Raw genomic sequence first — 70192 nt, 5'->3', positions numbered from 1 at the left:
TGGTCTATTTGCATCCCCTCCTGCTTCTTTCCTGTCTTTTCCCATGCGATAGCTAAAGAGGTCCTATCATTCCTTTTTTAGAAGATATCAGTGACTTCCTACAGCTCCAAAGATCACTACCTCTGACATGATCTGCAACACCTTTAACAGGCCACCCAATCTTGTATTACAATTACAATACATTCTGTAATCCAGTCATCCTGGCCTTCTGATTCATGGGACCACAATACTCGGTCTTCTGTTAGGGCCTTTGCACACGTTTTACCCTCTGCCCATTTCTTCCTCTTCTCTGTTGGCATAGTTAAATTTCTAATCTTCAGATCTCAGTTCTCATTCTCTCTTGAAAATTTTCCTCACTCCCTCTAAAAAAACCCTAAATTACATTCAAGGGAAAGAACACAAATTCAAGTTTATTTTGGAGAAAGGACAGTAAGCTGACAGAGGTCCCATGTGACAGTCTTACCTGATAATAGTTCACTGTCTGATGAACTAGTATCAACTTGGAGGTCCTCGATTGCTGACTCCTATGTGGAAGAAGAGTCAAACAGATGGCACAGATGATGAGATTAAACATTGTTATATCACTTTGATGTGGCTATTTTGAAAATAAACTAATGTCTACCTTGAGTACTGATTTTATACATATAACAGATTTTTCAGTTTATTATTTAAACATAAAATAATATTTAATATTAAATATAAAATAAATATTAAGATACTATGACTAAAAAAAAGCTAGTATAGTGAATAGGCATTTCATAAAAGGAAACACAAATGGCCAATAATTTGAGGGAAAAGCAGCAATGACTTCCCTAGCCTCAAGGAATGGAAAGCAAAACAACACGCTCCTTCGCAGTAGACGCATCCATATGTCTCTGCCTCAGGTAAGATGGTGTTACTTTGCCATCATGCACTAAAAAAAATGTGTAGAGTCAACCTTTGGCCCACTGTATTTACCTTAGGATAACAAGCTGTGGCACACACACACCCCAAAAAATCCCTTTGTAACACCATCTTTATCAATATCAACAACAGCAAAAACTAAGAAACAATATGAAGTTCCCAATTACTAAAAAATAGTTTTTGAAATTATACTACACCTATCTATAATACAAAATATTATGAGAACACTCAAAATTGTATTTTTAAGACTAATATTAAGAAATATACAGTAAGATAATTTGCTAACTACTTTAAAGGAAAACATTTTTAAAGAAAAAGGAAAAAGTACAAAAATCGGAATAAGCATTTTAAATATTTTTTTGTAGAATATAAGCCATCTACAAGGAATACGTCACACTGTAAAACATGGGAAAACGCTTTGTGTTGAAACTGCTCTACTCAGAAAAACATATTATTGGGGAACATGCAAGTTAAAAATATGGGCCTTGACCATCAAGTTTAATGCTCATCTCAGATGAGTCACAATTTTCAACATCTGAGCTTCTCCAAGTTACTGTTGCACGGCTTCAAAATATCTTACAAAATTCATACTATTAGACACAGGACATCAAGAAGTAACATAGTAAACTGGAATGTCCTGTAGTGTGCTGAGCTCTTCCTCCGTGCTTCGAGTGAATGGAAAAATCAAATGGGAAAACGTGAAAATGGCTTTAAAACGCTAAAGTACTAAAAACAAAGCAAAAAAAAAAAAAAACAAAAACGCATAAGTACTACCAAACATAACTCCTGATTAAGTAGTACTTTCGCAGGAAAGTTAGGTAGTAACCTACATTTCTAATACTTGTTCAAGGTATACCCATCCCGATGAATGTACCAGCGCTTATTTATTTAAAAAGCCACTAGAGCCACGCAGGATCTACTGAACGGCGAGCCTGTAATTCCTTCAGGTTCTGCCAGTGGCCACGCCAAGAGGAACCCAGGAGCAGGGGAGTGACGTACGTACCGCAGGCACGGTGGTCTTGGCAGCCAGTGCCTCCTCTCTGGTGGTGCTTTCTCGCAGGCTTTTCTCTCCTGTCACTCTTAAATGACTGCTAAGGAACAACACGGTTAGTCCGCACCCTGTGGACCCAGCGCCCCCGCCTCCGCTCACGCTCCTCCGCCCCGACGACCCGAGTGAACGAGTGAGCCCAGCGCCCTGATCCCAGCGCAAATGCTTCTGGGAGCTTTTCCTCCTACTTGGTCCTCGACTGTCAGGAGGAGGAAAGCCTGACAGAAAATCAGGCTGATGGGGTTCTGAGGAAGCCAGGCTTTGGGGCTTGAGTCCGGCTACCCACCTGGCCAGCCCTGAGCCGCTGCCTCCCGGGGGGCTCCTCTCGGCTCTCTCTGGGATCTTTTGCAAACCACGCGCTTTGCTCCTACCCTTCAGGCCTGAGGGAGGGCGACAGGTGTCAGGACCTCGGTCCTGGAGGCCGGGTCCCCAGCCTCGGGCGGCCAGGGGTGTCCCTGGGCCCAGACGCCCTTCCCACCTCCCTCAGTCCACTACCGGCTCCGCCATCACAGAGTGGCTTACGCCGGCCGGTCAGCCCTGGGTCAGGACCAGGCGCGGCCTCCATCTTGGCCTGGGCGCCCAAGTCCGATGGTGCTGGGGTTACATTGAGCCTCTGGCCTGCCCGCTTCTTGCGAGTATAGACCCTCAGCGGCCACATCGCCATCCCTCCACCCCACACCCAAGCCTCGAAAGCCTCTGGGCCTCGACGGCCTGGCTCGTCAACTTCTTCAGTAACGGAAAAGGTCAGCGTCCAGACTCGGCCGGCAGAGCAGCCTGGTAAGAACTGTGTGAAGAAGCCCCCAGCTGGTGGACTAGAGCTGTCAGCCTCGCTCCCGCCTTTTTGCCCCGCGTGGTGGGTTCTGGGAAGATGGAGGAACACGGCAGTGGCCCCGCCCCCTGGCGGCGCTGTGCGACCCACGTGGCCGCCGGCTGGCTGCTCAGGTGCAGTCTGTTGCTGAACGCGGGCTTGTCCTCCGCTGCTGATGCCTCTGCCACTCTCCTCATCAACAGTATGTTAGGACGCCTCTGTTAGGGTTTTGGGGCTCCGGGCCCAAAGAGAAGGGGAGTCACTGAAGCCAGCCTCACCCAGTGCCGGAGGATAAAGGAAGGGTCAAGGAATGACCATCTGAAGAACTGGTGTCAGCTCCAGGGCCCCGGTTTGCCGACCAAGCCTTCGCAGGTACTAGGCTCCCAGGGCTTTATTTACCTCCAGCACCTGGAAGGCAACTCATGGGTATCTGCTGTATTCTTGCAGTGGAAGGCAAGGATGCCCCAGCAGCTCCCCTCCTGGTACCTGGGGCTCAACTCTAAGCTCGGCCAGTTGGAGGCACAGAGAAAAGGCCCCCCTCTCTCTTTCCACACAACCCAAGTTGAACCATTCTGGCTACTTCTGACAGACACAGCACACACATAATTCATAACCAACCTCTTGTTCTAAAAAAAAAAAAGTCATATTTTACATTAAAAATGGAAGTAATTATGAAAAACTGATATCCCAATGTGTGTGACTATGTGTATGCTGTGGATAAAATCATTGAGGTTTTTTGGGTTTTATTTAAAATGTGCACACAAAGATAGCATAACTATGACTCAATCCATGGTCACTAAAATCTGAATTTGTGGACAACGAAAGGTAGGCTTGCATCCCAGGTTAGAAATAAAGTGTTTTGAGTCCTGGATTCAGTGTTGGTGGAGCTCCTTGCTACGTGTTAGGCCCTATTATAGCGGATGCTGGAGAGGCAAAGGTGAGCCAGAAACTGCTGCCTTTGCAGTCCTTAGTTTAAAAGCCAGGTCCCCTCTCCTAGGCTGCCGTGAAAAAACTTGAAATTCTTAAATGGCCTTTGAGAGGACTGGACCTTGGGTACCTTGGCCTTGGGAGTAGAACAGTGGGAAAAAAAATGAAAATTGTCTAAACCAAAAGCTCACTTACCTTTTGTGGTCCCATTTCTGAGAAGTCTATCTCGCTATGTACTGAACTACAGGCCCAGAATGTCATCAAAGGAAGATTTATGGGGATTCCTGTAAAGGATTTCAGAATAGGACATAAACTTGCACTTCTCTTTAGCCAAGTGTCCTTTTGCGGCTGAGTAAACCACGGTCTGGGGCAGCTCCTGAAGATGCCAGCCAAGACATTTTTTTTTCTATCATGTTCATACTGTTTGCACAGATTATGGATTCCCAGATGACAGGAGTAGTTGGCATAGCTCTCCAGCATGGGCTAGTGTGCTTGTCATGTTCTTGTCCCTCCTAGCTCAGAAATGAGAATGACGTAGACAGAGCCACGAGAGGAACCCGAAGCCCTTGGTGGCAAAGAGAGTAGGGATTAGAGGGAGACTTGGGCTGTTTGAAACTTCATGCTGAGTAAGCGTACTAAAGAGGAAGGAAGTTTACCCTCACGAAACAGTGAAGGGCAGCGATTTCTCAACACAGTCATCTTTCTGTCTTCCCTAATTGGATCGTCAAGGACACAAACAGCAGCACAAACATTCAATGATGTGTGTTACACTACATTTCTTCTGTTGTGCTTCCTGGCTCTTGTACTGCCCCCACTCCTGACCCAGAACTCTGCCACCAGTGTTACAGTTCAACAGATGATGGATTTGACTAGGTTTCAAACAGTCCCTTTCTATGGAAAAACAAATCACAAATTGCAAAGATTTCTGAAGGAAACATTTTGGAAAACAGCCAGTCTGTGGCTTTGGGGCCCGGTAAAGCCCAAAGGAAACCTTTCTGAATGACATTCTCTGCGGTAACCCCATGAGCAACTTCGTGTTGTAACACATAGGCTTCAGGCATCCAACTGAAAAACTGGTGGTGGCTGCTTTTTGTTTAGTCGACAATAGCGGAATCCATCTTGGGGATGGATGGCTGTTCTTTCGGGTGTTGTAGTTTTAGGGCTGTGCAGCATATGAAAAGGGGCTGAGGGACTTTTTCAACAGACATTTCTAGAACATCTATGGACTGCTCCAGCACTGAGGCCAAAACCTCAAGCAGCTCCGTCTGAATGAGGATGGGGACAGAAGAGCCATCAACCAATCGACCATGCAGGAAGCTTCTCAGAGGACAAGATGCTTGAAGCTGAATTTTCAGATGTGAATGGAGTCGTCTGATGGGGAGGGAGGGTGTTAAAGGAAGGGCCATTCTAGGAAGGGGAGCTGTGAAGGCATTACAACTCAGGAAAGCGTAACAGTTTTAGCCAATACAAAGGTGTTTGGTATGATTGGAGCCAAAACTCTGTCGGGAAACAGAAGAGATGCTAGTCCTATTGAACCATGGAGTTCCAATGTTATGCAGGAAACCATGGGGAACCTTGCTAAGAAGGAATATTAAACAGGAAAGCAGCATGACTTGATTTTTTAAAAAAGATTTATTTTTATTGGAAAGGCAGATATAAAGAGAGGAGGAGAGACAGAGAAAGATCTTCCGTCTGATGGTTCACTCCCCAAGCGGCCACAATGACTGGAGCTGAGCCAATCTGAAGCCAGGAGCCAGGAGCTCTTCCGTGTCTCCCACGTGGGTACAGGATCCCCAAAGCTTTGGGCCATCCTCAACTACTTTCCAAGGCCACAAGCAGGGCTGCCGGGATTAGAACTGGTGCACATATGGGATCCTGGCACATTCAAAGTGAGGACTTTAGCCATTAGGCTATCACGCGAGGCCCAGAAGGCATGATTTTTAAGAGATGGTACCTATTAAATCTGCAAAGGACTAAAAGACATTACGGAACTACTGTTTTAAAGGCCATTATGGGGGGGCCTGGCATGGTAGCCTAGTGGTTAAATTCTTTGCCTTGCATGTCCTGGAGTCCCATATGGGCACAGGTGTGTGTCCTGGCTGCTCCATTTCCTATCCACCTCCCTGCTTGTGGCCTGGGAAAGCAGTTGAGGATGACCCAAAGCCTTGGGACCCTGCACCTGTGTGGGAGACCCAGAAGAAGCTTCTGGCTTTTGATCAGCTCAGACCTGGACATTGTGTCCACTTGGGGAGTGAACCAGCAGACAGAAGAGCTTCCTCTCTGTCTCTCCTCTCTGTAAATCTTTCTAGTTAAAATAAATGAATCTTAGCCCGGCGCGGTGGCACAGTGGTTAAGGTCCTCGCCTTGCATGCCCGGGATCCCATATGGGCGCCGGTTCTATCCCAGCAGCCCTGCTTCCCTTCCAGCTCCCTGCCTGTGGCCTGGGAAAGTAGTTGAGGACGGCCCAAGGCCTTGGGACCCTGCACCTGCATGGGAGACCCGGAAGAGGCTCCTGGCTTCGGATTGGCATAGTATCGGCCGTTGCGCTCACTTGGGGAGTGAATCGATGGACGGAAGATCTTCCTCTCTGTCTCTCCTCTCTGTATATCTGCCTTTCCAATAAAAAAATAATAATAAAAATAAATCTTTTAAAAAAATGAATCTTTTTTTTAAGGACCATTGTGATTAAAAAAAAAAAAAACTTCACCAGCTTTTAAGGGTAAAAGTGATTTAAATCCAGGACACATCTCTTAATAGCAGGAGTTTCAGCACGGCCACTTTGGAGTCTGGGGGATCTTACTACAGATGGAGAGGCCAGGACGGAGAGCATGGGGACACAGACTAGAACAGCTTAATACAATGTTTTCTGAATGCACTGCAAATGGTGACTACCACATACACTGACATCAGGGGACGGTAAATAAACACATGAAATAGTAATTATAAGCAACTATGAGAAATGAAAAAAAAATCTTTTATTTTTTACAAAAGTTTTCATTGCATTTTGTAATTGATATGCATGCTATTGTAACAAAGCAAATGAAAATATAATTACAATTAAGATGCCTTATGCATATTTAAAAGGTAGTATTTTATTCCCCTCAACTTTTAAAAATTGAAAGAATAAGCAATTCTTTAAAAAATATTCATTTTCCCCCATGCAGATGTTGCAGTCATTTAGCAAGGAAAGTTAAGAGAGTCAGCCAAACTAATATTTAGAAGCTATCGCCACTTCATGTACGCCTTTTGTTGCGAGCAGGTTTAGGAATGCATACATTCCAAGCATTTGTCTGTTTCCTCAGTGCTACAGCCATTACTGTGTCCCAACTGGAGTTTGATTTCCTCACGTGAATGCTAATTCTGTTCTTACTGCAGTTAATTGTAGCTTCACCGAAAAGACTAAGTTGCATACTTGAGAGAAAAGCCAGGCTACTAGGATCCTTTTTTCTCCCCATGTAAGTACTTCCTGAAAATAAAAACTGGCAAGAAGTCTTTTCCTGAGATATTAAGAAAGGTTGCAAGTAGTCTGTTCTCATGCAAAAGTACACTTTCACATTCACCTATAGCATTTTGATCTTTAAATAAGTGTATCACATTTGTGCTTTATGCATCTGGGAAATAAAGAAAAATTCCTTTCCTTTTCTGCAAAATATTTATGATTATTCATTCTTTGATGGGCAGTATAATCAAACTAAGTGTTGTTCCCAACACTTGCCAAAATATTGCCTGATTATTAAAAAATCTTAAAGGCAACTTTATTTCTTCCTCAGGCTTGTGATTGTACCTAAATTTAGGATGCAATAATGACTTAGTTATGTGAGGAAGAAACAGTGAATTTAATCCTTAGACTTCTGAATTTGTGAATTACTGATAGGTAGTCTGCATCTGAATGGGAGGTCACAATATTATGCAAAGACTTATTTTTATGGTAAAAAGAAAAAGAATTGATGTGTATTCATATGTACTCATAATATACATAAAATGGTTTATTTATAAAACTGATGATTATTTATACATCTGAAGAAGAAATGAGTACAAAAGCCAATACTTAAGAACATATTTATAATCGAGGGACTAATTTTCTTATAACTCTAGATTGATTAAGATCCAATGCCTTCTCCTATACTTTTTAGAAATACAAACATTTTCCTCCCCACCCCACCCCCAAGTTGGGGAATATAAAGCAAGAATGAATTTTCTGCTTTGCGTAGTACTCCATTTCTCCTTTATTACAAGTCAGGTGGAGTTAATGAGGAACAGACACATGGACAGGCTCTATATGTAGGATGCACTGTTTACTTTCTCAGCACAGCTGTACTAACACATTCATTTGGCCCAAGCTTGATGATTTCCAAAATCAGGAAATCTGGTAGAAATACAGTATCTTTTAAAGGAAAAAAAGAAAAAAATTTAAGTTATTCATGATCAATCATGTCTAACTACTGTGAGGTACAAACAGACTCAAAATAAGTTTTAGAACATTTGCTTATGTTACTGTTCAAAATTCACTTGCAATCAAAGCCAACTGTGAAATTTTAGTCAAGTGGAAAGACAATGAGAAATAGCATTCTTTCCTCCCACTGGAATGGGAAGCTACTTGTCCTTAAAATAGTACAAATATCCAAGTCAGGATACATATTAAATATATCTAAAAAAAAAAACCCTAATGCTATACAGATGGGAACTGGGACCCTTGAAATATTTGTTTATTCAGAAATGCCTTTAAAAATTAAAACTTAGTGTGCACAGAATCTGGTCACTCATTAACTGTCAAATCTGCACGTGCGGCAATGGTTCCTTGGAGAGGATATACCCAGGGAATATGTAGAAGATGAGCTGTGTCCAATAAGCTGTGATCCCTTTTGACACATGGAAGTGCATACTCACTGATGCAGACATGTCAGAACTGTGTGCCTGTACATGCCTTAACTCAAAGTACCATGTAGCCTTAATGTCTTCCAGGGAAAGAGTGTGAGCAGTGAGAACACACACCTCAGAGAAACACATCGACTGCATATAAATGGCTATCACGCCCCCACAGTCCTGTCCCTCCACAAGAACAATTTCCTAGGAGCCATGCCTTCTGCCAGTGCAGTGTGCAGCCTGGAACTTAGTTGTTAACGGGGATTTAATTACACAAATTTGATAGCATCTATATACAGATTATATCTAATCACATGATGCAAGAAGTGGGTTTTTGCATTTGAATGTAGCAGCATTTAAAGATTTTAATAGGATTATACCCTCGCTAGTATGTCTCTGTAATGAATCTACCTGGTTTCTCTAGGGTCATCTTTAAGAGATTTTTTTCAGTTATGCTGTTGATAAAATTATTTTCTTGGAAAATAACATCCCTCTTTTCCTCACATCTTGCTTTGATGCTCTTACTGAAAGTGAAATTGTTCAGAACCATAGTTGCACTGGATTTCCTGCATGGATATCCTGGGAAGGGAAGATGGGAAGGCCCTGGTAAAAAAATACAGGCATGTTAACTCTGCCTACCCTGAGAAAGAACTCCGAGTTTCTTCTTTCACGTCTTCCCCGTCACAGAAGGGTTCAGGCCCTGCACAGTCAACTCCATCACGGCTGCAAGTCCACGAACATGTGTACACTGGCCTTGATTTGTTTACCATCACTTTTTCTTCTAGGTAGTTTCTGAATGCCTTGATGAACTTAATGACAAATTGTATTGAAAACTCTTTGCAAGTTGTCATATAACATTTATCTTAACGTGGACTCTTATAATCTCATGTCTCATTTTTCTGATTTCATCAAAATCAGAAAGAAACTTTTTTCATGATAGGAATTATAGTTGAAGACTGAAGTTATTTAGGGTCAATAATCATGTTTTAGCATGTTTCTGTATGCCTAGCTTTAAGTCTCACTTAATTATGATTTTGACAATCAGTAATTGAATAAGGGAGTCCACATTGCTTAGATATTTGCTGTTACCTAGTTACTATTCCAAAAATAATTAAATACAATGTCAGTTACTTTTTTTTAATGTTTAATATGAGTTTTGTGAACATTGAGAATATATTACTTTTAGTGGTACACAGTTCTTGAGAAAAATGTCTTGATTTTACATTGCCATTTGTGATATTTTTAGCAGCTTGCTACAATGTCATTTTAGGAAAAATAAAGTGTACTCAGTGATGATAGAGAAAATATTGTTAAAGATCTCTTGGGACAGGTAGAGGCTCAGTCATAAAATCAGGTCTTACGCATGTTCAGCTGCGTTGTTTTGACTCTTTCAAGAATAACTATAATATTGCTACACAGTCCATTGTACTGAGAAGACTTTTCCTTGACCTTCATATGGAGATTGTATAAAGCTCTTCTATTTGTTTTTTGAAGTACCCTCTCAGCTCAGGTCTCTTAGCCTTTAGTGTTGGTGTCAGCAGACCATTGTGAACTGAGAACATCTCAGAATGGATGTGGATGGCTTTAACCTAAAAACCAAATACAGAACATAGCTTCAATAGGAATAAAACACAGCATCAAGAGCATACCTGAAACAAAGCAAACATGCAGATGCAGGTAGACACACTGACCTCATACACAGAGTATGCTAAGTCAAAAATACATGAAAAAGTTCAGCTCATTTCACATGGTTAAAGGTCACCTGGTGTACTTTCTTCTCAATCATTTTATCCAGTCAACAGAAACAAATCGGCACTTTCTCTGGGCCAGATACTGACGACACAAAGAATGCTGAATGCCCGTGCCTCAGCAAGTACACAGTGGAATCTAGGAGACCTTGCAGGAAGACACAATCACAAGCAGGGCAGACGAGGGCAAAGGGCACCAACTCCATCAGGGGAGGGGAAATGAGCAGTCAGGGTAGATCCTGCCCTCTGCCCTCCGCCGCCACGTCAGGTGACAGTTACAAAAGTGAGTAGCAGCTAACCAGCAAAGGGGGGGGAAGGGCACTACAAGCAGCGACAACGACGCGTTGGGGAATGAGAAATGGGCAGAGCATGACAATGGAAACCCAAGTATTTTCTTCCTGCTGTCACAAAAAATGTAGGGCAAAGGGGCACACAGAAGGAAGCCGCCAGCTAATAGAGGAGCTCAAACTTGATCTTGAAGACCTCAGAAAGGGACTGAATGTTCCTATACAGGGCAGTGATGGGACTGGATACATTCCTTGGAAAGAGCACTCTGAGGAGAAAAGGGAAGATGATTTTTGAGAAAATTAGGACTGAAAGTAGGACAACTCCTTAGAAGGAACACGTGCATAGTGATAAAGATGAACAAGCTATTCTAAACAGCTGACAGAGAAACTGGCAAGAAGTAGTGTAGAGGGGCAGCCCCAAGGACCTGCAGGTTGCTGCTTTCCACAGCTACAAAGACAAAGGTGCCGTTGAACAGAGAGCTGTAACATCAGGGCAGGACATGATGAGTCCTAGTTTTTGAATGTTACACCATGAATCTTATCAAATCTATTGGAGAGGGACATGGTGGGGTGAGACTTAGCTCCCATACTGCCTCCCACAACGTTTCTTTAACAAGACTCAATGGGGACCAGAAAAGTCAAAGTGACCGGGAACGACCTGGACAGCTCCTCTCCAACCAGGCTCCAGCAGGAAGGGTCACTGTCAGTTCCCTGACATGCTTCCGGTCTGGGCCTGGGCTTAATCCTAAGTAACACCGTCTCCAATAAAGAGCATGTCCTGAGCTGACTGACAACGGGCAACAAGTTCAAAGATTTTGTTGAGATAATACATTTACATCAGGGTTGTGAATCACTATGATACAGACTTCTAAATGAATCCAAAGTATGTGTTAAATACAAATATGCATTTACTTCTTTTAATACATTGCTGACATTTATTGACCAACTGCTATGTGTCAAGCATTGCCATAGGCAGCAGACACAAAAAACCTGCCCAATTACATGAGATGCGCGGTATGACCACTAGGCGGCGAACACGGCCAGCGTCACCCGTGCCTGGAAGTCAGTTGCTTTCCCATCACTGAATCTCCACTTGCCTGCTCATAGGACCCACACTTGGTTTGGAGACAAATGGTCCACCTGAGTCATGAAAATCCTCTTCTCTGATTTCCCAGATCCCACCCCTAGCACCTCATCCTCCACTACCCTGCAGCTGTAAGTCATGTGATCCAGACCTGGCTAGTGAGAAAGAGAAGGCTTTACCTGTCTACGGCTATACCACCCCGAACGCATCTGATCTCAGAAGCTAAGCAGGATTGGGGCTGGTTATTACTTGGCCGGGAGAAGGTTTTGCTTTACTAATAAAACATCCAGGCACAATTATCTCCATTCATACTCCCTTTTCTTTCCTTGGCTCACCTATCTTTTAGCTTATTACATGGGAGGAGCAGGGATGTGCTTAAGAAATGAACTCAAGTTTCTATTAACTTCCTGGCTTGGGAGTCATTGAAAATGGATGCCCAGTTGAAGTCATTAGACATGCTTTAGTCAAATAAAGCTAGTAAGCCGGGGATGGGGATATGAACTGAGAGGAGGCAGGTACTCAGCAGGTGGTGAGATGTGTGAAGGCAGGATCGGGGTTATGGTACAGCACGTTAGGCCCCCTGCTTGCAACACTGGCATCCTTTAGGAGTGCTACTTTAAGTCCAAGCTGATCCACTTCTGACCCAGTTCCCTGCTCAATGTTCCTGGGAAAGCATCAGGAGATGGCCCAAGTCCTTGAGCCTTTGCACCCATGTGGGAGACCTGCAGGGAGTTGCAGGCCCTCAGCCGCACACGGGCCCAGCCCTAGGCAGTGTGGCCACTTGGGGAGTGAATCAGAGGATTCTCTCCCACCCCATTCCCACCCCCTGTCTCTTTCTCGCTCTGCCTTTCAGATAAATAAGTAAATATTAAAAAAAAGAAAAAGCTATTTGCCACAGCCTTTGTGGTCTAGTATTACTGCGGCTGAAGCACGTGGAACAAAAGAATAGCAGGGCCTGGTCGAGTTGCCTGGAGAGGGAGTTTAGATCTGATTATTTCAATGATTTTTAAGCACTGAGAAAGAGAACCAGATGGCTCTTTGGAAAAGATGACTTGTGAGGAAGGAAGTTAAGTGGGGCAAGAGTAGAAGCCGGAAGATCAGCAGACAGGCGAGATTGCGAATGATTCCAGCAATGAAGCTAGCTCTTGGCAACTGGTCGGGTAAGTGGTAAGGAAAGGCAGATATTTAAGGGTCTAGGTTTCTGCGTGAGCACATTTGAAGATGTCCCAAACTTGGGGAGGAACAGACATAGCCTGGAGAGGTGCGAGGATTAGGCATTCAGACACAGTCCGAGATCCTTCTAGACACGGAGGGCAGAGGTGTGTCCTGGCCTTGAGGCAGAGAAAGAGCCACGTGAGTAGCAGAATGAGCGGCTACTGTCAGATGCTGCTGTCACATGAGAGCTGCTTATAAAAATCGAGAACAGCATCCAGAAATAACTGACAGCAAAGAAACCAATGTATGTAAGTTGTTACAGAAATTCAGTATGCTGGTGACTGCTTCCAACAACTCCGACACTGACAGCCTGGCGTGTCTGCCGGGGAGCATGCTGACAGAGGAGTCTGCTAAGAACCTCTTCACAACACTCGAGAACTTGATACAAAAAGAAGATCCCTGGGCCCAGGACAGTAGCCTAGTGGCTAAAGTCCTTGCCTGGCATGCTTGGGGATCCCATAAGGGCACCGGTTTATATCCCAGCTGCTCCACTTCCCTTCCAATTCCCTGCTTTTGATCTGGGAAAGCAGCTGAGGACAGCCAAATGCTTTGGGACCCTGCACCAATGTGGGAGACCTGGAAGAAGCTCCTGGCTCCTGGCTTCAGATCAGCTCAGCTCTGGCCATTGCCACCACTTACAGAGTGAACCAGCAGTTGGAAGATCTCTCTGTCTCTCCCTCTCTTTGTAAATCTGACCTTCCAATAAAAAAAAAAAAAAAAAAAAGAAAGAAAGAAAGGGAAGACTCTCTGGAATGCACTTCCAATACTTAAAAGTGTTTCAGAAATAGCCTAGCAAGTTGTGGCATTTTTTTAACCCGTATTAGTGATTTAAAAACGTGAAAGGGGCTGGTGTCGTGATGCAGTGCCTTAAGCCGCTGCTTGGACACCTGCATCGGATAAGGGTGCTCACTGGGAACCCTGTCTACTCAGCTTCCAATCCAGCTTCATGCTAAGCCGCCTGCGAGACAGCACACGATGGCTAGGCACTTGGAACGCACTGATGACAAAAGTAAGTAGCTTGAAGAAAACAAAAGTTAAATCAAACAAAATTAATTCTCAACCCAGGATTTAACATAGTAGTAATTCATGTTTACTGTCAAAATGAAAAACTGTATTGCTTCTGCAAATTAATAAAGCATATAAATACAAAGAATAGTGTTAAATATGGCTATACACGTCCCAGTCTAGCTACATGTTTTAAATTATTAATACAATCATAAGCGCTTCCCATCTATTCATTACCTCTCCCAACGAGTTCCAGACATTTAGTAATGGTTGGCCTAGTTCTAGGAATTGCATATGTCTGAAAACTATATTATGGCATATCAATTTTATCTTCTAATTCAAAGTTTAATTCAGATTTACCCAGCTCAGTAAGTAGGCACCCGTAAAGCACTTGTTTTATTATTCAAATTTATGGTTTTGCTTATTTAGTTGTGTTTACTTGTGTGTGCGTTAATTAGGGTTCGTCTTAATTGACCACGTATTTCAAAAGGAGAGGGGAAAGGACAAGCTGACAACGGGACACGGGTGGACTGAACCCATTCATGTTGAGCTGTGGTCACAACTGGCAGCATGCCCTCCAAGCTGAGGCTGGCTGCTGCTCTCCTGAGGTCAGCTGAGGGCGCACACCGCCTGTGGGGGTGAGGCTGCCACAGGCCCACAAAGAGAAGAATCAGAAGGTGACAGTTCTGGCAGTAAAACTAAAGGCTTCTGGGATGCCACATGGCTTCCCTGTATGTGAGGTCACCATGGTGAGGGCAGATTATTAGAGCAGAAACTCTGCGTAAGGCACGTGGGTATTCAAGAATACATCTCTTGGGGAAAGCTCTAAACAGAGCACACTGGAAACTTAAGCAAAGTGTAAGTGTCATTTTATGAGTTACTATTAGGAAATCTGCACGTTAGAGGCCTGGGGCAGGTCACATATCCCATCACCAGCAGGGGGCGTACAGGCCCCAAGAATCACAAAGGATGTGCTAACCCCCTTGGTCTGCGGGACAGCCCAACCTTGAAATCAAACCCCAACCCAACAAGGCCTGGGAACACTTATTAGTGACCTTTGGACAACTGGATCACACAGGATCCAGCTACGCAACTCTGTTTAAAGGAGAGTAATGAGTCAGTTCTAGAAAATGGGAGATTTAAATAATTATGACTCCAAAACAGAGCTTTCATTCAGAAGGATTAACATAATCTGCACAAGTGCCTCAGGCTTTATAATTTAAAAATATATATATACAGATCTTATTCAGGACTTAAGTGTTCTAAGAGTACTGACAAATGGGAGGGAAGCAGTATTTCTCAAACTGGATTAATACAAAGATCTATTTCAAAGGAAATCAATAGTCTTAGAACCTAAAGTATTTAATTTCCTAAAATTATAATTGTAACCTGAGGAAATGTTTTTTATTTTCAAATACATGCACTTTCACAATTTTATATTTTAAATTGGTTTAAAAATGTTTTTAGGTGGATGATTCCCCTTGTATGTAAATGTCTATCAAGGGAAAATAATATTTACATAAAAATATTTTAGGTTATTAACAAATAAATAAATTTTAAATACTGATAAACTTTTCAGGCTCCTAACACTGCATTTGGAGGGAAACTGTAGAAAGACAATTATTTTGATGAAGTTTTTGTTCTACTAAAAAGTTATTTTGATAAAATTATTGTTTTGGGATCAAAACTAATTCTTTTAGAAACTGCAAATTAGTATATCAAGAATTTGCTGCTTTTTGAGGAGCTTTACGTTCTGGCTGACGAGTGTACGTGAGAAGGACCGTGTCTGCTTGTGCACTCGGTTACAAAGCCCCAAAGTGCTGCCGGCCAAAAGAGCCTCTGAGGGCTCCCGCATCTGCTGCCAGCACATTTCTCCCTACCCTTGGGGGCCCATGGATCCCTGCAGGAACCCAAGCTTTCTGACATCCTCCCGGCCAGAAAGTTAACCCCCTGCAGCCAAGAGGACAGCCACCGTGACTCCAGTCTTCAGTATCCCAGGCAGCTCACAGACACGTGATCCCCGGTGACAGCCAGGATAGTATTTCAGCCTGGGAGTATCTGTGACAGTGAGGACAGGGAGTGCTGCCTCACTTGGCCCGTGACGGATTTCAGCTCAGCAGCCCAGCAGTGCACGGGGGCTGTGAGCCAGGGTCATCAGGCGCGTGTTTCATTTTTCTCATGGTCTTCGGGGCCCTGGCAAGTGTGGGGGTGGTAACAGTTACCTGTTCGAAAGAATGGAGTCCACTTTCTTTTCCTAACCTCACCATATCGTCCAAAATGGCTTTCTTCAGTTCCTGAATCGACCCAAAGGAGGAAAACGACAAGAATATATTTCAAAATAGAGTTACAGCAAACAACACACTTTGAAGAAAGTACAATGGGCCATTTGCTAATAGGGCTCCCTGACCATCTCCACCACATGCTGCCTGCCTCGCACCCCAAGTAGCCCTGCTCTCCTTGGCAACACACCGGTCACCACCTCTAAGCAGGCAGGACAGTGCTGGAAATGGCCAAGGGGGAGGCTAAGGACCACTCCGAGGGTTTCAAGTGGATTTTTGCTCAATCAGGTGAGTCCAGGCACCCCCTGAGGAACCTGGGGCGGGTCGGAGATGTGGGAGGCATGGCTGCTACTGGGACTCAAGGGGCTGAGTCAGAGATAGCCACAGCGCTCCACCGGACCCCACCTGGGCCAGTAAGATGCGGAAGAGTGTAAAGGGACAATGCAGTCGGCAGGAAGAAGTGCATTACTTTCTCAACACCATGACCATCTCTCCAAACCCAGCAGACTCCAAGTTCATCTATTTGGTATGTGAGAACCTGGCCAGGGCCAGAGCACCTGGGGCCACCCCGACTCTCCTATTAACCAGCTGTGTGGTCTTGGGCAAGTCATCTCTCTCCTTGGAATAGACAAAGATTTTTTATGATGACTCCTGGCTCTAAAAATCATTTACTAAACTTTCTAAGAAACACGAGTTTCTTGGGGCTGGCATGTGGTGTAGAAGGTTAAGCCACCACCTATGATACCATTATCCAATATATGAAAATATTCATCCTGATCTACATGGAGTGAAACTGACTAAAACCCGGAATACAGCTGCCACCTGAGATGCCAGCATCCCGTGTGGGTGTTGGTTTGTGTGCAGGCTCCTCTACTTTTGATCCAGCTACCAGATAACATCCCTGGCAAAGTAGCGGATGATGGCCCAAATGCCACGTTGGAGACCTGAATCCCAGCTGTCTTCTGGGCTGAATTCCAGTCCAGCCTCGGCTGTTGTAGCTGTTTTGGGAATGAACCAGTACATAAGAGATCTCTCTCTCTCTTTCTCTCTTCTCCTTCTTTATCTTCCTTTTTCTTTGCATTCCTGCATCCCTCTCTCCTCTCTTTCTGCAACTGTCTTTCACTGATCTGTATCTCATTATGCATTACCTTTACATGTTCAACAACCTTTCAGGAAATGGCTCCGAGACACCAACCTTATTTGTGCAGAGCTGTGCATACGTCCCTTCGATTCCCCGCTTCTGGGCCCAACAGGGCATGACCTCAGGATCAGGCACAACAATGCCCACCAAAAAGGCCTGCAATGTCCACCAAAGGGAAAGCATGCTCATGACAAAGGCTTCCAGGGTGGCTGTTCGTGGTCTAGCATTAAAAATAACATTCCTTTTCTAAAAATAGTTGCTTATCAAACATTTGCTCATACATTATAAAACAGTTCCACCAATATATCACACATCCTCCTGACTCTTTAGGTTACGGTACACTCCCTCAATTCTGAGCACAAAAGAATACATTTAAGGATGAAAAAAGCTAGAGTAACATGCTTAATCAACACTTCTTTAAGGTGCTATATCAGGCAATTCTAGGATTCAAAGTTTATGAGCTCAGACATATCTCTTGGGCTTTCCAGATCATTTGATAGTATTTCACCAGTATGATTCTCATTCGTGAAGAAGTCTAGTTCAATTTTTAAGGTATTTTCTTCTGAGTAAGAGTTAATTTTATCTAAGCAAAATGATAGTATACAACATATCTGATATCTTTACAGCGTATCTGAGACCTTCTGTACACCAAACCAGAATGATGTGGGAAGCAAAGCAGTTGCAAAAGCCATCCAGGACCCGGCGCAATGGCCTAGTAGCTAAATCCTCATCTTGCATCCACCAGGATCCCATATGGATGCTGGTTCGTGTCCCAGCTCCTCCACTTCCATTCAGCTCCCTACTTGTGGCCTGAGAAAGCAGTTGAGAATAGCCTGAAGCCTTGGAACCCTGCACTCATGTGGGAGACCCAGAAGAAGTTCTTGGCTCCTGGCTTCAGATCGGCTCAGCTCTGGCCGTTGCAGCCACCTGGGGAATGAGCCAGCAGATAGAAGATCTTTCTATCTCTCCTTTTCTCTGTATATCTACCTTTCCAATGAAAAAAATAAATGTTTGAGGGGAAAAAAAAGCCCTCCAGATAATGTAGTCCGAGTAAGGTGAACTGTACCCAGCACCATCTTCTAGACACTGTACACATTTACCTGTAAAGTTAACTTTCCAATTTAAAAATTACACCAGAAGAAACTTTGTATCTTGCTTCAGCATGTTAGCTCAGAAACCTCTCCTAGAAGGAGGTCGAGCACATTACGGCAGTATGTATTATTAGATCAAACTCCAAGTAATCTAGATTTCTCCTTTAAAAAAGGAAATTTCTCTCAAGGTTTAAAACACATAGGAGACTCCAGGTACCTAACTGAGAGGGGAATTGACTCTGCATTCCCCAGCAGGTCCCATCAGCGTGTGGAGGGCAGACCTGCTGGGGGGCTCACCTTCAAGCTGTCCCCATGGACGTAGACCTGGTGGGGGGCTCACCTTCAAGCTGTCCCTGTGGACGTAGACCTGGTGGGGGGTGGGCTCACCTTCAAGCTGTCTCCATGGACGTAGACCTGTGCCACGGGCTCACTGCGGGTGTAGATGTTTTCAATCTTCTCGGGTGCGATATATTCTCCCTGAGCGAGTTTAAATATGTGCTTTTTCCGGTCGATAATTTTAAGAGTTCCTTCCTGTGGAGTTGGGCAAACAGCTTCATCAACAAGCAACCCCTCCAAGCCTGGCCCCTGCCCTCCCCACCCTGCAGACTCTGTCCCAAGCTGCGCCCCCACCTGCTGCTTCTGCGTCCCCGAGCTGCTGCACAGCTGGAAAGCCCCGGTGCTGCTGTGAAGACCTGACCTTTTTAAAAATTTCTCTGATACTGTTCAAAATCAGGAATACACTTATGCCTCTATAAAAAACTTCTACCTAAATTTTAATTATGAATTATTCAATTTTGTACATGCTAGTCCAGGAAAAAAGAAAAAAATAAAAGGCTTCAAGGGTCAGCCCACAGCTCAACAAGTTAGGACTCTACCTGCAAACACCTGCTTCTCCTATGGGTATTAGTTTGTGTCCCAGTTGCTCTGCTTCCCATCCAGCTCCCTACTTGTGGCCTGGGAAAGCAGCAGAAGACAGCCCAAAGCCTTGGGACCCTGCACCCGCGTGGGAGACCAAGAAGAAGCTCCTGGCTTCAGATTGGCTTAGCTCTGGCCATTGAGGCTACTTGGGGAATAAGCCAACATATGAAAGATCTTCCTCTCTGTCTCTCCTCTCTGTAAATGACTGTCCAATAAAAATAAATAAATCTTTAAAAAAAAAAAAGAGTAACGACGATGTGACGATGTGAAAAATTGTCTCCCACAGAGACCGCCTGCCTGCTGTCTGCTCCAGGCTCCACGCCAGCACAACATGGGCTGCCACATGGAAATTCATTCTCTCGTTTCTCACAAGCTCCTGGTTGCTGGATTCAAGGGACATGAATCAGCAGCATACTTGGGGTTTTGTAGGGTGTCCCACTGTAAGGGCCAGCTTTCAGAAATCTCTTATGAAATGACATGAATGGTGGGCAAGGGGTCCCCGGCTGATGGCATAACCCACTTTCTACAGGTGTCCAGGGCCCCCTGGCCTCTCTGACCACTCTCCCTTTAATCTCCAGGAACCTTCAATTATTACAGCTTGCTGTACAGTATTAGGGTAACTCTTCAGTATGTGCCAATCCCCTGGCCCAACAGTCCTGCTTGGATCGTGAGACTTGGGTCCAGTGGGTGTCTGTCCCATGGGAAGTGTGCCCTCCATGCCATGCTTACTACAACAGACTGATAACTAATGACATTAGTGTTCCCCGGGCAGAGTTCCTAGCCCAGGGCACATTCTGGGGTTACTGCTGTGTCTGCACCAAGTATGAAGGTTTCTCACTGAGAAACACAGAGATCCAAGTAAGGATAAATCAGTGTACCTGCCCCTGGGCTGTGGGTCCAACCTCATACAACCACTCAAAATGACCGTGTGAAACCTTTACAACTCCCTGTAGACTCAGGAGGGAAGCCCAGGGCAGGCTGCACCAAGCAAAGGCTCTTGGTGGCAGGACCAAAGGCTTTTCCTGGTCAAAGCATTTCCCCAGTGTCTCCCAGGTGCCAAGCAGTGAGCTAACTTTGTGTGTACCTCACCAAAGTAACTATATCAGGTAACAATGTGATTATAATCCCCCATTTTAAGAAGGAGAAAATGAGGCAGACTTGTTTGGGTTCGGATAAAAGCCAGGGACCACAGCCATCCTGCCCTGAAGGCTCACTGTCCCTGGCAAGGAGTTAAGGTAGGGGCCTAGAGAAGGATACGGTTTTGTTAAGGGTCACAGAAGCAATGTCAGTAGAATCAAAAGAATTCGGGCACCCTCCAGCCTGGCTTCAAGCTTCTTCCTTTGTCAGGTGCCACCTTAGTTAGGGGCCAGTATCCGTGCCACTCAGAAGAACTTAGTCCCTGCTCCATCAACTTCACCACCACACACCCACTACCAGAGCTTGCAGAAACTCCTAAACACAGGGAGTGCAACTCCAAGACCCAGTTGTCTCCTCCCGCACAGATTCTTCATCACCTTCACCACGAAGACAGCAAGGGGAAGCCAGGGGGCCATGAAAGAAAGAATTCCCTAATCCCAAAGGCATAGCAGTAAATGCCATGTGCAATGCTGGCATCCCTTATTGGCATCAGTTCGTTTTCCAGCTGCTCCACTTCTGATACAGCTCATTGCTAATGGCCTGGGAGAGCAGCAGCAGATGGCCCAAATACCTGGGACTCTGCTACTCACATGAGAGACCTGGATGCAGTCCCTGGTCACTGCCATTGACCTGGCCCAACCATGGTCACTGCAGCTATCTGGAAAATGAACAAATGGATGGAAGATCTCTGTCTTTCCCTCTCTGCAACATTTTATTTGAAAGGTAGATTTTACAGAGAGAAAGAGACACAGAGAGAAAAATTTTCCTTCTACTGGTTCACTCTACATATGGCCACAACAGCCAGATCTGAGCTGATTTGAAGCTGGGAGTCAGGAACTTCTTCCCCATCTCCTGCTTGGGTGCATGGCCCCAAGCATGTGGACCATCTTCTGCTGCTTTCTGAAGCGATAAGCAGAGAGATGGATTGGAAGTGGAGCAGCCAGGACACAAACTGGTGCCCATATGGGGATGACAGCACTAGCAGGCAGACCAGCCTGCTATGCCACCTAAATAAATAATGCTGAGTGATGGATTGTCAGGGAAGACACAGAGAAGATTCCTCCTTAGTGGGCTATATTATATACGTCCTCCCCACCTCTGACTGCTGAAATGAAACTCCATTATTCCCAGTGTATACGCACCGGCAGCCACCTGCCAATGTCTCCAGTGTGAAGCCAGCCATCACTGTCCAGGGCCTCGTGTGTATTCTTCGGATCTTTCAAGTAGCCTTTGAACACATTTGGTCCTCTCACACATATCTGCAGGGAAAACAGCCATGGCTTCCCTTAGCCGTGGCACAAGGAATGCAGCAAAGGGGGGACGCAACCAGACACACAGAGAAGAAGGCATTCTGTCCCCCAGGAAAGCCGTGGAGGAAACTGTGGAGCTAGAAAAGGAGGACAGGTGGCAGCCACCAGCCATTTGCACTTTTCTTGGGTTCTCTCTCTCCAGCAGTGCCTTCCCCATCTCCTCCCAACATGCCCTTTGAAAGGCCTCAGCCATCTCCTTCCTCTGAGGTCCTCTGGCCTCAGCATGTGCTGCTTTGCCACACTTGATTGGATCTCATTACAGATGCTGGGGGCTTGTTCATTCCAGCAGGAATGCCAAGCCTTCTAATGCCCGCTCCCGTGGAGTGAGCTAGCAAACCTGGCCTCGTGTCTCTGGGACAGATGACACTACAGCAGGCTATCCCATATTTTAAAAAGAACTTCAAATATTCAGAACTCTGAAATATTGATTTAGGTCAGCTGGGTCCCAGCCATGAAGGTTGGTTGCTGTGTAAACAGGAGAGGAAATGTTGAATTTAGTAGAGTCAAACTGGTGATTTAAACAACTTTATGTACCAGGAGGCAGTGGAAGAGGTCATACCCTCTGTTCCTGTTTGCGTGCACTCACTCACATGGCACCCACAGACATGAATGGCCAAGTCCTGAGGTTTACCTCTCCCTCTCCTTTGCTGGTCCAGTAGTTCAGTTCCTCGACGTCAACGAGCTTGATGTGGTTGCAGGGCAGAGGCGCCCCCACGTGCCCTAGGACAGCAGCAGGAAAGTATCTGTCAGTGTCATGGCAGTCTCAGAACTGAAGATGCTCCAGGCCCCAGTCAGAGTGGGAAATTATGGATGGGAAACAACATGCTTTAGATGCCACTTGTCCCAGGTGGGAGTGAATGATGAGAGCTCTAGAGAAATAAAAGGCTAATCATTTCCCCAGACTCTTGTTTTACACCCGATTCTTAAAGAGTAGGCAGGCACACCTGACCCAGGACCAAACTGTACAAAGTCCTTGAGTATAGAGAGAGATCTAAAATCCACTATGGACTACAGGGTCATAATTTCTGATAACTGTGCCCACCTTAAAACATCTTATCCATATCTTGGTTTGGGCATCATAAAATATAGCCACTATCGCTTTCTTTCAGGCATTAGACTGTTGATTAATGTGGATAGGAATGTTAGAAATCCTGTTAGACTATATATTCTGTCCTAGAAGGCTGGAATGAGCAATGATATTATTTATTACAGGCACCAAGGTGATGCTGTTATTATAGTTGGATAACACAGGAACAGAAAAGCAGGCTAAGGTAACTTGAGCCCCGAAATAAAACTCCAGTTTTTTTTTTTTTAATATTATGTACTTCAACCACAAAAGTACATCTAAGTCATTCTCTGTAGTCATTATGGTTATTGCATAATCCAAGGGCAACATGGATGCTTTTGTTTAAGTAGGTACTAGTCAAGGTTCTGAAAGAAAAGTGACCCAGGTACATGAAAAACAAAGTTGTGACATTTTGATCACTCTTGTAAAAAAAAAAAAACAAAAACAGGCTGCCAAATCCTTTACAGTAACATACAAATCTTACCAATACCTTTTGCAAGGATCCATGGTAAAGATGAATTTAAAAAAAATCTCAATGATTTACATAGGAAAACGCAGACAGTGACATAAGAGGGAAGCAAAATGGTATCCAAATGGAAGAGGGTACAAGAGAATGGCTGGTCAGTATGATGGCAGTGATAAGAAAAAAAAAAAAATTAGTGGGCCAGGTCTTCCAGACATATTACCTGGAGTTTACGAATGGCAAAATGATCCAAGAATTTATTAGGAATCTTTACATAGTTTGTGAGAAAATCATATTACATATGTGTGTGAGTGTATAAACTATGTATAGATTTCAAAGTTTTCTGCACCAATTTTTCACTCCATTTTCCACTAAATTTTTGAAATTCCTTCCTATACAGAAAATGCTGTTTCAGCTAGAGTATAAGGAAACAAAACTCAGAAAAAAAAAAAAAAAACTTTAATCCTTGACTTGGCCAAATATAATTTCAATTTAGAATGTCATTATCATGTTTATGCTACCTCAGATATTCTGAAAATAGTATTTTACTAATAAGCATATTTCTTCAGTATATACCTTATCCCAAATTTTTCAGTGTACAGTTGAGCCAACTTAAGCATAAAGAATGGCCCAAGGCTCACAGAGAAAGTTGGAAGCCTGAAGGATTCTTGCATGCAGTGGTTTTCAGATTCTCCCTGTCTCTGGTGTAAATCTACTGATGGACAACACACGGGCTCCCTGTCACAAAATCATTTCCCTCTCACCCTGAAAGAGTAGTCTTCTCAGAATGCGGGTGTAGAAGGGAGCTGCTGCCCTTGGAGGTTTCCACTGTTTTCTAGACATTAGCATCCCAAGAGATCCTGGTTCCCAAATGGCCTCTGAAATGACTCTTTAAGAAATAGTGCTGGACCTGGTGCCGTGGCCTAATGGCTAAAGTCCTCGCCTTGAACGCGCCAGGATCCCAAATGGGTGCTGGTTCTAACCCTGGCAGCCCCGCTTCCCATCCAGCTCCCTGCTTGTGGCCTGGGAAAGCAGTCAAGGACGGCCCAGAGCCTTGGGACCCTGCACCCATGCGGGAGACCCTTAAGAGCTCCTGGCTTCGGCTGCTATGGTCACTTGGGGAGTGAATCATTGGATGGAAGATCTTCCTCTCTGTCTCTCTCCTCCTCTCTCTCTATATATATCTGACTTTCCAATAAAAATAAATAAATCTTTAAAAAAAAAAAAGGCAGGGCCAGGGGCGGCGGTGGCGCAAGTGGTTAAGTCCTCGCCTTGCACGCCCGGGATCCCATATGGGCGCCGGTTCTAATCCCGGCAGCCCCGCTTCCCTTCCAGCTCCCTGCCTGTGGCCTGGGAAAGCAGTGGAGGACGGCCCAAAGCTTTGGGACCCTGCACCCGCGTGGGAGACCCGGAAGAGGCTCCTGGCTTCGGATCGGCATAGTATCGGCCCGTTGCGCTCACTTGGGGAGTGAATCATCGGACGGAAGATCTTCCTCTCTGTCTCTCCTCTCTGTATATCCGCCTTTCCAATAAAAATAATAAAAATAAATCTTTAAAAAAAAAAAAAAAGGCAAAAGAAAGAGTGTTCTGGCCATATGAATCTGTCTCTTCCTTAAATTCCACATTTGATTCCCAGTGTGTTTCTTTCATTCTAAAATGACTGAAAGCAAAACTGTGTGGCATCTAAAATGTATAAAATAAAAAATTCTAATAAAGGCAATTTTACACCTGGAGCTATATCATGTGACTTATTATTTCCTTTTCTTTCTTTTCTCTTTTACTTCTAACAAAACTTCTGTTCACCTCTAAAACCAGGAAAACACAAAAATGTGTAATAGGAAAACCCCAAGAGACACATAATGCTACAACCCAGACATAACCACCATTCACTTTACATGCAGATTCTCTTCCTCCACAGCAGCTTTAAAGTCTCCTGCCTCCACCTGACAGTGGCCTATGAAACACTCCCACACCTCCAGCCCATCCTACCTGAGGTCCAGTCCCCTGGTGTGGTGAAGGTACATCCAGCTGTGCACTCGGTTTGGCCGTAACCTTCATAAACCTTTAAGCAAAACATGGGAAATCACAATGTGGACTCCTCACCCCTCCCCTCCCTACCCGCCGAGCAGCTGCCCTCTCTAGCCCATTAACTTCCCTTGGACGGGAGGGCCACTCCATGGTGAAGTTAGTGGACGGAGGTTGGGGGGATGCTGGGCTTTGGTGACCCAAGATGAAGCTGAATGCAGACAAGCAGGCCACTTTTGCTTGAAAGAAGTGGTTTTGTTTTGTTTTGCTTTGTTTTCTCCCAGACATTTAGTAGATAAAGTCATGTAATCTAGATAAGGATGTCTGACCACTGACTTCACTTTTCTTTTGGATATTGCATGTTAGATAAACAACCCATTACATGTTTTGTCCCTGTAAGATGTTCCCCTCCAGAGTGTGGCTGATTTGCATGAAAACACCACGTGGGAGAGTCTGCCTTTAGAAGGGGTCAGGCAGCGTTGGTGTGAGATAAGACAAACATGTAAGAACCTCAATGGCTCATAAGGCATGTAGGCATGCTCAGTCATGAACTAGATACGTTTACTTTACTTAACACAAACTCAACGGCCACAACCATGTCCCAACATGCTGCATATGTGAGAAATTAATAAACATCAACTGAATGGATAAATGAAGGAAGAAGTCTTTCAAAGCTTACTGAAGCAAGTAACAACAACCACATGAGCGTTACCTCCCCCTGTGCTCTTTCCCTGGGCCGGGAGAAGAGAGGAATGCACTCTGTGGGCTGGGGATGCAGAACAGGAGCAGGGGCCTCTCCAGAACACTGATGGCCCATGTTTAGGCTAACTGATCCCTCTGTCCTTTGCTGAAAACTTGCAAGCACCGAGGGAAAGGAATTTCCCAGAGTTAACACACCTGGGCTTCCTAGAAAGCATCAAGGTCATCCTGGCCTTCACTGGTTCTGACAAATCGTGTCCCTTATATCTTTTTCTGTACACTGGATGTGATACTACTTTCCTGTCCAAACACACATGCCTCTGTCTCCAAGAAAGGCCACCCAGTGTCAATACCTGGCATCCCAGAGCTGCCCGGAGGAATCCCAAGACTGCTGGCGATACAGGAGCTGCTCCAGTAACAATCATCCGCACACACCCACCAAGACTGGCCTGTAGGGACAGAGACGCACCTGCCTAGGACAAAGGCCTGTGATGGCATCCAGCCCACTCAGGCCCTGTTCAAGGTCCACACTCAACCACCGAACCCTAATTGCAGGAAGTCCCTCCTTGCTCCAAATGATAAATCCAACCTTCCCAGCCACTCAACCCATAATGTGACCAACTTTTCCAAGGAACGTGCCATTCCTCTGTTTGGCATTCTATAATATGGATTCTTGCTTCCTTGAAATACACAGCTGCTTTTTCACCCTCCCATCATTCACAAAGCATTCAAGCAATTACTTAGAACAATTTCTTCCAACCTCCATTTTAATGGCATTTTCTTTTTTCATGTATAAATCAATACCATCCTTTATTTACTATGCGGCGCAGAGGACAAAAGAATACTTGAAACACTTTGTTTCTGTAAGCTGAGCCAAGAGAGCTCAAATATTAATTTTCATAGCTAAAAATAGAGCAGCAAGAATAAAAATGAGTAATGCTGGTAATTACAGATTCCTTGGGTCATGTAGAGCTTGAAGACTAGCAGACACACAGAAATGAGTAACTCATAACCAATCTGGTTTGGGAGAGATTGAAGGGATAAGAAATTGGCATGGAAAAGAAGACTCATGGCCACCTGGCTAAAGCCCTGGTGCTACTGGGAAATCACTGCCAACGTCACAGGAGGGGCAAGCAGAACTTCAGGTCTCAGAAACATCTTGGTGGAGCACTGATCTGATTGCCATGGTCAAAGCCGCGTGCTGCTTGGGGTGGTCAGGACCCTCCTTCCCAGGGGACCCTTCTTGCTAGCTGCTCTCAGCACATATAACACGTGTTAAGAGACTACAGGTTGTTTCTGTAAAGGCTCAAACCTCTCCAGTTCTCCTGTAAGGTCACTCACTGGACACAGGTGTACTCCAGAATCACTTGCTCATTTTCCTACCTGGATCTTATTAAAAAAGAGCTCATCCCAGATGCTGTCATTCCTGATGATCCCGCTCCGGACTTCTGCCTGCTTACGCTTGGCCGCAAACTCCAGGAGCCAGCGCTTTACAGGTGTATTCGCCTGGCTGAAGATCTGCACGAGACAAGTTGGACACATTGTCTGGGCCCCAAGGACCTCACCTCATTACACCCCCATGGCCGGAAATAAGGCCCAGACTGGCCAGCAAAGAAGCCATGCTCCACTGTGCCCCTGCATGGGGCCCCTGAATGTGTGACATGGAACCCAAAAGTAACAGTGCCAAAACCCAGGCATGCTCAGTGCAGATGCAAGTTTTTGAGACAAAATCTCCCTAAACAGGAAGAAACAAAAGAACGGAGTGTGAGAGGCAGAGAATATAAGAGTAAGCTGGGTGGAGGCAGACAGAATCTGCAAGCAGCTGTGCAGCCTCTCAGCCTGGCCAGAGGACTCACACACAACTCACCTTGTCATACATCCGGTTCAGCAGCCGTGGGACTACAGGGAAGATGGTGGGACAAAGAGCCTTCATGTCATCTGAGAGGAGGCGGATGTCCCCTTGAAAGAAGCCAACACGCCCTCCGTGGCAGTAGACAACAGACTGGAAGGAGAGAACAGGGCAGGAGTCCATTAGGGCCATCATTCCCAGACATAGTCCAGAGCTACCTAAAATTCCAGCCGATGTGAAAGGCATGCTGACACCCTGACTCAGTTCTGGCTGTTGCCACGAGACAAGGTGGCTATCCGAGTTGACCACAGTCCCCACCTTCCCAGGAAGTCCCATCTAGAAAGACGACAGAGGATCCAGAGTGGAGTCCTGAGCCCTGGGGAGATGCCACGGGGCCATTTTCACTGGCACTCACTCCCAGTTACTGCTCAGTAACTCCCAGTAACTGTCCAGTTACTGGACACAGGCCACCATGGAGACATAGTTTCAGAGATGTAATACACCCTCCCACTATGTCACTCCAGGTCTTAGAGAGTCCTGAGGCTTCCCCAGTTTTGTACCCATGGGTACTAGACATGATGTTATTCTTGCCTTGTGGTAGTGGTTAGTACTAAAGGTTCCTAACAGGACTAGGAGTACACAAATGGACGTATATACACTCTGTCCTCTAGCACTCCCAGCAATCTAATACGGGAGGCAACATTCTTCATCCCATTTTACAGGTGGGGAATGTGTGGCTGAGGGAACTAAAAACTTTCTCAGGGCCACAAAATCAGTTCATGGTCATTGCTGGCACTCCACACCAGGTCTGCAAGGAAGAAGCACGCTCCATTATAACACATTTCCTCTCAAGGTAAAAGAGAAAAGCTTAAAGTCCCGATTGTTTACAGGCCGGCTCCCTGAGTGACACACGCATGGAGATGTCCTCACAGATATATAGGGAGTCTTGCCCCACTGTGCCTGTACCCCAACACAAGGCTTGCTTCAGGCTCTTTCTAATGTGAGCCCCTGTGGACAGCCAAGGAGCTGTGACAGCTTAACCCTTAACCTGATGCCTTGTTTTCTTTTCTGGGAGTGGTGAGTTATAAAAGGTATGGAACACAGGTGTTTTGGACATGAACACACAACACTTTTGCAAAACTGCAGTGCCATCAGCTAGGATCTCTCTTAGCTCTTGTATGTCTGTGGCTCAGACAAGCTCCAGGAGGAAACAAGCAGACCCCTCTGTGTTACCTTTTGAGAACAGGGCAGTTTAGTCCTACTTCATGCCACCAGTGAGAAGTGACACCGAACTAGGGTTATGGGTTCTAGGCACACACCGTGCCTCCCTGATGCCAGGGCCTTACCTGTACCATTCGCTCAAACATGTGTGCTAAAGGCAAATAGGAAAAGTGCACATCCGCACAAGTGGGAGCCCACTGACTCTGTAAGAAAACACAGGGAGCCCAGGCAAGTCCCGGTCAGCCAGGCGGGCAGCTTACCTGGATTACTCTCTCAAACATGTGAGCCAGAGGCAGGAAGGAGATGAGCACATCGTCCTGTCTCGGAAAGATCACTTTCTGCAGGTGACGGGCATGGGAGACAGAAAGGAAAGAAACACTGACAGGAAGACAACAAGAGAGTCATAAAACAATAAAGAGAAAATGGTCCTGGATGGGCAAACAGGAAGAGGGGAGAGGGGAACAGGGACAAAGTCAGAGACAGAGAGGTGAGAAAGGGTTGGGGAGAGATGACAAAGAGGAAAGGAGAGGAGAAAAGAGGAAAGGCAAGGAGAGGGAGAGAGATGGAAAGGGAGAGGGAACAGGAGGCAGCAAAGGTACGGAAAGAAGAGACAGGGCAGCATAGGAAGCAGAGTGTTAGGTCGCAGCGCCAGTGGATCTAGGTTATCTGCAGAAGCAAAGAGTCACATGAAGCACCCATAAACCAGCAGAGCGGGCTCCGCAGGGCATTTCTCGGGAGGGCCTGCACCTCCCTCGCAGTCATCATCGGCGCCAGCCTGGCTCTCTCCTCTTCCTCCCCACCACCACAGGCTCCACTCCACACCCCACTTCTCTAGTCTCCCTAGGCCGCTGGGGCTTCTGAGGGCCTTGGCGTCTCAGCACTTCCTCATCCTTCCTCCCGAGACAGAGGCTCAGAGAATCTTGTCTATGCCAACTGTGGCTGGAGTCCAAGCCCCAGACAGAGGACACAAGGCCAAGTACTAGCAAGACAGCTGAAGGTGGCCTCTCACGTCACCAGGACCTTAGTGTGGAAAGCTGAGAAGGAGCCCCTAGACCCATGCTCCACCAGCATGGGGACGTTGGGGGCAGCCAACTCCTCAGGAACTCCTCTTGCTGCCTGGCAGGAGCCTGCGCCTTTAGGTTTCCCTGTGGCCCACCCTTTCATAGAAGCCTCTTCTCCACTGGACTGGTTCTGGACCAGTATGGGTGAATCCTGGGAGTCTGGCCCATGGCTCTTAACCCTGGCTCAGTCACCAACAATCTCCAACAGTTGGACATCAAGAGCTGTACTGAGGGGGCACACACTCCACAGGCCACAAGGCAGGGATGCGTGGGAGCCTCTCCCCAGCAGACTTGAGACTCACTCTCCTGAGAAGGTTCGTTCATCCCCCTGAGGGGAAGCACAGGACATACTCACCATGTGTGGGAAAGGGCCTCCTTTCTTACCGGTTATAAAACACTAACATGCTTTTGTCAGCCCAAGAGATCAAGCTTTTTCTGATTTTAGATTACCTCTAAGGACAGCCTTATAAATTAGCAGTTGCCGCTGTTTCTCAGACCCTAGTAGTCCCTTAAACACAAAATGCATGAATTAAACCCTGGTCTCTCGGAAAACATCAAGGAATGCTTTCTAAATAAAGAGTACACAACAAAACCACAGGATAATAATGAAAAACAAAAAAGGTTACGTGCTTTTTTTTCCTATGGGGTCGCAGCACTCTTAGACATCTATAGAACACCTTATCAGATAGGGGCCATTTCCGCATTGCGGGTAACGGTAGGGCTGCTCTGATGAGAACAGAAACTCCTGCTTGTGAGTAACAGCCCAGACTACACTGGAACAAGCAAAGGAAAAGTCCCTGAGGCTTGAGGCTCTCCCCAGGACACCTGCAACGGTCAGTTTACTTTATTCACCTCAGTCACTTTCAGGAAGCCTGAGAAATCAGCCACCACGTTCCCATGGGTGAGCATCGCACCTTTTGGGTCCCCTGAGAAAAGAAAGCAAGAACATCAGTTAGCTGGGAACTTAACAGTCATTCCCTGAGAACACTGCAAGCCGGCAGGCCCAGGCAGAGTCCTGCTGAACCCCTGGTCTTCATCCCCATCACCTTCAGAGTTCTGGGCAGGTGGAAGTGCTCGCAAGCTTCCCCAAGAACACACGCCCCAGTCGCTTTGCACACAGTCAGTGCTCCATTGTTGAATTCACAACCCGATATGCAGACAATGACTTCCTGTATTAGGCAAAGTCCCACGTTCAGGCCAGGCTGGAGACCCACAGGATGGGACAGCTCCTTCTTCCTGCTCATCGGCAGAGATGGGACACAGATGCATCCAGGGACCTTTCACTGCTCAACAGACCTGCTCTCCAGGCACTTCAGGAAGCCAGGGGATACTGGGATGACTCAGAGGCTCTGAGGAAAAGGGAAAGTGGCCCAGCTGGACAGACAGGAGAGGGAAGCCAGCATGGGAACCATTCATGTTGGGGTGAACACTGCCCTGATCCAGCTGCTGGGCCGGTCTGCCAGGGTTCCAACCAAAGGCTTGCCACTCCTGGCAAAACCCTGGTCAGTCATTTCTCTTCTGTTGCTCACCTGAAAAATAGGAACAGTGTTCAACCCTGCTGGGCTGCTGTAGGGCCTAAGGACAGAAACTATGTACAAAAGGTGTGGCAGGTGCCACCTCCCCTTCATGTGAAATTAGCAGGTACAACAGCTGTGAAGTTGCAAAAGCAAACTCCTTTGTGGCATCCTGGTGGTGGCATGCCGAATTTACATAGCAAAGAAACCAATGTGCTAACTTTACAACACTCTCCCAGAGGAGGTAATGAAAGAACTGAACAGAGACTAGCACAGTATTGTACTTAATGTCATTGAATTGTTCAGTTTAAATGATTAATTTTAAGCTATGTGAATTTGCCCCAGTGGCAGAGAAAGAGAGAGAGAGAGAGACTGTGAGACTCTGAGAAGCATTTCTTTGGAAAGAGCTACATGGAATTGTATAAGACATTAAGACACAAAAAGAAATATCCTTTCTCCCAAGCCCAGCATAAAGCCCACACTAACTCAAATCAAGAAAGAACACCCGAGGAGTCCACACATGCTCCCTGAAGTACCGGAGGACATTTGTAAGAAATCTTTTTAGCAAAAGCAAAGCCAAAACCCACTTTGTCCTGGAGATGAATATGACAATTACAAAAGGGACATCAGGATGCAGTCAGTTTGTGGGGGGGGAAGGAGCCCACTTGTCAAGTGGTGGGGAGGGGACAGCAAATGACCCAAGAAAGGGCACTGGCTGCATCAAGAGAACACAGGCAAGTGTCATCCAACAAAAAACGAGTTTGAGAACAATAAACTTCCTTCGGGACTAGGGAGAGGAGCTTTCTCTGGCCCTTACTTAGTTGCAACTTTGGATCCCCACCCTCTCTTGCAATGACCATCAGGGTCGCTTCAGAGCTCCACCAAAACATACACACACACACACACACACACACACACACACAAATTAGACTAGACAAGCAGAGTACAACAGGGAAAGCTTAGAACCAGACAGGAAATGGCCAGCACAGACCCACACGTACTTACTAGGTAGAACACAAATATTAATTACTCCTCACTAAGGTATTGAAGATTTCTCTGCACAGCCCTCCTGAAACTTCTGCACCTCAATTGTTGACATATGCCTTGTTAGAGTTATAACCCAGTTTAGACTATCCTAAAATCTGCCAAGTTCAGCAAAATTATGCTTCAACACTATAAACTGCTAAATACTAAAATGAAAATAGACACGAGACAGCTGAATAGTACCCTATAGCCATTTTAAGGTATATAGCAGCTGGTTCTGTGTATAAACTAAAATTGAAATGTGGTTAAGAACTTGCATTGTTTTTAACTTACTGGTTACTCAATACCATGTCAATTAATTCCATAATGTTGTAAATTGTCATTGATGTTATGTTGTGGTTTTTCATTGGATGGGATGATATTCTGCCAGCTCTGCCTTCAGACCAGAGATGGTCTCCCCAAGAAACTGTTGAATTTACCTGGACAATAAGATGCTGGACTCTATGCTTGGTATACTCTTCCAATGAAAGAATCTTGACTGAATTTGAAATGTAATACAGCAACAAGGTGGAAGAATCCACCATAGGGGGAAGGTTCGGGGAGGGGTTGGGAGATCCCCAGAGCCTATGAAACTGTGTTGCATAATGCAATGTAATTAATAAAAAATATATAAATTTTTTAAAAAGTAATTAAATACAAAGAAGTGATTCTAAAAAACAAAACAAAAACAAAAACAAAAAAACGAGTTTGAATGTTTCTTCTCCCTTCCCAGGGCAGGAGCCTGTTAGCAAGCTGGGGAACAGAAACATGAAAATAGCAGAGAAGAAAAGAAGCTGGACAGTGAGACCCTCTGCTGGCCCTCACAGAGGAGGGATGTTTAAGTCAAGTGCACCAATGCCTAATTGGGACTGACACTTGTAATTCTGAACTAAGAATGTGTTTGTGGGGCTGGTGCTGTGGTATAGCCGGTAAAGCTTCTGCCTATGACACCCACATCCCACACTGGGCACTGATTCATGTCCTGGCTGTTCTACTTTCAATACAGCTCTGCTGCTAAAGGCCTGGGAAGGCAGCAAAAGATGGCCCAAGTACCAGGGCCCCTGTATCCACATGGGACACCAAAAAGTGAACCAGCAGGTGAAAGAGCTCTATCTTCTTTGTCCCTACCTCTCCTTCACTCCGCCTTCCAATAAATAAACCTTTCAACAAAAAGTGATTTGAAAGTTACATTTTTCTAAAAGACAACAGTTAAAATATATTCTTTTTAAAGAGAAAAGGGGCTTTGGGTTGACCTGCCACAGCCTGTTCACGCGACATCCACCCTCAAACCCACGCCCATTGTAAGACATGTCCCTGAGAAGTCTTAGACACGGATCCCACAGAGTATTCTGAGTTTCACTTTTCATCTGTGGACTCATAGCTTCTGGAAGTTCCTAAGAAACGTTCCCAAAGACTAGATCCGAAATCATAACCATCATAAACTACGTGGAGCCCTGTGTTACTGTTTCAGATTTGTGACGCAGCGGATTTGCTCAGGGTGGATTATCTGAGACTCTCAGAAAAAAAGTTTTCATCTGGAAACCTCTGTTCAGTTGAGGCCACACCCCACTCAAGAGTAGTCAGTAGTTACGGAATCCTGCTTAGTGGAAAGACCTCTCTTATTCAGCATGATGGAGAGTTTCACACCTTTTAAAAACCAGGGTTTTCTTGTGACTACAGATGTAGTGTCATCAACTCTGCACAACTTCACAGTATTTTTAAATATTCTGTTGTGCTCAGATTATCTCAAGTCATAGCTAGATGTGGGCCCAAAGGATAAGAAGAGGTGAAGCGAATGCTGGTGACAGATCCTGGGTGGAGACAGCAAACGCCTGTGGGGGTGTATGGGATGAGGCTTCAGAGACCTGCTTGCTTCTCGGATCCACAACAAGCAGATCTCTCCATGGCATAGCTTTCCAATGCAAGATCTGGGCTGCCCACAGGGAACAAAAAAACTACGTCCTTCTAGAGAGACCTCTGTGTGACTGAGGAGGCAGGATCCAACCGCAGACCTTCCCCGGCAACCTCTCCAAGAGGTGCTACCCCCAACACGGGATCCCCATGTCCCAGCAGTGTGCAGCCTAGTTACTGCCCATTTCCCACTGCCAACTTGTAAACTGATTCTCCTTGCACTTCATTTCCTCCCTGGCTCATGAAGTAACTCTTCCTTTCAGATCCTGCAAACAGCCCTTTGGCTTCAGCCAGTGTCCCTCAGTGGGCCTCCCACGGCTGTTATGCACTAAGGCTTTTTGCTGGGTGCATGTCTGTGTCTGCCCTGCATGTGTGGAACTGAGGCTTGGCAACCATGCTGAGGGCTCCTATGGCCACCTGCTTCTGCCTTTATCTAACAAAATGTGAGCTGCAACAGATACACAAGTTTTATGTTACAGGGCAGGAGCTCATCACCCAGTTACAGGCTTCCAAACCTCCTTTAGAATTGAGTTTGACTTCTACTGATCCTTTACTAATAAGTTCTGCTTTCTATATCAGACTTGAGGGCCAGCACGGAAAGAAATCATAACTACGTTACAGGACATCCACTAATGTGCTAGGCATTTTACTCGCAGTATCTAAGTAATTTCTTGAAACAACTTGGCACAGCTGGTGTAAAAACCGTCTGTTTAGCATTCAAGGAAACTGAGGCATGGGCAAGGTGAAATAATTCTGAAGCTGCACAGCAGATGCAGCCGAGATACACCTTTGTGTGTGGGGTTATACCCAAGGGAACAAAATCAACAGGTGATGGTGAGTGCTTGTTGCTGAGAACAAGGCGGTTGGGCATTTACATGCTTCGGAAGTGAGTGCAGCTGGCTGGACTTAATAGGCATCACTCAGAACAGAAAGGATGCCCCTATTCCAGGCTTCCCTTCCTGATGCCAGTGCAGAAGACCTACTTGGCTCCTTCCTTCCCAGTACAAACCCCTTTCCCACATTCCCCTCATCCCCCTCTCTCCTTTGCAGGAGGATTCAGTCTGTCGCTGGCACAGCACTTCCACGCCCAGGTTTCCTCCCACCTGCGGGATTCCTCTATGCAACCGTCTCCAGATCAATCCAGCTGCTCCTTTCCACCCCGCCCAGTCATGGCCCTGGAAATTTGTAGTTCCAGTGCCAGGGGACACCTCTCACAGCAACTGACAGAGTGTGTCCTCTGGACTCTGATCCAGTCCCACCTGCACCTGCCTCCCCCGCTTCTCAGCAGGCCTCCTCCCTGCCCCCAACAGACCAAAACTTCAGGAGTTCTGCTCCCCTCTGAGCATTGCCTCTCCTACTCCTAAGTCCAGTGATCACTTCTCAACTCTAAGAAACATCTCAGTAGTCTTCAAGAAAACAGCCCCCAACCCTTGGCACCCACCAGCTCCCATTCTCATTCTTTGTCATCTCTTCACAGCTCAGAACAACAGTTCTCTTCTAGCATAGCATATGGCAAGAAAAAAGGCCCAAATAAGCATACAGCTCAGTGGGTTTTCTCCAAGTAAGCTCACCTGTGCCACAGCACCCAGGACAAAGCCAGGAGCTCACCAGTATCCCAGAAGTCCCTGGAATCCTTTCAGAGCACCCCTCTCCCACAAGACAACTGCTGTTCTGACTTCCAAAGCCCAAGAGTGCCTCATCAAGCTTTGCAATTTTAGATAAAATAACATGATCTTTTATTTCTCGGTTCTCTGCTCAGCTTTGCAAGACACCACCCTAGCAGGCAAAAAACACCCTCCTGCTGACAGGCGTGTGAATTAACTCCAGAGCTCATCCTAACAAACGCGTTGCTGTGAGCATGACAGAGCTTGGCTTCAGTGACACAGCCAAGTTTCTTGGAAAAACTAAGTACACACTCATTTGTTCAGGCCTCTTGGGAGAATTATATACACACTGTTCAGGCCTCTATCCACCGCTTCTCTACTCCACACCCCATGATGAAGAGCACTGGCAGGTGCTTTTGTGACAATACCTCTTGGGGTCTACTGACCATAGACAATGCTCACAGACTCAGTTCTTCTGTAGCTTCCCCACTGCACCTGCACAACAGCCAGTTGGAACTCTTTCCCACCCACCGCCCTCTCCCACCCTTTACTCAGCTCTTATCACTGTTCCTGAGCCCTGATCCCTGCGCACTCTGCCTCCCTTGGAATGGTGTTTTCTGTCCTACTGCCAGTCCTCCGCCCATTCTATTCCCTCTGCTGGGAAATGCCCCTCTGCCTCTTCTCTAATTGTGATCTCACAGGACTCTCAGGCTGATTCCTGAGAATCCTGTCTGTATTGGCCTTTCACGGCTGTAAGGTGTGTCTTCCTCACTCTTTCATACTCAGTCTCTTGTGCTGGATCTCATGCACAGCACATAAGTGCACACATTAGCTCCTGTAGACAGATTGGATTTCTTTTCTGATGGGGCTTAGCAGAATATAGTATCAATCTTTAAACCCACTTGAGACAATGGAGAAAAAAGTTAAAGTGAATAAAGCCATGTCAATCACGACCCATGGACACAAATGACCTTGCTCATGGAGCTGGTCAATGGCTCAACAGATGTCTCCGAGGCTATCAAAGCTGTGGGGAGCCCCCCTTCAATGTCCACAAGAGCCATCGTCAAGACAGATGGGTCCTTAGTCTAGGAAAACCTGGGAGCGTCTCCTCTGTCTCAGACAAGGCAAGTTGCTGTCTGCCTGTCCTGTTAGCTGAGATGGAGAGGTAGCAAGGAAAAAAGATCTGGACTGGGAGTTATGGGAGAGGGCACAGGTTCTGGTGCCCCAGCCCCCCCACCACCTCCTCCCGGAGCAAGGATGCTGGCCAGCTCATTCACCTCAGAGGCCAAGTGAGGATGAACAGGCACACTGATCTGTGCTATGCTATGCCATGGACTTTGGGAGCATCCTACCTTTCCCGGAAGCCTTCATTGACTGTCCCTGTCCATGCAGATGCAAGTGTTCCTCTATTAGCACCATGGAAGGAGCACTGCCTCTCCACTGGGTCCTCCCCACCAGTCTTTCCCAGTCTTGCACTGCCTTCTCACCCACAACTCCATCTCGTTCTTGACACTTTTTAACTAACCTCCTCACAGGTGAGGAATTGTGAGGGCAGTGGCGGTAGTGAGTGTCCCACAGCAAGGGGTTGGGATAGGATTCACCCTAGACTCTCAACTGCCACCCCCTCCACTCTTTCTCCAGTTACTGGCAAGCAGTCACAGGCCAGGCTGGGAATGGGAAGTACCTGAGGCAAGAGCTGTTTCCCAAAGAGAAGAGACCCAAGGAGGTAAGTCCTACCTGCAGCACGTGTACCCAACTGCCAAGGTCTCTCCTGGCAGTATCTGGACCTCCCAGCCCACTCTGTTCCTCTGCAACTGGCCACTCCTGTTGCTGCCTGCTACTGGTCACTGGCAGCAGCAGCGAGGGAGCCCCAGTGTCTGGAGGCAGGCATCAGACAAGGCTCAGTCCATTTCACAGATAGGGTCCATGATACCACTGCGGTCAGCTACCAGGCTGCCAGGGATGGGTGCGGGAGACCCTGCCTGCCAACCAGGCTACCTCTACTTACCTGTCGTGCCACTTGTAAAACATACAATGGAGAGGTCATCAGGCCGCGGGGGCTGCAGGAGTGAGAAGAGGCATGTGTTAGGGAGAACCAGGACAGCCAGTTAGGGCAGAGCCTGAGATGCCTGGGCCCTGCTGCCAGCCAGCCCTGCAAGTGCTGCAGGTGGGTATGGCTAGGTGCCGAGCATGCGCTCAGGAAAAGGAAAAAGAAACTGAGGCAACCAAACTGGGGTGTGGACAGTGACCTGGCCCACCACTCCCCCACACCTGGCCCTCTGTCTTCTCTTCCTCAACCCTCAGCTAAATTCTCCTGGGAGGAAACAGGCAGCAGTGGCCACACTTACACCCCTGCCAAAGCCTTCATCCTGCTGACAATGTGCCTCAGTTCCCCCCTTCCTTCCTATTTTCTTCCACATATCTGAGGATGGACTTGGGAACACAACATGGGACTACAGAATTGAGTTATACACTGTGTCACCCAAACTGCTTGGCACCCAGACTTGGGCCCAACTCAAGGGCATACGGTCCCAGAGTCACCAGGCAGAGATCACCAAGTCTCTTTCACATACAGGGATAGATTTCCTTGAAGTGATAGTATATGAACTGAGATGGGACCAGTGTGGCAGCATAGCACATTAATCCTCTATCTGTAGTGCTGGCATTCCTTATGGTATGGCACTAGTTTAAGTCCTGGCAGTTTCACTTCTAATCCAGCTACCTAATGGCCTGGGAAGCAGGATGATGACTTAAGACCTTGGGCTCATGCACCCACAGGGGAGACCCAGAAGAAACTCCTGGCTCCCAGCTCGGCACTGGATCAGCTCTGGCCATTGCAACGCTATGGACAGTGAACCAGCGGATGGAAGATCTCTCTCTCTCTCTGTAACTCTTTCAAGTAAATAAGTAAATATTTTTTAAAAAGAGAGAGATGGAAATGCAAGCAAGATTTCTCTAAATGAAGTGGGAGGTCAACTTGAGGAGAGAAAACTAGCTTGGGCACAGGTGCAGAGACACAAGAGTTAGGCTGTGGGAAGTCAGTGAGCGGCAAGCACTTCTCCAAGGCTGGAGGCTGCTGGAGGCTGCTGGAGGCTGCTGGAGGCTGCTGGAGGCTGCAGCCTGGGAGCCGGGCAAGTGCCAGTCATGAAGGTCACACAGGAGAGGTTCCTGTGAGGACAGATTCCACCCGCCACCTTGCCCAGGAAGGACCCGTGGGCAGACAGATGTGCTTACCACGGGAGCACGGTGATTCTCCTGGCCACAGTCCTGAAACGAGAAAATGCTTTTTAAAAAAAAAAAAAAGCTCAAAAGCTCTCAGAAGTCAGGTGAAAGAGAGACCAGACAAACCCCAACATAGTGGGCAGTGCTCCTAAATGAGTCCCAGAGCCCAGGATTCCCTGAAGATGCCACCTGTGTGGCCACCACTTAGCGCCCATTCCTGGTGGAGATCTCTCCTAGGTCTAGCTTGAGGCTCCTATAAGAGAGGGTTGTTGCAGAAGGAGTGGCCAGCTTGCAGGTCACAGGCTCACCCACACCTCACAGACATAAGCATGAGTCCAGGGCAAGCCAAGGCATCGTGCATGTACCAAGAGGACAGACAGCACTCAGAGTTTGGGACGCACTGGAGAGGTTGCCCACAGGGTGTGAGTGCAAGCTGGGTGGCCTGGGCTTATAGGTATGGCTGCTGGAGGTGTACATGCTCATAGATGGGGGAGCGGGAGGAGATGGAGAAGGTTCAGGCCCTGCCACCAGTGAGCAGGTGCTACTGAGCACGGCCTGAAGCCCTGGAGGCCAGGATATCCTGCACTGCCCCAGCAGGCCACAAGCTGCCACCAACTGATGCCTTGGGGAGGCCATGCCCCGTAATATCAATCCTGCTGACACTGAGGGTCTGGATCGCATTTGCAAGAATCCTCACCAAGATGCCTGGACTTTGTATCTACAGTTCTTGGCACAGACAGGCTGATGCAGACAAAAGTAGAGAGGCTACAAGGAAGTATCAGTACCTTCTGGGCAGGCTGGCATCATCACAGTCTATCAGTGCCTGAGGCTATGAACTGTGCCACCTACAGGGTCAGTCTCACAGAGTACATATGAGGGCACCAACTCCTGCATCCACTTCCAGTTCTTGCAAAAGCTTCCCTGTCTCCGCTGGTTCACCCCGAGGACCCAGAACCACCCTTTCAGGGCACGAGAAGAGCAGAGAACCAGCAGCTCCAAGGCAGCAGCCAGCCAGCGGTCGGCTTAGCCAGCAGGCTGACGCGGGCCCTCACCTCCACAGCCTGCATGGACTTGAGCAGCACTCCGCACTTCTTCCCCCTCTCCTGCAGAGCTTCCTCAAACGGCTCCATGAGGATGATCAGCTTGAGCCCTGGAGTCTCCTTCTTCTCCACGTGCTCCAGCAGGAGGCCAGCCTTCCAAGCTTTGTCCACGATCACAGTGCTGATATCAGCTGTAGGGGTCACCAGAGAGTCAGGCTGTGACCAGGACAGCACTGTCATGGCTGCATGTGCCCACAGCTTGTGTGCAAATTGGGCCATGAGGATGTGTGCCTGACACACAGGACTGTGCTGTGAGTCCTGGGTAGAGGGCGAGGGATCATCCTGGAGCTGACTCCAGGCTCTCAGCTCAGTCCTGCTTCTTCCCACACCGGCTTGAGACAGTCACACCCGCTAGCAACTGTTCCCAGCAGCTGAGACCCTCCAAGAGCGGCAGCCTGGGTGGAGTTTGTGTTGGAGGCTCCTCTGCAGACCAGGCCTGAGGAACAGCCTCCAGGTGAAACCCAACTGGGAAAAGCTGGGATGCAAGATGCCAACCTGGCAGCCCAACTGTGAGCCCCTACTGCTTTCTGAGAACAGAAACAAAGCACATCCAGGGTGAGAGACGGGGAGCATGCAGTGAGACTCTGGGGCCAATAGTGGCAGAGAGGCTTACCTGTATTGATGATATAGCGGATAACTCCAGGTCCCAGGGTGTCATAGAGCGGGACTACCACCATGGAATACGTATAGCAGGCCAGCTCTGCAATGATCCACTGTGGAGACACAGGGCAGGAAACGGGAGTTGATAAAATAGCTGCACCATCCTTTGGCCTAGGTGACCAGGGTTCTGTCCTAGGCCCTATGCATGGGCTCTCTGCGTGTGCCAAGGAGTCCATGAGGCTGATTTTCTGCACCTGCTCACCTGCAACCTTCTGTACCAGGTTGCCCCAGTCATTAAGTAACTCTTTGATTTCATATCCCAACAATCCCATGTCCACTTCCAGGGTCTCCCTCTTGGCTCAAGGGCAGCTGTCTGCAAAGCTGTGTGTGTTGGGGGTGGGTGTGGAGTTAATGGATCCTGGCTGGAGAGTCTGTTCCTGATGGGGAACAAAGCCATGGTGGGAAGCAAGTGTGGCATGGTTCAAGGGTTTCCCTACAAACAGTGGGAGAACTGTTCCCTAGTACCAAACCCTATTCCACAGATACCTGTATTCAGTTAAGGGATGGGCCCTGTGCAGCAGCCTAGTAGCTAAAGTCCTTGCCTTGCGTATGCTGGGATCCCATATGGGTGCTAGTTTGTGTCCTGGATGTTCCACTTCCCATCCAGCTCCTTGCTTATGACCTGGGAAGGCCATAAGCAGTATAGGATGGCCCAAAGCCTTGGGACCCTGTACCCATGTGGGAGACCCAGAAGAAACTCCAGGCTCCTGGCTTCAGACAGGCTTAGCTCTGGCCATTGCAACCATTTGGAGAGTGAACCAGTGGATGGAAGATCTTTCTGTCTTTCCTTCTTTCTATAAATCTGACTTTCCAATAAAAATAAATGAGTCTTAAAAAAAAAAAGAGTTAGTTAAGGGAGAAGCTCACCTCTGGCCGATTTTGTGCAAAAACACCAATAAACTGATCTGTAGATGCTTTACAGTTGTGCTGGAGAAGTCCAGATCCTAGGAATTCAGCCCTGTCCGCCACCTGCGCATAGACACAAGGGAGGTCCCGTGAAGACAAGGACCCTTCAGCAGGAGAGCCAAGAGCCTCAGCCAGGGCTTCTATAGGTCAGGGAGACTGCCTTGGTTGCCTGCCTGTAGATGCTCAAAGCTCCTACAGGCCGCAGCCAGAGGCTGGGAGACTGGCCAAGCATGCCAGGGGAATAAAAAGTGCCAAGACCGAGCAGGGTGCCCCCCAAGCTTCCCACTCCCTCGTACCAAGATCCCATGAGTGGGCGTGGTGGGATCTTGCCTTTGTCACTCACCTCCTGGTAGGACAGCCACTGATACGGCTGATTGGGCTTCCTGAAGCCCAGACAGGGCCCGTTCCCTGCAGAGATAAACAAGCAAGAGGGCAGGAAGGGTGGGCCACCTGTACTACCCATCAGACACCTGGAAGAACAGTCCATCTATGGGGTCCCATTGGCCAGTGCATTCCTCTCACTTCCCACCCCTCACCCAGCTGGCTTTCTAATCTGCTAACACCAAAGAGGGCTGTAAGTACACAAGCCTGGCACCTCCCAGAGACCATGGAAGCCTCGTAATGGAATCAGTGCAGAGCCCAAGCACTCCATGATTCAGCTGATGGTCCCTACTACAGGCCCAAAAGGATACAGATAATTAGAGGGCCACAGGGAGGAGGTGGCAGGCTTGCCCTCCAACTCCATCCCCATGCCTCCCATCCTGGGGGCACCAAGGCATTGCAGAGGCTCAGGTTCAAAGCCATCAAACCTGGCACAGCAGCTGCCAGTGGGGCATATACATTATGGACTAAGAGATGGTCTGTAATGAGGCAGCCTGGGGAGCTCAAACAAAGCTGAATCTATGACCCTGTAAGGTGGCTGCTCCTCTGACTGGGGCAGGGAGTGGCTTCTCCCTCAGGAACCTGGGCACTGCTCTCCTGCCACATCACCCGGCCTGGGCTTGCTTACCCAGCCTTGCACTCACCCATCCTCTCCATCCCTGCCAAGCCCTTCTCACCTGAGATACTGAGCCCACGGCGGAACACCTGGTACATGGTCCGGGCATCATCGTAGTAGTGGGTGAGCAGCTCAGGGCCACCACTGATCACAGACCTTCGAGCCCCACCACTGTCCTACAAGTCAAGCACAGGCAAGAGAAGCTGACTGGGACTGCGAGACAGGCCAGGAGAGAGGCCTAGCAAGCTCAAGGCTGAACACAGCTCGACTATACACTGGATCCAAAGGCCTGGAGGTGCTCAGGTACTCCCACACACATGATCTTTGCATGCCTACACAGTACATACTGGATCTAAACATCCACACTGAAGAACTGGCTTATGCACACAACCCAGGACACCAGTGGCTCATGCAGACACTCGATACTCAATAGCACCTATGCACCAGGTCAGCATTCACAAACTATCTGGAGTGTTCATCTACTGTCCACACATATCCACATGATGGAGAGGTGAGCGCTGGCCGACGGTCTGGATATCCCCTTCCATGAGTTAATTCTACACCCTTAAGTGAGAAACTATTTGGGTACAGACTTTATCTAAGAAGGCTGCTGTCTACTACTCACATTAACAGAATGAACTAGGTGGACTATGCTGAAGCTCCTTACCGCAGACAGAGGAGGCTAGAAAGAGCACAGGCTGAAGCATGCAAGTCGGCTGGGGTTGGGGAGAGGGCAGGGGGCTCCTGGGCCCTCGGTCATGCAGATCCAGAGCAGGAAGACAGCCAGCACTGCTATGCAGGCAGCAGAGAGGAACAAAGCTTTTCCTTCCTCCCTTCCCTCCCATCCTACTGCCCTCCCCAGGCTCTACTGGCTTAGAACTCTAGTGCCATAGTGCCACCTCTTCTCTGAGCCTTATTTGGGTTGCCCTGGGATGGCCCAAAGCCTGTCACTTCTTTTTGGAACATCATGAAGAAGAATGGCTGGAAGGACCACCATGCTAACACCCACAGGCTGCTCACAAGGGCTTCAGAAAGGAATGCTTGCAAACACTGGGATCAGGAAAGACTGGTGTGGGCAGCTGGGGATACATGAAGTCAGTTCTGGTTAGCAGTAGGACACAAGCAGGAGGCAGCAAGAGGAGTGTGTTCCAGGGACAGAGGAGGCCCAGGCTACTGCATATGTCAGGAACTCCAGCTTGACTGTCAACCTAGGATTTTCAGATGGTTTGTTTATTCATTTGTCTGAAAGGCAGAGTAAGAGAGAGGAAGAGACAGATGGCCACTATAACTGGGTCAGGGGTAGTCCAAAGCCAGGAGACGAGGTGTCTGCACTTTGGGCAGTGGGGAGGCAGGGAAGAGATGCAAGCAGGGGAAGTAAGGTGACTGCAATTCTGTTTCCCAACACAGAGCACAGAGAGCAGATCTGGTCCCCTCTTGCCTCTCTCACTGCCCCTCCTACAGCCTCTCTGACCTTCTCCACTGCCAAGGTGAGGCCAAGAAGGGCTCAGGCTTCCCAGAAAGGGAGGCCTTGGCTTCGACTATACCTTGGTCTCTCAACCAAGGAACTCACTCAGTGTGGCCTCCTCATCCTGAGCCACAGCCATGCTCTTGCCATTCTAACCCAGTTGAGGCCACTGTCACCTCCAACACCCACAGCTGTTTCCTCATACCAGCATGATCTGTGCAGATCTCTGTCCAACTAAAACCCAAAATAAACCCATGCTGGCCACTCCAGTAAGGCCTTGTTTTTGTTTATCAGTCCAGGTGAGTTCCCGCCAAAAGCTTGTATATGGAGCAGCCACTATGGCACAGCACACTGTCTCTACCTACAATGCAGTTTGAGTCCTGGCTGCTCCATCTTCAATTCAACTCCCTCTAATGTGCCTTGGAAAGCTTCTGACTCAAGTGTTTGGGCCCGTGTCATGGGAGACCCAGAAGAAGCTCCAGTTGCCTGTCTTAAGCCGTTGTGCCCATTTGGGTAGTGAACTAGTGGATGTAAGATTCTCTTTCTGTGTCTCTTCCTCCTTTCTCTGTAACTCTGCCTTTCAAATAAACTTTTTACAAGTATACACATATACTTTTACATACTTTATACACGTAATATACTTTATATATGTATGTATGTATATTTAAAAGCTTATATGCATATACACACCCAAACAACAGCTACAACCACAACCAGTCCCCTACCCCGGCCCATCCCACCATTCTTAGCAATTTCTTTACATCATTCCCTCAAATCCTTGTCCCACTTGGGGAGAGCTGCTTTCATTACCCACTTGACAGCCCAGGACATTGAGGCTCACACAGGTGAGGAAGTGTTGAGGGACCCAGAGCTCGACTGACTTACCACCTGTCTTCAGGCCAGGACTTGCCAGCCGTCAAAGGCCATTCTCACGACTGCTCTGCCTGCCCCTTTCCACCCACGTGCTGTATCATGCACCTGTGCTTTTGTACACCTCATTCTTGAGGCTAGAACACCACCCTTCAGATCCCAGCCCTTATCTTGGCTTGGACCTTCTTCTCCAGGCAAAACTCTCCCATGCTTGTCTTTGCACTGTCCAGAGCTAACAAGGAAGTCAGTGACAGAATGGGCAGCACATCATTCAAGAGACAGGATCTCCATGTACTTGCGTAGGACAGAACCCTCAAAGGAGGCTGGCTGCCACCAGCGAGGCAGATCAGGAGCTTTACAGTACACACCTCGTTGTCTCTTTTGTTCTGTGTCAAGATGTGAAGAAGGCAGCTTCAAAAGTTCATTGAAAGAAAAATTAAAAAAAAAAAAGTTTTTCAAAGAAAAAAGAAAAAGAAAACCCACACTGAAAACCAGGCACAGGGCCTGGCGTAGAGCTTGGTGGCTGGGATCCTCGTCTTGCATGCACTTGGATCCCCTATGGGTGCTGGTTTGTGTCCCGGTAGCCCTGCTTCCCATTCAACTCCCTGATTGCAGCCTAAGAAAGCAGTCAAGGACGGCCAAGACCTTAGGACCCTGCACCCACATGGGAGACCTGGAAGAGGCTCCTGGCTCTGGATTGGCTCAGCTCCAGCCACTGCAGCCACTTTGGAGGTGAATTAGCAGATAGAAGATCTATCTCTCCTCCTCTCTGTATATCTGACTTTCCAATAAAACTAAATAAATGTTAAAAGAAAAAATAAACGAAATCTAGACACAATGTTCTCATAATATACATTTTTCCATGAGCTTTTTGAAGATGCATTATGCTATCCACTGAAAATGAACAGAGTTAAAGTTTATGGGGGAAAAAAAGACCAACTTTTTAAAAGGCAAAACAAATTCCACAAGTTTAATAAAATACCAAACTCTACCAGTCCATCTAGGCTTAGCCAGGGCTACCTGCTGGGTCAGCAGACCTGTTGCCCCACAGCAGCTCCTTCTGTAAGCCCAGGTGCTGTGGCACAGAAGAACCCAGGGGGCACCTCAGTTCTGGGTCCCAACACCAACCAGGATGAGGCACGAGGAGAGCCTGGGATGGAATTTTCTTGGCAGCCCTTTAGACCTAGTTTGATTTCCCCCTGAGACACCAGGGAACCAACCCCCTACCCAGAGGCCTCAGGGCAAAGCCAAAGTCAGGCTCTGTCCAGTGGCAGGCCCTTGGAAAGGAAGTAGGACACCCCGACCCAGGCAGCCACAGACTTACTGGATGACTGCCACAGGAAATCAGGATTCTCTGGGTCTTCTGGGGTCAAACAAGCCGACCCCTGGACTTGGGCCTTCAAAACACCAGTCCATTGCCCATGACATCCCCCAGCCGGAGGCTCCCCTGCTCACCTCCACTTCTTCTGACTGCTTTAGGAGGTCGCACGGTGGTTGCAAGGCCTTTGGCCGGTGAGTGAACCAGTAGGCGAGGATCGCAGCCAGCGCACCCACACTCACCAGGGTGGTGGCTGAGAGGCTGCGGAAAAACTGGCCCAAGTCACCCAGCTCAGGCAGCCGCAGCATCCTCAGGATCTCTTGCGTCTGCATCTTCTCCAGAAGTGAAAGGACAAACTCTGCAGATGACAAGAGGCAGATGAGGGAAGAGACCTGGCAGGTGGGTGGGCTCGGGGTGCTGCCGGACCACAAGAGGCTCTGGTCCAACAGCCTGGCAGGCAGGCCCTGGGCTGGTAGGCGTGCCAGTCTCCCGGGAACAGAACAGCACTCCCCAGAAGCAGGCCCCTTGCACTGTCCACATAACCTTCCTCACAGACCTGAGGCCCAGGCAATTGTGGCAGTAGCTTCCCTTCTTGGGAAGTAAGGAGAAACGTAAAAGTGGCCACTCTGCAGCCATGGGTAGGTGCCAGTGAACACTGAGGGTGAAGAGATTTACACTGAGACACTGTTGTAGCAGAGGCGCAGACAGAGCAGGAAAAGTTCTGTATTTCACAACCCTTTTCCTTCAAGTCGAACATGTTCCATGCCCTGCACCTCCACTTTCCCATCTTTAAAATAGGTGTAGCACCACATAAGCAAGAAGGCTCCTCACACGGCATCTGGTATAGTCACAGGACCAAAGACTTGGCTAATGGATGTACTTATCAGATTATAATGGGCCAGAAGCAGGCCTGGCCAGGCTGATCTGAGCACTAGATGAGGCATTTAGAGCCAGGCCCCTTGGCTCCCACAGGAATTCCTGCTCCTCGGAGGGCCCTGCAGGCTGTCTGAGCCTGGGATTAACTCACCAGCCACCCCCAACAGGCTCTGAGTGTCCCCAGAGTAGCAAGGACCAGGAGCTTCCAGATAAGCAGAACCTTCTCAATAACCCCAGGCCACAAACCAGAAATGCCATCTTCCCTCCAGCTTCTATGAGCTGGGTCAGTAGTGAGGCCTCCCCACAGAGACTGCCTACTAATGGCACATCAATTGAAGCAGGGGTCTGCAGTAGCAAAGCAGATATCCAGCTACAGATGGTGGTGCATTCACCAAGGAAAGATTCCTGGGGAAGACTCAGGGCAGGAAGACAGGTGGCTTGGGACACATATTTCCCTAAGCTACAGGTGAGAAGACTAAGTCACAACTCGGTCTGTCAAAAGTGACTCAGCATCAGGTACAAACACCACACATGTTTCCCAGCGCTCCATAGGCTCTCAGGTAAATTCATTCCACAGGTGCAGAAGCCAAGACCCACAAGTCCCTGAAAGACATAGATATCTGTTCCCTGAGCTTCTCCAGAGGCAGTCCTGGAAAGACACCTCCCCACCCGGCCTTTGGTCCTGGGTAGCTGCTCACAGATCCTACACTGCAGCCGCGAGCGGTTTTATGTGACATTTGTGCAGTGCTGGAGCTTCTGCAGAGCACAACCTAAGATGGCCAAGGCACAACCCACCTTTTCACCCATCCACATTATAGGGTCTCATGTGGTCCCTGCCCTCAGCTAGCTCAGTGCTAGACCACAGCGGGGGTGGGCAGTGGTGGTCCAGACCAGAGCAGAGGCCTGACATCGATGGGGAGTGATGGGAGGTTGCAGGAAGGAAGTGATGTGACAATGAAACTGAAGAAAAAGGAGGAAAGGGGTTCTGGGTGGAGCAAGGGTAACATAAACGCTGCATGTAAAGCGTATGGAACAGGCCCAGCACGAAGGCTCAGTGGCTAAATCCTTGCCTTGCACATGCCAAGATCTCATATGGGCACCAGGTCAAGTCCCAGTGGCTCCACTTCCCATCTGGCTCCCTGTGTTTGGCCTGGGACAGCAGTACAGGTAGGCCCAGAGCCTTGGGACCTTGTACCCATGTAGGAAACCAGAAGAAGCTCCTGGCTCTTGGCTTTGGATCAGCTCGGTATCAACCATTTCAGCCACTTAGAGAGTAAACAAGTGGATAGAAGATCTTTCTCTCTGTATCTCCTTTTCTCTGTAAATCTGACTTTCCAATTAAAAAAAAAAAAAAGATCGTGTACAAGCACTTTCGGAATTGAAGATTCAACTCGCAAAGTGAAGTCCTGAGCCCATGAACTATTGTACAAAGGTCTGGGCCCTGAGTTTGGGGCTGGCCTCCTGGGTCTGCTGTGCTTTAGGAAGTTACCATGTGACCACGGTCACAGCTCCCTAGATTCCTAACACCAAGGAAGCATATGCCTGCACACGGCACAACTTGATGCTAACAGCCCCTTGATGCGTGAGCTCCACTGAGGCATTCACCTCCTCAGAAGGCAAGGAGGGTAGTCACACTCAACCCCCAACCACCCTCCTGTGCCTATCAGCCCCACAATGCATCATCTCCTTTTCACTGCTGCTGAGTGCACAGAAAACCAGCTCCAGCCTGCTCCAAAGCCCAGGCCGGGTTATGGAGTGGGAAAGTACAGGGGTCCCCAGAGCCTGCAGGGGATCATCTAGCCAGGCTGGCTACCTGCTGTGTGTGCTGCACACAGGGTGGGAGGCAAGACTGCACCATGCTCACCTGCCTAGGGCAAGTGGCTGCCCATTCCTCAGGCTCCTGCTCAGGGCAACCCCCACTAAGGAGTTATCCACAGTGGTTCCAGCAGCTCCCTGGCCCTGAATCGGGCCTGTGCCCCTCCCAGTCTGGGCAGCTACCAGAGGGTCTTATTCTTCAGGGTTCATCAACTTCAGAGTTAGGACCGTCTCCACTTAACCCTAAGAGCCCTTACAAACTTGCAGGCAGAAGTGCAAATTTAGGTCCTCTAAGGACACTGGCCTTGGAGTCAGCCCACGCCACCAAGCCCTTGGCAGGGGAGGACACAACCTAAGCCTGGGAGTTTGCTCTCTTCTCTATTGAACAGGGCAGGCCTTGGCCTCCACTGACCTCCATACCTCTCTGTGCACCTAGAATGGGGCTCAGCAGTTCCTGGGGTCCCCACTGTGGCTGTCCCCTTCCATGCCCCAAAGAGGCTTTCCAATTGCAGCAGCAGTGAGCGTGGGTACAAATGTCTGTGCAGACAGCACCACCCTAGGGAGTCGCTGGTGCTGGTGTTGCCAAGTGAGTGTCTGCGAGTGTTTGTAAATAATCACCTGCCGGGAGCTCCCAGCCCTCATCAGGAACTTGCCTCCTCCTCTCACCTTATCCTCTGGTCCACATCAGTCAAATACCAAAGTAATGGAACAGGTGCAGGGGTGGGGAGGTGGGGAGACTTCAGCCTTATCTTGTCTTGAATCTTGCTGACTCAGGACACATGACAGAGGCTACTGGTGAAAGCCACTGCTAGACAATCATGCTAGGCTAGAGAAGGGGAAGGGGCCCCAGTGGGAAGCATGGTGGTCCCAGGGAGGTGGATAACAGAGGCAAACTCCAAAGCACAGTCCCTGCAGAAATGGGCCTGAGGCCCGAGGCTCCGCTCTGCCTCCTGAGACCAGCATCTGCTCAACAGGACTACTTCTCAACCAGCTCTCAAACCAGACCACTCCTCTCCACGCCAGCCCAGGCCAGCTTCCAACCACCACGAAGAGCAGCCAGGACTACCACTCCTTCCCCTTGCTTACCCGATGCCAGTTACTCTCCTGACAAGCAGATGTGACCATGTTATTACACAGCGAAACAAACCCTCCCTGGCTCCTTGCTGTTTGAACCAAAGTTCAAACTCTTCAGACTGGCACTGACCAGCTCCACTCCCACCAGCAAGATCCTTAGAGTCTTCCCTCCTCCTTAGCATCACCCCAGCTTCCCTTGGTGTCAGCTTGGTTTGTGGGGGCAAAGGGGTCTTGCAGTGGGACTCTGGGCCTCTGGTAAGGCTGAGGCTTTGAGAAAGAGCAGGGAAGCACAGCAAAGCCATCCACTCAACAAAGAATCTCTTTTAACTATCAAGTAAAGAGCTCCGAAAAGAAATCTGTAACCTCTCCCAGGCCCTGCAAACAAACTGGAGCAAGCAGGTGAAGAGGGGGGCTCCAAACTGACCTGGGTGCACACATGCCCTGACTTAGACTCCTACCAGCTGCACAGCCGTGGGCAAGTCACTCTGTCCCTTCTGCCTTCATCTCAGACAGAGAAGGTGGCATCAGGCACACAGGAAGGAAGACATTCAGCACAGGGGAGTTCCTGAAGCAGTTCTCCCACCTCTTTGCCAGCCAAAGATGCTCAAAGACAGCTTGCAAAAGTAGATGCATTCACACCCTACCTTTCCAGTGGGCTCCTGGCACTGGGGAGGCGAATGAGCTTTTCTCGCTAGAACCAGCCTCCCTTTATAGGATCTGCGGGGCCCAGGGAAAGAGGTGACCACATCTAGATCAAAGCACAAAAGTGGCGAAGGCCCTGCCCCAAGTCCGCCCTCCTGGGGACAGCCGATGGCAACAGCCACCTGCTCTGAGGAGTCGGGTGGTGGCGGAGCTCCCTGGTGGTTGTGGGAAGTCTGGCAGAATCGAGAGCAGAGCTGCTCTGCTAGGAACTGCTGGCCCTCAAGGTCCCCTGCTGCCCCGCCCTCCTTGGCACACGGGGCGGGGCAGTGCTGGCTCAGATCAGCTCAGAGCCAAGCTACCCAGCCTTAACCCTCACTCTGCCAGCTTCATGTGAGCCTCTGAAGCTATCCCTCACCCTTTAGGCCCTTCCTTCATCTTCAGTCTTGCAGGAGAGTTCACCAAGTGCGTTTCTGAAGGACAGGGTCTCCTTTACACATTAATCTGAGGCATAGATTACGGGCTGGGGACCCGGAGCAAGCAGGAGTGGTGAGGAGGAGGGGAGATGCAGATGAACCCATTTACCTAGAATCTCTGCCTCCAATCTCTCCTGGGGCTGCTCCACTCCCTGCCCCTACAAGGTCACAATCAGTCCACTTGGGGAGAGGAAAAGAACTGGGCACAGTCCCAAATCAAACATGCTTGGGGAGTGGGACATTCTGACCCAACGATCAGTGAAAGAAAGTGGCTCATCCCCCCCTCACAAGGCTCAGGGTCACCACCTAGCTCCTCCTCATGGCAGCCCTGAGCCACGCAGTTCCCTGGCTAGTTCAGCAATGATGGTCATGCTGGGGCATGACCACACCCTCCTGGAAGCAAAGCTGAGCTCCGGATTCGGGGCTGTGACCCTCCCAGGGGCCCCTCTTGCAAGGCACTGGGACAGGATGGCGGGGAGGCTACTTTTGTAACCTCATCATTCCTGCCTCTGTGACTCACACTGAGCTGGACAGAGTAGGCGTGGAGTACCAACTGCTAAGGAGGAACAAACAAGTGTAGACCACCTAAGCCTTCGCACGGAGTGCTTCCCAGTCTGCCCCGAATACACTACACACCTCCCACTGCTACAGTGACACCCCAGACCTAATTCTGGAGCTCCTCCGGAGAGCTGTGTTCATCCTGCCTGTAGATTGTGCAGCTCAGGCTTGGAACATAGCCCTAGGGCTGAAAGCAGCTTCTTCAGCCCACCCTGCGATTTAACACACCAAGAAGACAGACAACTTCCTGCCCCAGCTTTCCAGGCTACCATGGTTAGAATGCACCTGCAACCTAAGCAGCTGTTTCCCTTCTTTCCCAGCAGGAGCCCGAGTTTTCCTCAGAGACATCTTTAAGTAAGACAAAAGCCACATCTCCTGCTCCTCAAGGCAGATGCTGGTTCAGGAGATCCAAAAGGCCACACTAAAGTCCCAGCAGGTGGCACGGGCCTGGAACTGAGAGAGCAGCTCCTACCCAGGAAAGCTGCCAGGTTAAGGGATGCACAGACAACAATGTCAGAACTATGTGACCCCGGCCTGTGGAAGTACACACATAAAAACCTGTGCATACCTGGCCTGACATCCACCCTGCCCACCTGGGGACCCAACCTCATGCCCACTGTGAAACAAGGGCTTTCTCTCTATCTCCTCATGGATTAATTAGGTATTAATTATATTCACAGAACCACCAGGTGATTGGGGTTTGGAAATTGCCAGGTGAGCAACAAACTGTGTATGCCCTGTGAGACAGGGGACCGTGATACACGTTGTGGGGTTACAAGGTGCCTGTCTCACTGAGCCTGCTCAAAGAGCCCCACAATAGCTCTGACAGTTCAAGTTGCCAGAACGCAGAGAGGCCTGATCAAGGCTGGTCATGCCCCGCCACTTCACAGATGCTCAGTGAACAAGTCTCCCTTGAGCAGACTCCACTTGCCCTCTGTCCACCTTCCCCTCACCCCCAACAGCATCTTTCCAGCACTTCACTCACCCTAAGCCCGGTCAGAGAACGTGGACTCACATGCCTGACGTTGGCACCGGGCATCCAGGCTCAAAAAAACACTTTCAGGAACTTAAAAATATGAATGCCCTTGAGAGCAGAGAAACAAACAGAAACACAGTTGCACGGAGCTAAGATAAAGGATGTCCTGGTGGCGAATCAGGCACAGTGAGACTCTTAGGGAAAAGAGCAAGAGCAGAGGCTCCGCAACGACAGCCGTACCTCCGGTTGCGTTTACAGAGATGACCACGGTTCAGGCGAACCCCGGCCACCCTGTCCTTCCTTCTATACCAAGTCTTGGGTCAGCAGGCAAACCTGGGGACATTTGAGAGGGCCATGCCCACTGCACAGGGACACCCCCTGACCAGGCCCTAGTCTGTAGGAAACCAAATCCTGTGGTTGCAACATGATCCTTCCCCTCCCAGCCATGTCCCCTTTTGGGACTGCCAGTGTCTTGGCCTGGGGAGTAGTGATCCTTTTCCATCGCTGCTGCAAACTGAGGACAGACTGGCAAACCCCACACAATCAAGCCCAGGAGAGGGTAGATGGGCCGTTCCACGCAGGGTCGTGCTCACACAGCTCACCTTGCAGGTGGCCAGGGTACAAGTGGGACAGGACCTGTCTTCCTTCTGCTGGGAGGGGCTCCCTAAAGTAGGGAAGTTCTCCCATTAATACACATTTAGAGGTCAAGGAACTCAGAGAACATGACAGAGACGAGCTTGCCTGCTCACTCACTAAGGGTCTCTTGGGGACAGCTGCTTAGGGAGAAATGCACAAAGCAGAGACAGGTCCTTGGTCAGCAAGAGAGAGGTAAGAGAAGGTCGGAGCCAGGCTGGAGAGGGAAGGAGAGTCAGGCTGGGGCACAAAGACAGAAGGAAAGAGCAGGCTGACAAGTTTCAGGAAAAGCCTGCAGTGCACAACCTTACAGGAGCCCTCCCACCTGAGCTGGTTAACAGGCGGGGGGCTGGCCCCACCGAGGACCAGGATAGCAAGCCCAGAGTGGCGGGATGGTGCTTAGCTGCAGAGAAGGACTGTGGCTGGACCTGTACGTATGCCTCACACCTTTCTAGCCGCAGCCCACATGCTAATGGAGACCATCAGTTCATCTGTGGCTTGAGGGTGGCAGGGCAGCCCAGGGAAGCTTGTCCCTCCGCCCCTGCTAAGGGGTCCGCAGCTGCAGCAAGGGGCAGACAACTCCTTCACCCACAATGGCAGGAATCATTATTTGGGGGCTTTGGATGTGTTTTCTTCATAGATCAGACAATGAGCAAGAAAAAAGTTCTGCCTCTGGTTAAGGGCAAAATTTCTAGCAAATTTCATAAATAGCTTAATTTTCTGGTAAATCTGCTAAGTAGCTTAATTTTCTGGCCTCCCTGTATACTGAGCAAAATCTCTTCAAAAAGTCCCAGTAAGAAACAAAGCGGAATTTTTCCCAATCCAGCCAAAGGCGGTGCTGGTCGGCAGGAAGGTGCCACATCTGAAATCACCCCACTGGGGTTCAGGGCGACAGAACTGTTGACCTCCAGCTGGGTTGGTGGGGGTAAGGGGTAGAATGGTGGAGGAACCAGGCCTCATTGTACACAGGTTAACCTCAGACCTAGGCAGCCCAGGCTTAGCTGGACGGGCAGCCTAGGACTCAGGCCTCCTTTTCAAGGCCAGGATAAATGGAGGATATGCAAGCGGCCGCTTCCCGAGGAGTGGAAGGGGAAGGCCCGCTGCTGGTGGCCAGGCCTGCATCACTCCACTCGGGACTGTCACATGAAAGGGTTCGTGCTCCTGCTGCTGGCTCAGGCGCCTAGCCAGCCCGGGCCTGTTCTCACCAGAAAACAAACATCTCTTTTAGACCAAGCAAAATGAGGTCCCAGCTTCCCTAGGACAGCTACTGGACGCTGTTCACTCTGACCCACTGGGGAACCCAGCATTCAGGAATCTCTTTCCACCTACCAGCTCACAAGAAGGAGTTGAGACCCCTGTGGCCACACTGTGGGGACCGTGTGAGGTCAGGGAGGTTTAGAAGGAGAGGCGGGCCAGCCCCTTGCAAGCCTCCGTAAGTTTTCTTCTTCTTCTTCTTTTTTTTTTTTTTTTTTTTCAGGACTAGTCAGGCCTGCTTGTGCGGGGACAACCCAGAGAGGACCTCAACAGTCCCTACACGGTGGTGCTGATGAACACAGAGAAGGAATTGAGCAGAAGGAAAATGTTAGTGACGGAAACCCGGAGCCCAAGGAGAGGCGGTGACTGCTGCTGGGAGCCTCCTCGAGCTGTGCTGGGCATCAGGGCAATCCAGAGCCCAGTGCAGAGACACCCCAGGACTTAGGCTCCTGCTGCAGCAGAGGGGCAGACCACGGTCAGACTTCCAGGAGCCAGAAACTGCTCTGATCACTCCATGGCCCCAGTTAACCACAGCACAAATCTTGTGCCCTATGGGGATTGCCTGCTACTCAGATTCTCACTAATGGGACACAAAGATACAAGCAGGTCACTTGGTCTGAGAGGACACACCCAGGGCAAAACCACTGAAGAGCTGATTCTGACTCAACAGAAGGAACTGCTTTGCTGACCTCCTGTGCCGCAAGGCTGGCGGGCCTCCCAGCTCCTGCCTGCCTCCCTCCGCAGCCTTCCCACTGCTACTCAGGGCACACCAAGTGCTCGCGAAGCCAGGATGCCAGGCTCAGCAGGTTCAGGGAAGAGACTGAAGAGGCAGAGGAGAGAGCACTCTGCAGAATGAATTCAGAAATGTGGCCTTCACCAGTTCCAGCATTCCGTGATGTCTGTCTTGGGACAAGGAGGTCAAGGACAGAGGTACTCAAGGGTGTTCTCAAAGCCTGCCCTTCCTTCTCCTCCAATCCCTGCAGACACAGCTGGGCTTGAGCGGAGGCAGCTGCAGGCAGGGGCAAGGCTGAGTACAGGTGAGTAGAAGGGGTTCCCCTGAAGAACCACATCCAACCTAAATGCTGGGAGGTGCAGTCACCACCAGTGTGGAGGTTCTCTGACCACTAAACAGCGTTCTGGTGGGCTCCATGCAGCCCCAGCCCCAGCTCCAGAGACAGAGCAGAGGGGCTAGAAGCACTGCTCTTCTCAGAGGGCCCTTCTCCATGCTAGTAACTGTCTTCCTCAGCTCAGCCTGAGGGCCTCACCAGCCAGCCCCCAGACAACTGCTCAGTCCAGTCTCACTGGCTCACCCATGTGCCACTTGTTGCTTGCACTCTGTCCCAGCTCTGAGTATCCTTTCTGTGTGCCTCCAATTGACCTTGCTAGGCAATCTCTGCCTCACTTCACTGTCCCTCCCAATAGCCTTTCTTCTTGTTTGGCAGGCTCTGTAGTCAGTACCCACAGTGGTCTGCAGTTAAGGTTGTGGTGGGCAGGCAGGAGCAACTCCACAAGGATGCCTTAGTCCCTTCAAGAGTCCACACATTAGAGGGAAAAGCAGGGTTCTGCAGCAGCGCTGAGTCCTCCTGTCCCCAGGATCCATATCCTGAGTGGTGCCTGTGACGGAATGGGATGACATTCCAGGCACAGGTTAGTGAGTCCATCCCAGGGCTTCCCATTCAGCCTGGACCTGCCTGCCTGTTGGCCCTCTCTCACTCCTCCTGTAGTCTCGACCACTAGGTCTGTCTCAGACCCTAATCAATGTTGACCCCAGAATCGGAGCACTGGGGGCAGTGGTTCCCTCCTGGCCTGACTGCTGCTCTAAAGCTCCTGGAGGCAGGTCTCCAGGTAGGCAGGTCTAAACGAGCAGATGGGAGATGTCAAGCTCACAAGCCATGCTGAGTGCCTGGATTAGGTATGGGGAGAGAAGGCCTCTCTAGAGAAAGCAGGTGGAAAGAGTCAGGTGGGACTTCTAAAAATCCTTCAGACTCAACGATTGCTGTTGGGCCTCATAACCAACAACTCAATCTGGCTGAGACTTTCTGTTCCAACACATTTTCCATCTACCCCTTTCTGTCATAAAGCCTAGGTGGCACCCGAACCAAGAGCTACACTAAGGAAGCAGGCCCAGGAATGACTACCCCTACCAGGTACAACTGAGTGAATGAGGAAGACCCAACCCTGGGCATCCTGAAGAGAACTCCAGGGGCCACAGCACTCATCTCACCCACCAAACCCCAGCCAGGCAAAGGCAGGGAAGGGATCATTACAGCAGACCATCCAGAGAGATGAGGATTCCTCTTAGCTGCGCTCAATAAAAGGTCAGAGCTGCGGGGAAAGCAAGAACCCTACAGGTGCAAGGAAACAGCCTGCAAGAAAGCCCACCTCCCATTGAACAGGTCACTCTGAAGGACTGGGTTCATTCCTTCACTCACTGTTCATTCTTCCATTCACTCAGCAATCACTTGCGGGGCCCTTCATTCTGTTCCTCACAGTACTGGTTTTCCATACTTATAGGTCTCCAGTGAACGCTGGCATGATTCTACCTGCAAATTCATACTTGCTTTCCCTATCACTTCCACCACATTGATGTCACCCCCAGATGGGCACAGAGCCTGACGCCTTCATGGGAGAGCTCTCAAAGTCTCTAGTTTTGCTGACTGACTTATGGTGAACAAAGACCATATAACCACACTATTATTAAAAAGAAACTACCCTCAGGAAATTCTTCATCTCATCCATTTACACAGTAAACAATGATGTGTATCCCTGACTTGGGGATACTGAAATGAGACAACCTGGTCTTACCCCCAAAGAGGAACAAGGCCTCAAAGAGGTCAACAGAACATGCACGAGGCTTGCTTTCACAGCACAGGGATTGTGTCACCTTGGGTCATACCTCCTTGATGCCACCATTGCCCAGAATATAGTCAGCATGGTGTGGCCTAGCACTCTAGCCCTGCGCAACCCATCTCTGGCAACCTCACCAACCAAGCAGAATTTATACCTTTAACCTTAGTGATTCTGTCACACACCTGTCCTCACACAGGTGACTCAGTCTGGAGCATCTGTCCTTTCCCGGCCCTGGCCTGCATACTGGAACCCTGGGCCTCTTCCAAGGAAGACCTAGCACAAGTTGTTGGAATTTAGCTAGCATTTAAATGAGCCCTGCCCTGTGTGCCAGCCACTGTTCTTCATACTCTCCAGGCATCCTCTCTTCAAACCCTCTCCTGTTCAAGGGCCATCTCCTTGCCTGTGCCTACTAATAAGCTGCTAGAGGGGCTTGGCCCCTCATGGATGGAAGCTGAAGACTGTGGTCACATTCACAGCTATTAGGAGGTGGTTCAGCTCTAAGTCTCCCTGGTCTCAAAGCCTCATCTAAGAAATGGGGATGACAGCACAAAGACTCAGAAGACACAGCAGTTGGTACAGAGGAAGTGCTCAGTACACGTGCTCAAGTACAAAACTGGTCACAGTACTATCCCAACCACATCCCCCCTCTCTCTCTCTCACTCAGAACTTCATCCACTCAGTGAAGATATGAGCACCCAGAGTGCACCAAGTGCTGGTGGGCTACACATTGCAACTTCTGTGACAAAGAAGCCTACTTAGTTTTGTCTCTTTCTGCAAACAAACCAGAGCCTTATGCTCGCTCACTCACCCTGTGCAGGGGGACAATCCTGGGTCCTTTCTGGCACTTCAGTTGAACCAAACTGTCTTCTGAAGGTCAACCAAAAAACCTTTCCAAACAACAAGGCCAAAACAGCTGCTGTAGAGCAGACCACCTGGGTTCTGCTGCCCCCTGGTGTCAGTGTGCTGTCGCTGGGGCACCGCTACCTTCCAGGCTGGAGAACCCCAAGAAGGTACTGAAGGCAATATCCGGCAGCACCTCTTGGGCACACCCTGTGCAAATCAGGGCTTGCTTCCTTTGTGAGGCACATCCCCAGATGGCCAGTGAGCTGTCTGTTCTGCCTGGGGCTCCACCATCTGTCCTGATTCCTAACTGCCTTCCTGCGTCCCTGGGATGGACCCAGACCTCATATCAGTCTTCCACTCTAATGAGAGCCTGGGGTAGGCAAGGGAATGGGGAAGACCTGGCGGGCTGAGTGTAAGTCCACACACTGGAGACCTACAGCCAGATGTCTGCCACACCAACCTTGCCTGTACCATCAGGGCCAGCCACATTTCCTTTTTCCCTTCCCAAGATCCAACCTCAACTCAGACCATCCTTGAGCCACTTCTTATCTATAACACCAGAACAGCTTCCCACTACTCTCCTGACCTCATGTTCCACCCCTGAGCTAAGGCATCCACTCCCCTCCTGCCAGCCCGGTTTCCCCAGCACAAGTCCTTGAAGACTCACCCTACCCCATCCCCATTCCCTTTGCAGTGTTCCTGCAAACCTTTGCTGGACTGACTCCCCCTACTCCAAGGTTGGCCTACCTGCCTCTGACAACGCCCCCACGTGCCGCGGAACCCACTCAGACGTCACCGGTGTTCAGGTATACAGTTGAGCGAACTGGACCCTGTACAAGGGCATGGGTCTGCATCAGCCTAGAGGAAGGGGGGGGGCCTTTTAGAAATGCATTTCCTTAGAATGGTGCCACACAGGCTGGCCTCCTATCCCATCTTCCCATTGTCCTCTGAGTGCCTGTGGCTTTGAGCCAGACCCAACATCTGACTCATGCTGGACTTACCTCACTTGTCTCTGCTCCCTACTCAACACGCAGGTAAAATCTGGGCTGGCCCATGACTCAGGGCTGTCCTCTCCAGCAGGAAACAGGATAGATGCACCCTGAGCACAGACCTGCCTCCCCAGACTCTTAGCTACTCCTCCAGGTGGCCTGCATCTCCCTGTCGTCATTCTGTCTTAGAGATGCCTTGAGGGCAGCTCTAACTTGGCCAAACCTTATCTCCCTAGGGCCAGATTAACAAACAGGGCAAAACTGTAATAGCCAATGACATCCCGTCAGTGCCCTCTCTCCGATTTCTGGCTGAAGGGAAAGGTCCTAGCAACTGCTAGTAATTACAGAGATGAAGAAGCAGGTATGTTCTCAGGCATGCTCGCTAAACTCCACTTCTTAGACCAGACGTTCCCCCTGCCATGGAAAAAGGATGAAGTCTCAAGGAGTGTCCGGACATGACCTAGGGAGCCCCGAGTGTGAGTCTGGGGCATTGGGTCCAACGTGTGTCCTCTGCTAGACTCAGTGTCTCTCTGTGCGTTGACAAGTCGGGTCACTGTGGAAGCAGCAGTCCCAGGACCAACTTCCTGACAGCTCCAAGGCCCTTGCACAAGCTGTAAGCAAGCCACAGACCCCTGGTTTCTCACCTAAAGAGGCACCTAAGTACTTTGGGAAATGGTCTACAAGAAGCAGGGCGAAAGGCCAGTTCAGGTGGGTAAAACTGACCCCCACTTGCAGACAAGGGCCCTGAACCTGTGAGAAGCTCTTCTGTTGCTGACCCCGTCATAGTGGCCCCACAGCCCCTAGACACTCTCCCCACCGAAAGAGCAAGGCCCCAGCAGCTTCTTTTCCTCTAATGGCTGGTGAAGGCCTCTTGAGGACAGGGCAGTGCGGTCCTGCCCTGAGTGGCTCTCATAGGCCTTACTCCAGCAGCTCAAGCCTGTCTCTGTCATCATTACTTTGATAACTCCTGCCCCTTAGTTCTGTCCTTGTCTATTGAGTATGCATCAGGACCACAGCAGCCCTGTACAGTCTGTCTAGCGGACACTGGCAGACAGAAGGAGCTTAGGGAGCTGAGGGGATTAGAGAGGCCCTATTCACTCAGTCAGCCTACCTCAGGGCAATGGAAGGGGTGGGGGAAACAATGACCCAGCCCACCTCTCTCCAGAATCAAGCATTTGGCACTAGCTGATCAATGGAGACCTCAGATGGACTTGCATCCGCCAGGTATTAGCCCTGGAACACTGGGCCGGCCGCAGGGCGTGGGGAAAAAAAGACAACCAGAATGGCAGCACCACTCTCTCAGGATTTGCTATAAAGGCTAAGTAACACCCACAAAGTGTCAGGTAAGGATTTCAAAGGTTCAACAACTTCCTAAACTTCTCCAGTGAAACAATAAACCCTCAGGTTTTATTTGCATCAGCCTGGAGCATTTGCATCAGCCTTGGCCAGGATTAAGACTAGTGGAAAGATTAGGTCGACAGTGCACATGCAGGTGGAGACCCCTGAATGGAACTATGTTCCCCCAGACCCTGGGGCTCTGGGGGAAGGAGGGGAGGAGAATGGGGTGTGGAAAGCTGTGCAGACCACACAGCTGGTAGTGAGTTGGGCTGCCTGGAAGGGAGATGCTGGCAGGCTGCAACGGGTTCAGGAGTGCTGGGCAGGGATCCCGTAGCGGGGTCATCCCAGCCTCTCCAGAGAGTGAATCCTGAGGAGGAGGCTGGGAGAGATAAATACAGGGTGAGGAGCCAGGAAAGCCCGAGGCTGCAGAAATCCTGTGTCAGCCAAGCGACAAGGACAGTGAGAAGACCCCCGGGGTCGGGGACAGAAAGCTCAGCTCTGCTTATACAGCGGGACCCTCACTCTCCGGTCCCAGCAGAAAGCCAAGGACAAAGTCAAGCCTGTCCCAGCCTTGGCTCTGGGCCTAATCTAACAAGGAGGGGAGCGCGGGAACAGGAAGGAGAGGGCTGTAGGGTCTCAGGGAGCGAGCCTGTCAGCCCCACAGGCCCAGCTGCTTCGCAGACCCGGCCCGGAGTCTGCTGGCGTTGGAGTTGGCCGGAGACCTTGAACGGACGACTCAGCAGGCAGCCGGGGATTCGGAGGCCCGTGGCTCCACCATCTCCACCGCGGGCCAAGATCCACGGCTGCGGAAGCTGGGGGTCTAAGAGGCGGGGAGTCAGGTGGAGCGGGGGGATGACTGTGATGGGAGCGCGACGGGGACTTACCCGCTAAGAGCCAGAGGGAGCCTCCGGACACGAGGAAAAAGGTCAGCATGTCGCTGAGCCGGGCCGCCCGGCCCGCCCGGCCTCCGCGGCCCGCAGCCCGAGCCCCGCACCCGCAGCCAGGCACCTCCGCGCCGCCGCCGGGTATTTTTAGCCCCCGCCCCTTCGGCTCCGCAGCTCCCGCCTCCCCGCGCTGCTGCGGAGACTGCGCGGGCGGGGTTGGGTGCCGCGCGCTCCACACCGATCCCCACGCCCAGTCCCGCAGCCCAGCTGGGTCTCGGCGGCGTGCGCTCGGCGCTCTCGTCGGAACCGCCGATCCCGGGCGGGGGAGGGGCCTGGCGGCGGGGCGAACCGACTTCTCCGCTCCCGCCCTCAACGTCAGGACCTGGCGTTCTGGGGAAACGGGCCGGAGGAAGTGCCCAGGCCACCGGCCTCTCCGGCTCGCGAGCGTCCTTCGCCTCCGCGCGCCCCGCCGTCCAGATCTGAGGGTTGCGCACGCTCGGGTGGCGGCACCTGTTCCAAGAGATGCACTTGCCTGTGAGGCGATGGTTCCAGACGCTGACGCGCTGCGGACCCGCGTCTGCGGAAACTGCGAGTCTTTTGAGCTCTACATTTTGGGCTAGGCAATAAGGAGGCACCTGCGGCCCATCGGACTCTGACAAAGGGAGCGGCTAGACCGGTTGGATCCAGATCTCCTGATTGGGTATGCAGCTATACAAGGTCGCAGTAGGCTTCTTGAGGTCACCCGTGGTCACACGAGGTCCCAGATAGCCGCAAGGAGTCACAGGAAGGCCTCGTGAGGTCACAGAGGATCAAGGTCTCCGTACACCACCACACGCAGCACGTGAGATGTAACAGCAGTCCTCCCAGCCTCGGGGAAGGACACACTCTGGGCTGAGAGCTAGATACCTTTCTTCTCAGCGTTTGGAATTAAAGGAGGAAGCCAGCCAAATTTGCACTTTTTTTTTTTTTAAGAACAACGGGCATCTTGGGTCCCTCTCCCTGTGCGCATCTGCACCAGGTTTTCCAGATCACCCTGCCCCACAATATTGCTGGGTCGCCCTCAGGCGCAGCAAGGGGACCTCCAGCACCGAGGACAGCACCCAGGCTGTCCGACTTTCTCTTTGGGCAGCACTCTTCAGCCCAACACTGAGACCAGAAACCAGGAAACAGAGGGTGGAAGGGCCACAGGTCTCTTCAGGCCCTTGCCTGAATGTGTGCAGGTGCACTCACAGTCCAGTAGCTGGGACCCAAGTGGGAGGACTGCACGTGTGTGTCCCTGCAAGTGTACAGCTGTCACTTGCTGTCTTTACCATAGGACCCTTCTTCCCTATCACACAATGTGGACTTCTGGGAGAGCTGCTCCAGCTTGAACTCAGGAGGCACATGTCAGAGGCTTTGCTGGAATCAAAGTTAGCAAGGCTCCTGCAAGAGGGCAACATGGAGGCTGCATGACAGAACCCTCTTAGCAAGTGGCATGGCTACCCCCCCTCCCCTAGTCCCCCCCCCCCCCCGCAACAGGCAGAACATTTACTGAAGACTTATTGATGCTCAAAGCAGACCTGAGGGAACCAGAAGGCTGGCCTTGGGAAATGAGTCAGCCAGCCAACAGAGCATTTCTTTGGGAGCAGGAGGCCCAGGAGCCAGCATCAAGCCTCAGGCCCAGCCCTGCTCTGCAGCACTCCAAGCCCCATGGGCTGCTCCTGGCAGCCTCTCTCCAAAATGATATCATGGGACACATTTAGCCCAGCCTCCTGCAGAATGTCGCATCCGGTTACTCTTTCTACAGATGTCTCTGCTACTCGGGAACATTTTAATCCAAAATCCTGTCATGCAGCTTTGACTGAGTGCAGCTTAAGGGAGTATTTTTTCTGTTTTCCTCCTAGCATAGCTTGGCTTCCCATGAGAGATGGGGACAGATGGATGAGATCCTGGCTGAGTCTCACTCTTCTCTGGGCTTGGAGTAAAAAGGCTTCCTCTCTGGTCCTGGGTTACCAGCATCTCCTCCCTACTCTGTGGCTCTCTATCCATGTCCCATGACTCTGAGGCCTCTACACTGCATGCGTAGGCGACGATGTGGCAGCCATGAAGCCCAGCAGGGCAGTCTAGTGTGCCCTGGGACACTCCTCCTAATGAGCAAAGAAGCCAGCCTCTGTCGTGGCCTGCTCTGTTCACACCTCTCCCCTCAGAGCAGCATTCTCAGTGAGGGTTCAGAGGGCAAGGAGGATCCTTCACTGTCTTCAGTCCTGGTGCAGACAGAATCTGGCCAGACAATGCAGAGAGCATCAACCCATTTGACAGAACAAGAGACTGAAGTCCTAAGGGGAGAGCACGGGCCTTGAGTCACACAGCAGTTCTGCCCCTTGCCTCCCACTCGTTCATGCATTCCTTATTCTTTCAGCTAATGTTCACAGGTATTCACCAATAGGGGCACTATGTTTGGCCCCTACTGCACATCAGAGGGTTGGAGAAATAAGCAGAAAGTAAAAAATGTCAGCAGTTGGGCATGGTGAGTGTGATGACACAGTGTGTACCCTAGCCTAGAGACTAAAATGTCTACAGAATGGTCAACAATCCTTTTCTAAACGTCAGGGATTTTCTTGATAAGGTCTAATTGCCACACATCATATCAGTGACTCAATCTACCAGAAAGAACAGTTCTCTAGGTCCTGATTACCCCTTGACAGGTCTGAGAAACACTGGAGCAACTGGTTTGCCTCCTCACCTGGACATTCCAGTGGAAATTTATGACCATCCTGATATGTTCCAGAGTTACCTCAATCCTATTATGACCCCGGAAGAATGCTAGGCTGCATCTACCCTTTTCTTGTTACAAAAACTACAACTTACATTCCCTCAGTGGAGCACTTAATAATTTATATGTCCCCAAACAACACTATCCTTGTTTATTCTTCTCAACAGTTTTTTTTTTTCTTTCTGATTTCCTGGTTCATGGGAGAAGATCCTTTGGAGCAGGAAATGTTCAAGTTGGGCGTTAAATCTTGGGCTAAGAGTTTGCCAGTCAACCAAGCAGAGCAATAATGATCACTCTATCATGGCTCCTGCAGCCCTCATTAAGCCTCTTCCCTTTTCTGTGCTCACTGGGAAAAAAACATAGAGATTTCTGGGTACCAGAACTAACCGGGCATTACTCAGCTACATTTCCATCCTCAGCTACCCTTCAGGCCTATAAGGTCAAATGTTCACTTTGTGTCATCTGCTAACAGCCCAATGGCTCAGCCCTTTGGGACTCAGGTTCTCCTGCACTTGGAACTTATGGGACACATGCCTCTTAGCTCAGTAGCATTTTTGAATACTTTCCTATATTTGGACAATTTCTTCCATGGTAAGTATCTCTTAATGGCAGGAGCCATAAAAACTCACTTTCTCAACCTCCCTTGCAGCTAAGGATGGATAAGTGACAGACTATCCCTGTGACCCCTCATGAGCCTGGGATCCAAAATGAGTGGGAGAATGAGTGAGACAAAGTCCTGCCCATAGCATCCCATCTGGCACCAGCGTGGTAGTGGAAGAGGTGGATGGTGAGTGGTTCTGGAAGTTTGGTGAACGAACAAAATTCCCTGCTCACATGGGAAGCACTAGGTCTATGGGAATGCCATTGGCCCAGCTCTCAGACGGGACTAAATCATTTACTTGGAAAGGTTTCCTTTGACTGAATATTTTCTGATGGGCCAAGCATACAAACATAACCAATGAGATTCTTTTCTTTTAGGAGGCCACTGAAGCAACTGAGCAGTTCTCGGGATTTTGTAAGAGCTGCTGAAAGACAAAGATGAGGCGCCCAGAAGTTGCTCAGAATCCACAAGTTGATGTCACTCAAGACGTTTGCACCACTGGTTCCTGAGGAGAAAGCCATGTATTTGTCTCTCACTAAGACAAATAGGGTTTTATGGGAAAGTAACTACATTTCAAGAACTCTAAAAATGAAATAATCTCAAAGAAAGTATAGGTGAGTTCTCATAGTCTCTGGGGTAGGGAGAGGACTTTATATAGACAACAAAGAAGGTAGAAAACACGGAGAAGTAAACTGGTAGATTTGAAGGCATGACTACATGCAAATTAAAATTGGCATGTTAAAAAATACCATTAAAAATCCTGGAAGATAACTTGTCAAGATAAGTTGTCAAGAAAAACTTATGCAATCAGCAACAAAGGGATAAAAATGTAAACCAGATCACTAGTAAGAAGAAAAAAAAAAAAAAAGACAGAGACATGAGCAAGCAGTTCAACAGAAGAAATGCTGCCCATTGGGTAGAATGTGAAGCTGCCATGTGAAGTCAGGTCATATCTACAAGCGACATCACAGGGTGCTGATGGATGCCCTGCCTCATGCATCTGGAAACCCCCACCCCTGTACCCACCCACCCCAATCCCAGGCAACCCAGGGAGCTCAGCTCCAGCGGCCAAGTCAGATGACTTCCAACTCAAGGATCTGACATCCTATAAATCCCTTCAGGAGGGCAGACTGGCAAGGTGCAAAACAAAGCTCAGTCCTTACTCTTTGATAACCAGTGGTTTGGATTAGGAATTAAAACAAGTGGATCATCACTGCAAAAGTTATTTACAGCAGTATCCAGCATCCAGTTGGAAACTACCCTAAAGACTAGTCGCACAATGCATTTCTGTCTACTTATAAAATGGCATGTCCTTAGCTGCCTGTAAAGATGATAATGCAAAAAACCGCTCAGGGACACAGAGATGTCCATGGCATGTGGCCAAATGAAAAATGCAGGCTATACAACAGTGTTTTCAGCATGATTCCTGTTATCTTTAAAAGCATGTACACAGTCACACAGAAAAAATGGAAGAAAGGCTTATAATGGTGCTTGCAAGTGAGTGGGGGAAATGATGAGTTGTTTTCTTCTTTGACATTGTCCATATTTTTTCTGAATTTTCTACAATGAACAGACATTTTATAACAAGGAGAAATCTATTATAAGTAGAGACCATTTCCAGATCTGTTTGTTGGTTCCAAAAACGCTGGGCTGCTGGGGAGGAGAAACAGGTCATGGGAAGTGCATCCAAGAGGGCAGGCATTTGGCAACTGCCCCAACCACCCTCTCTTTTGCAACCAGTAGAGGGCCAGCGAGCTGGGGTCAGGAAGAGAGCAGGCTGGAGGTGACCACAGTGACCTTCAGCACGGGAGGGCGGGAAGGGGTTCACTATCAGGCCCTAAAAGTGTTACCAAACCACACCTGCACCTACCATCCTGACCTCTCTAACCTATTAGAGGCCTAGGGTGGTTCAGGAACTTGCTGAAGGCTATGTCAGCTCTTACATTCAGCTAATTTTGCACAGCCAAGTCCTCTTTTCAGGATGAGCTATCAATTTTTGAAAAGATAAATACTTCTTAGATAAATTATTTGAGAGTGTATGTGTTAGTCAGTTTTTCATTACTTTGAAAAACCTGAGAAGACATACTTAGGAACGAACAAGATTCACTTTGGCTTACTGTTTGTAGCTCAGAGACTCCATTGCTGTAGGCACCTGCTGAAGGTGGAGGATAATGGAGGGACACTCCCTTGGTGAATCAGGAAAGCTTACTCTGCATATGCAACCAGCTCTATCACAAGAGCCACCTCCAGAGAGCAAGCCCCAATGGCCTAGAGGCCTTCTAGCACGTCCACTTCGATACCATCAGGCCAAGTCTCTACCCCAAATTCATCAACTGTTAATATCAATCTACTTCCCTCATGGACAACTTAAAACTGTGGGGCTGAAGCACCTGCTGGAGTTTGGGGAGCCAAATCCTATTTAAATCATAACATTATAGAAAGTCATCTGATTTGATTTATGATTTGTAAACACAATTCTAAAACTTAATGTGACATTAAATTTTTAATCACAATTAAAGATAGGCCAATACTTAATATATATAAAGGTACAGAAAACCCAAATGAAACAGATATACTGAATGGTTTCTACATGAAACAGAATCTCTTTCTGGAGTGCCAGGATACTGATATGGGACCAGAGGCATTACCTAAAGATTTGTTGAACGTCATCAGGAACATTCGTGCAAGGCTGCTACTCGTCCCTGCAGGAGCTTTTTTAGGACACACGTGTCTGCTCTCACAACTTCCTGCACTACAGTGACAGCTGTCACGTTCACAAAGTGCCACCTTGTCCTCTGGTCACTGATGACAGGTCCCTGAGAGCTTAGTAACTGATCTAAAAGATAGTCACTTCATAGTTCCTTGTCAGGAATTTGAAATTGAAACTTAGGTCTTTTTCCACAGAGGATACATACTTGCAGAGAACATGAAAAATGAAACAGACAGGTCCAGAGAAGAAGTGAGAAGCAGGGAAGAATTCATTGCAGGTTGTCTATAGGGCCAAAAGAGGGTGGGAAAAAAAAAAAAAAGCCCAGTATGGAAAAAAAGCAGCAGAGGGCTCAGGCTCAGCTACGTCACATTTCAAAACAACAAAAACAAACAATCCAGGGAGGAGGTTTTCAGCCTCAGCTGCCTATAGTGTCACCATCTCACAGCTGGCCTGAGACTTGAACCCCAAATCATCACACTCCTAAACTTGTGTTCTTTTCATGACACCTCTCAACAGGGAAATTGACAAAAATTATATAAGGAAGAATTTAAAATTCAACATCTTCTCTCAATATAATCAAAATTGGGAATAGAGGATTTCTTATGTGATGAAGGAAAAAAACAGTAGATAATTCCTTGGAAGGAGACAAGCTGAATTTAGGAGGTCCTCACCCCCTTCTCACCTGCTGCTGAGTGGGGAAGCATGGCAGTATAACCCCAGGAACCTCGGGCACTGGACTCTGTTTTCCCCGAAGCTGCTCTGGTTTGTGTGTGGGCAGACCCTAGAGGGAAGGAAAGAGACCATCCTTAGCTTCTGCAGGACGCACCAGAGCCAACCTGCAGCTCTGTAGTAACACAGCAGGGAATCCACCCACAACACTAGTGCTTCCTATGCTTCAGCCTTACTTGGAATAAAAACGAAAAAAATGAGATCTGTAAAATGGAAACTCCAGAACAAGGGAAAGGTCATGGAACATCAGACACTCAAGATGGACTTGCTGGGCCAATTGTGTGATAAAGACAGCACAGTTTCACAAAGCAAATGTCTGGTGATGGCAGGATAAGCAGAAAGGAAGGTGACTCAACCGCCAACTCTGCTGAAGAGTTGGGCTGAAACACTCAGGGCCTTTCCTAACCCCTCAGCATCTCCATTCTTCCCAAACACTGGAAGCTCGCTCTGGCATCAGACATTGAGGAGGCACTTGAGAAAGTTTTGATGCTGTGCTGTGCAGTTTCAGAAGGGAAAACAAATCTTTGAGCAGATACAATAGCAATAGGCACATTCTGGGGAGTCAGAAACCATTCTGTCAGTATTATCCTTTTGGGAGAAGGGGAGACAGGCCTGAGGGTATACCTACAGAAGAGATGTAGAAGGGCTTTCCCTCAGGGAGAGGGACAGACAGTGGTACTTAAAGGAAGAGAAGCATTGGGCTGACAAGACCCTACTGATATTACAAATACCAAAATGGCTGTAGAATGCTCGAAGTAAGAAAGCAGTTTTACTGGTAGAGAGGGGTAGCTGTCACAGAGCAAAGGATGAATTTCCCAGAAGGAACGACTTTCCAGAATCTAACCATAGCTTGCCCTGTTGGACAGAAGTCACCTGCTTTATCTCCTGACTTGGACATTCCAGGCCCTCAAAGCATTTACAGTTACCCTGATTGCATCAGTTTCCAGCTTCTACACTAGATAACTGCCCAGCATACTTTCCTGCAGGGGAAGGCTGATTTAGTGTCACTGAGTCTGTTCTCCCACTTGCAAATCTATGCTGCACCCTAACTCCACTGTACTTGTATTTCTGCCTCATTTGTAATTATCTGGAGGTAAAACACCCCACAACTCCATCCAGTGTGTCTACTTCACGGACCCCCTACCCAGACACACAGTGTGTTCAGCCCCTGCCCCTCGTTCCCGGGAGCCTAACTGGCATCACTGTGCTTCTGAATGGGGGTTCTTTCCATCACAGGCTGAAGCTCAAGGCCCCACGCCTGCCCGAGCTCCTCCTCTTGCTCCACTCCCTGCTCCTTAAGCACAGTTCAAACCACTGCCCCCACCTTCCCACTCCCCACCTTGTGTTCTCTGCTCCAACTGCATTGGGATCCTTCCTAGAGATCTGATTCTGGGGTCCCTGTGGGTGAATGGTATCCTCTGTCTCACCTTGGGTAATTCTGTGAATCCACATGCCTT

General features: G+C 48.9%; 1 protein-coding gene across 5 annotated transcripts; it reads right to left on the bottom strand.

Annotated features, from left to right (window-relative positions):
- Positions 1–9591: 9591 nt before the first annotated feature.
- Positions 9592–47094, bottom strand: LOC121167504 (long-chain-fatty-acid--CoA ligase 6). Of its 5 annotated transcripts, XM_040996943.1 has the most exons (21): positions 46876–47093; positions 43147–43261; positions 42432–42496; positions 42050–42151; positions 41136–41235; positions 40919–40958; positions 40475–40655; positions 39435–39467; positions 38209–38260; positions 31001–31074; positions 29348–29425; positions 27885–28019; positions 27401–27535; positions 26371–26466; positions 25283–25355; positions 22396–22484; positions 21597–21713; positions 18787–18930; positions 17363–17464; positions 16111–16182; positions 9592–10138 (listed from the first exon to the last, which is right to left on the bottom strand). In XM_040996943.1, the coding sequence occupies exons 1-21, from the start codon at positions 47068–47070 to the stop codon at positions 10001–10003; spliced, it is 2136 nt and encodes a 711-aa protein (XP_040852877.1). In that variant the 5' UTR covers positions 47071–47093; the 3' UTR covers positions 9592–10000. The 5 variants fall into 5 exon arrangements, with proteins under 5 accessions (XP_040852877.1, XP_040852881.1, XP_040852879.1 ...); XM_040996947.1 differs by lacking the exons at positions 29348–29425; positions 40919–40958 and adding an exon at positions 29213–29290 and having other exon boundaries at positions 40475–40653; positions 46876–47094; XM_040996945.1 differs by lacking the exon at positions 40919–40958 and having other exon boundaries at positions 40475–40653.
- Positions 47095–70192: the final 23098 nt, after the last annotated feature.

Source organism: Ochotona curzoniae, unplaced genomic scaffold (genome assembly GCF_017591425.1).
Source record: "Ochotona curzoniae isolate NIBS_2020 unplaced genomic scaffold, NIBS_Ocur_1.0 patch380, whole genome shotgun sequence".
NCBI lineage: Eukaryota > Metazoa > Chordata > Mammalia > Lagomorpha > Ochotonidae > Ochotona > Ochotona curzoniae.
This window is presented reverse-complemented; position numbering and strand designations above follow the sequence as displayed.

What these genes read in the sequence shown, in the direction of transcription:
- LOC121167504 (XM_040996943.1), bottom strand. Translation starts at nt 47,070, where the DNA reads ATGCAGACGCAAGAGATCCTGAGGATGCTGCGGCTGCCTGAGCTGGGT. An exon ending in TCCAACACAAACTCCACCCA is followed by an intron (nt 40,656 to 40,918) that starts GGCTGCCGCTCT and finishes GGTGACCCCTAC; the next exon opens with AGCTGATATCAGCACTGTGA. An exon ending in TGTTTGAGAGAGTAATCCAG is followed by an intron (nt 28,020 to 29,347) that starts GTAAGCTGCCCG and finishes CTCTCCTTCCAG; the next exon opens with TCTGTTGTCTACTGCCACGG.